Source organism: Dioscorea cayenensis, chromosome 20 (genome assembly GCF_009730915.1).
Source record: "Dioscorea cayenensis subsp. rotundata cultivar TDr96_F1 chromosome 20, TDr96_F1_v2_PseudoChromosome.rev07_lg8_w22 25.fasta, whole genome shotgun sequence".
Taxonomy (NCBI): Eukaryota; Viridiplantae; Streptophyta; class Magnoliopsida; order Dioscoreales; family Dioscoreaceae; genus Dioscorea; species Dioscorea cayenensis.
The window spans coordinates 6,765,187-6,837,275 of record NC_052490.1 but is presented as its reverse complement, the minus strand read 5'-3'; the positions used below and the strand labels follow the sequence as shown (position 1 = coordinate 6,837,275).

Genomic DNA, 72,089 nt, shown 5'->3' with positions numbered 1-72,089 from the left:
AGATGAAAATATCCATGTTCCAACCACTCATTTTGGACAGAACTAATCATACATATGTTAAATCACTAGCGTGTATAGTTCAAATAATTCAATCGGCATCATATTTCATACCATTACTAAACAATTGTATGGATGAGATGCCTTTTGAAAAAGATGGAGATGATGGGGATATGAATAATTTTGAGGATCAACTACAAAAAAATATTAAAGAGATCATGTTTTTATAATATTGAAATCTAATTATATATATATATATATATATATATATATATATATATATATATATATATATATAGTATAAATGGAGATTAAGCAAAAGACTGAAAAAAAAAAATATTCAATTCAACCGAATTTTTTTAAAATATTTTTGGAATTGCAATTAAATTAAAACTAAAAGTGTTGGCGGTTGATATTATTGCAAAATCCAAGAGCGGAGAAGCAAGTCATTTTGATATTTATTAGGATAAGACCGGTAAAGGATTATGATATACCCATGGGTGTCAAAACCGGTATGTTAGTCAAGTTTGAATACAACCTTTATGTTCTTGACGTGAGTCTTCTTTATTTATTAACTTGGTAAAAAAACACTATGCTTAAACCCATCCAGAAACATTAACATGTGAACTCATATATGAGCGTTGGTATATATAATACTTATATTTACCATGTATCGCAATCCATTTTAAATGATTTAATTAATATGATAAATGGTTACTAAACCTTTCACAGTTGTTAATCTTAAACCATAATTATTAGAAACATGATAAACACTTCACTAGTAATTTTATTAATAGATAATATAAAATTAATATAATTACATTTGTCATTCAGGTTACACAAAGTTGACAAAGTCAATTATGACTCGAGACAATCTTTACGAGTCAATAAATAAGTGAATTTGTTTACCATTAAATTGAACCAGCTTAACACATGACAGTCAACATTTTTAGTCTAACCCTTGAAACTGTATTTTTTTTTTTAAAACCTCTATTTAATCTTTAAACCCCATATATATTACAAAATATTTATTAGTCAAAGACATATATAGATGTAGGGTTATTGCTATCAACACACTCATATTCTCACCCTGTATAAGTTGAGGTTTAAACCAATATTTTTTATATAATAAGAATATTTTATAAAAAAAAGTTTGGATGCCAGATAGATCAATGAACTCGAACCCAAAATATTTATTTTTCCACTTATATAAAATAATAACGTAACACCAGCACCATCTCCATGGAGGAAAGGAATCTAAATCATGATGAGACAAGCCAAAAGAAACCTACTACCTTTCTCAATTAACATAACAAGAAGGGATGATTGAAGTTAGTGAATTGACTAATTAATTTTACATTAATTTACAACTATAACCTACGGCGCTTAACCAAATTGACCTACCTCTTTGTTGGGAATGTCCTTTTACATGTTAATCTGCCCACCTAACTCACGGAAATTATGGTTTCTTTTTATAAATATTGACCAACAAGCAGCCACTCAACCATGTCCATGTGGCTCCCTACTTTCCTTGTTGGCTATAATTAACTACTTATATAATTAATATCCATTTTATTCAAGGTCCACATATGTAAACTTATTAATTTCAGAAGCGAGGCTTGGCGTGTAACTCGATAAACATTATTATCTAAAATATATTATTCAAAAGTATTATATATAGTTATCTTATTTATTATATAAAATAAAATCAAACTACAAATATGATGTTAAACTTTTAATGAATCTGAGCTCATGAAAATAATATGAAGCTAATCAATTTATCCGATGTTGCCAACCATGGACAAAAACTACGACTTATTGGTAGGAGGGATTAAGAGATAAATGTCATTTCGCCATAACAAATGTTTCCAATACCATATAGTGTGACAATGTAATTTTTGATTAAAACAACTTATTTTATTATGCATTTTGCTATGTATGATGATTTTTTATGCATTTTTGTTATATAGACTTAACACTAAATCTTATTTAATTATACATATATACATTTTTGATATATATATTAATTTGTAATGTTTGATATTTTTAACATTACATCTCAATGATCTCATTGAGGTATTTAATCAAACACATTGTAGTTGTATCATAATAATGAAGTTACGATCATATTCTATGTTTTCACTCAAAAATTTTTATCAATGTAACTATCTAGGATCACAAGGCATTAAAAATCAATTAAATCCAGATGATTCCATGGTTTTAAATTCCCATCTTGACTAGGGTATAAGAAGCTAGAAAAATGGGTGGTGATGGCGGGGGAGTTGGTTCGGCAAAATACGAGATCACGGATGAGGGGTTGAAGCCCCGCTGCCTGCTTGATTACGTCATGCCAACGATCTCTGGATCTAGTGGTATTGTGTTTATTGTGAAAAGTGTTTGTGTTCTGCAGAGAAGGAGGGTTTGAACTTCAACTCAAGTAGAGTGAGGGGACAAGTATATTAAGGTATTAATTTCATGTATATGTTATTGATACATGACTTGTCCATATTTAATTCTTATCCAACTTTGATAATTTTATAACCCTAGTTGCTAGCCTGAACATATTTATAACACCAATAAGTTTCTACATAGATCAGTACAGTTACAAAAGACTACACGGGATTACTTACAAATATATATTATTTCATGTAAATGAATAAAAAAGAAAAGAAAAAGAACCAAATGCTATAAACGAGATTTTCATTATTTAGCATGATATACGGCACTAATTAAATAATCATAGAAAACGCTTCACGTTTTACAAAAGCTATGTTTTGAAAGTCAAATTTAGTCTTTCACGTCATCAAACGGTAACCCAGCCTTGCAAACGGCGATTTAACGGCGGCACTAGAGGAACGGAACCGACGTTGTTCTCAATCACCATTCGATTCAATTATAAAAAAATAATAAAAATAATAATATAAAAGGACACTCGCGGTAGCCGTTACGTAACGGACGTTGGAAGTATCAGATCCCTTGCCTTCTCTTTTTGAGGCCAAAGCCCACATGCAAAACAGAACAAAAAGCAAAAAGACCTAAATATAAAATATTATTAAGAAAGAGAATAAATAAAAAGCTTCAAGACGCCGTCACCATCATCAGTGAGACGGTGTTTGTCTACGATAATCACTATATCTGTGGTTCAGAAGATCCGATGAGTGGTTGGTGGGTTCATCATCCTACCGACTCTTGATGACTTGATGGTGGGGTCCACATTAATCTGGGCTGTGGTGAGAAAAGATATTTGATTGAAAGCACCCTCTGACCTTGGCTTACTTCTAAAGTTGGTCTTTTCATTAATGATATCAAACTTTATAATAATAATAATAATAATAATAATAATAGGAAAAATGTTGATATTTATTGAGGGAGGGAATTGTCAGTATGTGCTCACCATCATGCGCTTTCATTTCCCATGCTCACTCACGTGTTTTACCCTCGTTTGGTGGCTCTACCCTTGTTATTTTGTAATTTAGATTTTGATTTTGTAGCTTCAAAAATTTAAATGGAAGAGACCCTGCCTATGATGAGAGGTACGTTGAAAATAAAGGGAGTTATTTGATAATAATAATATGTGGGGTCATTTATTCTTATCGAGGTCTTTTAATTAGGGTTGACGATTAAAAATGAGGAATTACAAAATTATATTTAGGATAATTCGAGTTTATGATTTTTATCGGGAGGCGAGTCTCGAGATGTTGGTATCAAGTGACACATCGTGAGAGCATGGATTAATAAATAAGTGTGAATGAGAAATAATATCTTGTGATATTGAATAATTAGATTATATAGATAACCAAATTACAAGGCAAGTAACTCTTAAAACATTAGAAGTTATTAATAAAGAACTTAGTTATCTAAAAACTATAATAGAAAAAATTAACAAAATACAAGTAGAATTAACAAAACATATAAAAAGATAATGAGGAGAATAAATATGCCGGGGCTTAACCTTAGAAAAGAAAAATAGAAATACTCAAAAAATACACAACATTAAAAAGTAGAAAATGAACATTAGGGAAAAAGATATCTACAACATATGCCTAGAAAATCTATGGAGTAAAGAAGATTAAGAGGTCTAGCTCATAAACTTAGAAATCACTAAGAAAAATTAGAGGAAATAAAAAGGGAAATTGAATACAATAATTATATAAACAATATAGAACCATATGAGATAATACCGAGATGACTCTTCATGGACTTAATACCAAAATTATGCTGGATATACTTTAAAGGCAGAAATAGAATATATAGAAAATAGCTTAAATATAACACTGAATGATCATTTTGAAAAATTACATATCTTGAAAATGATGAAAATGATCAACATTATTAGCAAATCAAATTACTAAATTAAATTATAGATTAGAACACTTCAAAAGAGCAATAGAAAGAATGAGAAGTAATAATGAAACACATATTCATTTACAGTTGTTAACTTTCAATAATGGATATTGTAGAAGAATTTCTTGGAAAAAGCCGGAAATATTTTTAGACACATGCGTAATATTAAGATAAAAAGAAATAATTCATATAATGAACCACAAGTAATTGGTGAAAAATAATTATTCGACAAAATAATGTAATAATATTGATGCTAGTAGATACAATCATATTGATTAAAACAGGTATGTGACAAAATAATAATGATATAGAAGAAAGTGCGAAAAAGTTTACAAAAATCCAAGCGTAACTTAGAAAGGCGAGATCTCTTTTGTAACATGGTTAGAAGAAGAATTACCTAGGAATGAAAGTAGGATTTCCCGATGTAACAAAGGTATAAAAATTAAAAATGGAGAAACTTAATTAAAAAGTTATCTATTCTAAGAACTTGAAGAAGACCTCTGCAGCCTAATTTTTAGGAAATAAATTAATAAGACTAGATTTTAAGGTTATGTGTTGAAAGCAACAAGTGAAAATATTATCATATCAAATTATTAGGAAAAATAATGACTAATTATGGGTTTGAAACTAGAAATTTTTTAAAAATTGGAAGAAATTAGGACTTTTATGAATAAAAACACCCTTGAAAATTATAAGATCAGTAGATAATATTAAAGGGTTTAGTTCATTTAATAGAGTTAAACATACTAGGGCACTAGAAAACAATTGGTACATTTCACGAGATGATCAAATTAGAATTAGGAGGAAAAATCTAAAATTGGTACAAAGGTGAGCACTTATATAAACATGGTATTTTGACTTTTCGAATATAAACTATACTTGAAGGATACGAGTGAAATGGGAAAGTATGTTTGTAACAATGATAATGCACAAATAGTTATTGATTTCTTACTTGACCGAGATCTTACGAAAATTAGTAAAGCCTAATTATTCCCTGAGTACATTTATGAAGTTAATAGTATTTACTATAACACATGATTACATAGATTGGGATTAGGAACTAAAGTAGCATTATCATTGGTAGATACTGAACAGTGCGATATGTCTGACTAAAAGCCCAAATAACAACTTGACTAAAGTTGGTAAGACAGTAATTTTGAGAATAACTAATATGATCCTAGGAGTGGTAGCGATAGATCTTTATATGAAAATATTAATAGGTAGTAGTAAAATCTAAAGGAGATACTCAGCGTGGCTAATACAAAACCTAATATATTACTTGCCAAGATTTTTATTGAGCATAATATCAAATAATAGTGATGAAATCGGGATATGCTGGAGTTAATGTGTTGATATAATAGTAAAATCATATGATCATGGCGAATTAAAGGATATCCAGCTAAAATGTATGGATTCGAGAAAGTTTTAGCGAGGAGTACGAACGAAATTAACTAATATCTCAACTTACATGCAATATGACGGAACCATCAAATATAAAATATTATGAATATGAAGGTGGATCGAGTTAAGTTTCCATACAAACTTATAGCAATACAAAATGTTAAAATTGAAGAAGTTATTGATGAAGAAGATGATCAAATTACCAAATCTTGACTAATGGAAACAATTTTATCCTAAATTTCACGACTAGGAAGAAGATTTCTTAGAAATGCCAGGCGATATAGATGATGGCCATTTTTAATAGAATGTGAATATGCATATAATGAGTATCCTAAAAGGATAAGAAGAATATATGTTAGCAGTGAGAAAGAAATTGCTATACAGAACAATTAGAACATGACATATTGATGAATTAATAAAAGTCGGGATAGTAGATAGTGTATAGCCGAAATACACATGGATGGCTGCAAGAGTAGGAAGTAATAATTAAGCGAGTTTTGGTAATAATCAAAGCAAGTTACTAGTTCATCTAGCCCGACAGGGATAACAACTTACTAAAAGTGGCTCCGGAACAACACAACCTCTTGAGGCAGCAGTGCTTATGGGGTTTATGATTGTCCGAGGAACAAATCTTATAGAACTTTTAAGCGGGAGAAGAGCCAGAGACCGCCTTAGAGTAATGAGCACTGTAACTTGCAACAAAATTATCACATAGTAGTATGTTAGTAATAAGTATGAGTACATCCTCATGGCTTTTCTGGATTATTGGATAGATGGGGATCGATCACGTGCTATGTAGCTTAGAAAGATTACGCGTGCGTGGTAAACAATGTAGGGAATGAGTAAATTTTAGCATTTATACATAGAACAACTACTAGAAATATAATTGATGAATAGTTGGAAAATAAACTTCCCAAATGATTATCAACATCTAATAGACATGACAGATAATCCATATAATATTACAACTCAAGTTAAACAAATTATATTAGGAATAGATCCCTTTGGGGAGAAACTTACTATTACCGAACATGGCGCCTGATTTAGAAAGATTGCATTTGGCAGATAGTTTTTAATGATATTATAATATTTAGCCAAAGCTATATAACTTTAGCGCAAACACCGACAGCATTTTCGAGGATTAGAATTAACTAGCAGTTTATGAAGTTATTAAAACCATTAGGAGATTTAATCTACTATAAAGCTTGGAGAGAGACCAAGGTAATGAGAATGTCCTAGGAATAGGACCAACTATCTTATTTACCTTCAACTATCTAAAAAGAAAAATGTTTGAGAAATGAGGGCAAATAGACAAATAGCAGAGATTGATAGTGTTAGCAATAAAATATATGTCCGGTGATGCGTAGAGAATCAAAACATAGGAAAAAGATTAAAAGCACTTTATTTTGTATTATAGAAAGACCTGAGGAAGAAATCATGTAGAAATTTTGAAAATACAAAAACCACCGGTAAAATGTAGGTACTTTATATGTGGAGAAATAAGACCTATATGCAAGACATTGTACTAAAGATAAGAGTTAGAGAAAAGAATAAATTTCGTATCCAACGGTGAGTTAGAATTACCAAAAGTAGACACATAGTAAGTGCTTAGCAAGTAATGACACTGCATAAAGATAGTGATATATGCTTAGCATATTTGGAGGAGAAGAAAAATAATCCCACTGGGAATTTAATCAAGTTTTTGGTGATATAGAACCAATGGATAGCGGATGGCTTACAACTTAGATACCCTAAATTTCTTTTAGAAACATATAAGCGAAATTAGATAATAATTGTACACATATGAATTTATAAGGAAACGTAAACTAAATTTCATATGATATTTGTTATAAATTCAAAATTAATAAATATAGGACCATATGTAATAAGTGTGATTTATCTTTATGTAAATTATGCGCAAAAGAATGTTATAATCATATAATTATGTAGCCAAATAACTATTAGACAACACTTTGCTGCTACTCGAGATTTACGATCAAAATGATAAAAGGTCGTAGATCAATTACTAGAAATTGAACAATTAGAGCCTTGAGACGAGACAAAGGATAGTATTAGAAAGAGATACTTTTGCAATTAAAAAGAAGAAATTATCTTAGTATGAAAACTAAAGGAAAGGGAGTTATCGTTGCGAAGCAATTATTGAAGAAATAGAAAGTTATGAATAACTAATAGAGAGAGAGGAGGAGATAACGTTATCCAAAATACTTATGGTAAATAACAATCTCTTAAACTTAGATTGTATCATAGAAATTTGAGGATGAATTTAGGATTCAATGTAAAGGTATTGTATGAATCACGAGGGAGCAAATAAATGCTATATATCCCCAGATTTAATTCCTTCAAAGATATATAGACAGAGCACATTATATCTTTGCCAAAGTAAAAGATGCTTTTGGAAGATAACTATGTGGGAAGAGAGATTGGTGTGCACAATAATGTTTAATAATATTAAATAATACACTTACCATTTATTTGGTGTAAAACCGGCATTAGGTAAAAAGTAGCGGACTTTACCCAATAGGAGATGAGTTTTTATAAAACATAGAAATGGGTGGACTTATATAGTTCAAAGCGAGGAGAGTACTATATGTAAACGCTTATGGATAGTATTTTGACATCACCAATAATTAATAATGCAGAATATCTTATGGAGGAAATAATTCCAAAAGAAGTAGAAATTTATGAAGAAATCAATTTAGAAATAGAAAATAACCTGATCAAACAAAAATTAGAACCCCTAATTGAAAAATTGAAAAAAAGGCGGAACTATAGGTGAAAACCCTGTCAAAAATATTAATAGAGTCAATATTATTTGCAAATTAGAAATCATAAATCCTGACTTAAGATTAACATGCCATGTAATTAAAGCAACTCCTTATGAACAAGAAGAATTTAAAAAGAATAAAAAAGAGCTAGAAGAGTTAAAATTAATTACTAAAACTCAAAGTCCACTTTAGAACTAGAGCATTCATAGTTAATAAACATAGTGAAATCACCCGAGGAAAAAGTAGAATGGTATTCAATTATTGAAAAGATTAAATGATAATATAGAAGATGATGAGATATCGACTTCCTAATAAAGAAAGCTCGATAAATAAAAATAAAACACTTTATATCTATAGCAAAATTTAATTTAAAATCTGGATTTTGGCAAGTCCTTTTAGCAAAAAGAAAGTAGACCTTAAATTAAAGCCTTTTATTATTCATAATGGACATTATGAATGGGTTGTTATGCCTTTTGAGGAAAGACATTTGAACAATGAAAAACATAAAAATTAGTCTAACAAATTAAATACAAGATTAGGAATTTGGAAAAATTTAAATTATTTATTATCTCTGAAAATAGTTTTTCACATTAGGAAGTCGATTGCTAAGAAATAGTAGCATTTTATAGTAAAAAATCAGAAAGTAAATTATCAAAAAATATTAAAATTTATAGATTATATAATAGGTAATGGGTTTCAAGTAACAATAGAGCACATAAAAAGAAATAATAAATTCTTAGTAGATAAGTTATCAAAAATAATAAGAGAAACCACTTGATTTGTCCATATGTGTTGACAAAAACGGGGACCGCAAATCTAGCAAGTTCCTCTGAGTTTTTGTTAATGTGGAAATCAATAAGCCTTTTCCTTCAAACCCTTGACTTGTATCTCTGAATGTTTAGAACATTGACTACAAAGCTAGTAGGATCATTTGTGTTTCTAAGCATGGGATGAGCTGAGTTGATACCAACTACCTGTAGCAATTTTATATCAACTAAAATTTTTTTATTTTTTATCTAATCAGATTCTCTTTATTTATGCAGATGGATAAGAAAACTTTCCTTTAGAACCTACCTTAAAACTTCGTGTTTTCCCTATAGGATCAAACCTTCGTTTCAATACACATTGCCAATCACTGATTACCAACACATCCTCTTGGATAACATTTGGGCCTCTAGAAATAATCAAAAAAGTCTCATACTAGTTCTCCATATTCTTAGTACTTATTTTCATAACAAAAATAAATTCCCAAGCTCAAGCTCCACAAACCCAAATCTATTAACATCCTCAAGAATCACATCTCAAGTCCTGAAAGCCGCATATAGTCCAGTAATTCATAGAACAAGAAAGGAAAATCAAATTTCTTGAAACAGAGGTAAAAATCTTGAAAGAAAAAGAGGATAAACTTGAACATGATTTAGTAGCAAAAATTAGAAAAACAGAAGAGTTATTGAAAAAATAGAAAGAGAAAAAGAAGACAAGTTTGAAATATATCCTGAAAAAATTAGTGAAGTGAATGAAATTTTTTTTTCGAATTAGTTATGCAGAAAATGTAGGAATAACAGTTAGATAAACAACAGACAATGCGACAACTTCTCCAAACTGAAGCCCGGGTCCCTGAAAAACTAGCCTTAGGAGGACTTGCATTCTGTGAAGCTGGACATAAGGACGTCTGATGTCTTTGTGAACAAGGTTTTATGATCATACAAGGCTCATTCAACCTTGCCTCCTGGAAAAATTAACTTATTGAAGGAGTCCAATTCCATCTGATTGACTTAATCAAGAACGGGCATGTAGCCCGATTGTAAAGTATCATATTAAAAGAGTCAGGCTGGGCTTCATAGTGTTGACATGAGTTGAGTTTTTCACACACACACACGCATTCGGACTTTATCACTTTCATTTTTGATTGGATTGTTTGCTAGAGCATTGATTGTTTTAGTGTTTTATTCTCTCCATATCTTTAGAATTTTATTCTTGTACCCTCTTGGTGAACCTAAGGCCAAGCACTTCTCATTTCTTTCCATGAGTTTAATGTTTAATATTGCATGGGGACAAGCAAAGGCTTAAGCGTGGCGGAGTTTGATAAGTGCTTGAGTAGACATATTTTTCTATATGTTTTACATGCATTGAGCATCATTTTTTATCATGGTTTATGTCTCATATTGTATATTTGGTGTTCTTTTGTGCAATTAGGTTGTGAATGCCTTGAAGAGTCAAAAGGAAGCAAGGATAGGCTATAAAGACACAATGTTGGGAGTTCTTGTTCAATTCAAAGATCAAGACACGAGAGGAGTTCATGAATGTAGAGATATGTGTCAACTTCCAAGGAGATTCAAGCCAATTTACTAGTTGGAAGGGCACATCACATCTTCGTGTTCCTTCTCTTTGTAAAGATTACAAGACCTTTCAAGGATGTGTCGATGAAGAAAAGTTTTATAGCCTACCACATGGACGTGTACTCAGACATGTGGCCTCAAGAGAAGAGTGTTTGACATTGTAGCATTTTACTATAGCAAAAAAACATCGTTTCACGAGCCTCACGTGAAATTTCCACGCAACCGCGTGGAAATTCCTGCAGCCCACGTGGGTGTGTGGAAAATCCACATGGGCGCATGGGGGCACGTGGCGGGAGTGGTTTTGGGCTACAATAGGCCATTTGCCCTATTCTTTGGAGACTTTTTGTGGGCTTTTTGGCGAGCACTCTAAGGGTAAGCCAGTTAGGGTTTTAGAGGGGGTCTTTGGCGATATTGGGGGCCGTTCATCAGCAACTTTGATCGATCTTCACTCCGTCATAGCATCGAGGGCCTTCGCAACCCTAGCTTTCGAGAAGGATTCTTTAAGACGTTGAGCGACCCATCAAGGCCATCATCACCAATTCAAAGGGGTTTTTCTCTATGGTTTTCATTGTTATTCATTGTATTCAACATTGTTTTGTAACTTGCCCAATAGAGGGCTAAACCCTACTAGGTATTTGGGCATGTGAACCCTAGGATCTATTTTTTGTATTGATTTGCTTTATGTTTCTATTAAATTCGAGTTGATTTGAGTTTTAATCTTGTGTTCCCATTGCCTGCATGTGTTATTGGTCCTTGTGGTTGATTGTATATGCATGATTTGTTACTTTAATGAGAGAGGTCTCCATTAGAGTTAGAACGCCAAGGTTAAAGAGGGTTGCGAGGGTGAGTCATGAGATAGTGGAATGTTCCCTTTCCCCTCCGATGAGTGTTTCCTATCTCCGTATTCCCTAGACTCTATACAACCATATTTGGTGTGAGGCGTGAGATTGAGAGATTTCTCTATCGGGACCTTGTAGGGGGTTAGTGATCCTTCGCCGGGAAATAGGGTTGGATCTATCTTTAGTAATCGGTTTCACTCTTAGGTATCCCTAGAGCTTATTGCAGCCATATGGGGTGTGAGGTGTTGAGATTGAGCGATTTTTCCACTGGGACCTTGTAGGGGACTAGTACTGATAGCTTGGAGGCAAGGGCCGGTTGTTCTTGGATTACCTCGACTCATTAGACTTGGTTTAGAAGCATTTAGTGAATCTTGAGCTTCATGTAAGATCCTAGGGGAGCATCGCCTGGGTACCTCATCTTTATTGATTGAGATCTCCTTTACTTTCTTTCTTGCCCGCTTGCTTGCTGATTTATTTTCTTGCAATTAGTTCAATTCATCACATCTATTGATTTCAGCTAGATATCTAATAATTGGTTACTACTAATACTTCCGTTCCCTGTGGATTCGACTACCCACTCATTGGGGTAATTATTACTTCGACACCCATGCACTTATGGTTCACACGCAATTCGAATATGTGTCACAAAGTTAATGAGCTTTTAAGCATGAGAGCTCCTCCACTTGTCCTTAGCAATGGAGTTGACAAATTGTGAAGTGAAACTTATTTAACATGGTTTTGAAAGCCTTTTCACTTGATTGGCTCAATGTCAATGTTAGAGTTGATGAGCTTCGAAGTGAGATATATTTAGGTGCATATCTTTTTTTTTTTGTTTATTCTCAGTGAAGGATTTGATGAGATTTAAAGTGAAATATAATTTTAGAAGCCTTTTCAGTTAATTAGCTCAATCTCAATAAAAGAGTTCATGAGCTTTGAAGTGAAATATATTTAGGCTCATATCTTTTTCTACTTGTTCTTAGTGATAGAGTTGACAAGCTTTAAAGTGATATATAATTTTAAAGCCTTTCACTAGATTTGACTCAAGCAATCTCAATAATAGAGTGCATGAGTCCTGAAGTGAAAAATATTTAGGCTCATATTTTCTTCTATATGTTCTCAATGATGGAGTTGACAAGCTTAGAAGTGAACATATTTGAATTTGAAACTTCTTCAGGTTGTTCTCAACAATGGAGTTAACAATTTTTGAAGTGAACCATATTTAACATGGTTTTCAAAGCCTTTTCACTTGATTAGCTCAATCTCAATGTCAAAGTGAATGAGCTTTATAATGAACACATATGTGGTTTTGAAACTTCTTCTGCTGGCCTCAATAATGGAGTTGACAAGAGTTCAAGTGAAAAAATTTTAACATGGTTTTTGAAGCCTTTTCACTTGATTAGCTCAATCTCAATATATTATAGAGTAAGTGAGCTTTGAAATGAATATATATGTGGTTTGAAACTTCTTCCGGCTATTTTCAGCGATGGATTTAATAAACCTCGAAACAAAGTATGATTTTAGAAGCCTTTTCACCTTATTAACTTAATCTCAATGGTCAAGTTATTAAGTATTGAAGTGAAACATATTAGGCTTGAAACTTCTTTCACTTGTTCTTAGTGATAGAGTTGAGAAGCTTTGAAGTGAAAAATGATTTTAAAAGCCTTTTCACTTAATTTGCACAATCTCAATGTTAGAGTTAATGAGCTTTGAAGTGAAACATATCTAGGCTTGAAAATTTTTCCACTTGTTTTAAGCAGTTGAGTTGACAAGTGTTGAAATGAAAAATATTTAACATGGTTTTTGAAATCTTTTCACTTGATTAGCTCGATCTCAATATATAACAGAGTTAGTGAGCTTTCAAGTGAATATATATGTGGTTTTGAAACTTCTTCCGGATGTTCTCATCGATGGAATTGACAAATCTCAAAGTGAAACATATTTAATATGGTTTTCAAGGCCCTTTCACTTGATTAGCTCAAACCCAATGTCAAAGTGAGTGAGCTATGTGGTTTTGAAACTTCTTTAGCTTACCCTCATCGATGGAGCTGACAACTCTCCAAGTGAAATAGGGATATAAAAGCCTTTCCACTTGATTAGCTTAACCTCAATGTCAAAGTGAGTGAGCTTTGTGGTTTGGAAACTTATTCAGCTTATCCTCATCGATGCAGTTGACAACCCTCAAAGTGAGACATATTTAGCATGATCTTATATTCCATATTTAAAGCATTTACACTTGAAGGACTCATCTCACTAATGGAGTAAATGAGTCCCAAAGAGTATAATCTTTGGAAAGACTTTGTTTTACATATCTAATTAATCTTCTTCACACTCAAAGATCTCGGCATTGGCGAGGTATCTAATGAGCTTTTTATAATTTTGTATATGACCTTTTAAGCACCTCTTGGTCTTAGTACTATAAGTATCTAAGGACTAAGCATGGAGGTGACTTTGATTTCATCTTTGGTGTGTCTTCATCAAGGAATTAATCATGATATTGATGATGGATTATATAGGCTTATAGGCTTCACACTTTGTAAAGCCTTGATTTTGACTTGGACTTGACATATATAATTAATTTTGTGCTTATACTTGACATGTTTTTCCATTTAGAACATTTGAGCTAGAAGTACTTGAGTATCCAAGGAAGGATGCTTTGAGAGGTCTTTTCATTTTGGACTTGAATTGGTAATACTTGAGTTTCTTGGACAGGTAATTTGACTTTAAAATATTATAAGTTTAAGAACCATAAATTTTCTTTATAGCATGTAGCTAGAATAATTGCCAATTTGCACCTTCAAATGGCTGCCTCTAATGCTTTTGATGAACTTTTTCCTTAATAGCTTCAAATGAGTCCATAGATTTCTTGGCTTCCAAATTACCATGAAAAATCCTTTTAAGAAGAGGATGACTCATGGTGTGCTCCCAAGTAATGAGTTGGTTGTTCCATCTTTAAAAGAAAGTACCCCCATTTTCAAATTAATTACCGATAGAGTTTTTCTGGTGAAAGCTTTTGTTTAAGCACAGTTAACTTAGTATGAAAAGATAAGACTTTTTCAATTAACTATTCAACACATTGGATGGATTTCTAAAGACAAATTAGGGGATGATTATTTTTTTTCCACATGAGATATAGTGTGGTATTTCGACCATTTTCCTACTTCCTTGCTTTGTTTTTGAATCGTTCTTTGTGTGAATCTTTAGTGTGTGAATCTTGTTAGTTGTCTTTTGGTGTTAGAATTTAAATCGGGGTCAAGTGATGGCATGAAAGGTTGGGGAAAACCCTTAAAAGTTAGCCCAAGGCCTTGTTGCCTCCCTTGGGGCACAAGGGAACCCACAAAGCGTCTTTGGAAGCCTCACGGCCTCCCTTGCGGCCACAAGGGAGCCCATGAAACTTCTCTGGATTTCTTCACTGCCACCCTTGTAGCCGCAAGGGAGTCCATGAAGGAAACCCGATGGTGGGGTTCCTAGGGCTTAGAAAGCCCATCATGCCCTTCTCTTTTGCCCCTTCTTCTCATTCTTTTTCTCCCCTTCTCTTTTCCTCTTTAGACCTTCTCTTTTCCCCCTTTAATATTCTCTTATCTTGTCTTTGATTGGAGTTAGAAGCTTGGAGATCACATCCCTCCCCTCTTGTGAAGGTGTTTCCTTGAGTTTTGAGGAGCTTGGAGGTATGGTTTTTCTTCTTCTTCTTCCTTTCTCTCTTGTGGTGTTTCTTTGAGTTTATTTGGTGGGGAATCCTTGGTTTGTGTTGGATCTTGAGTTTGGAGTCTTAATTGGTTGCATTTCCTTGGTTCGGTAAAGGATTGAGAGAGAGCTTTCATCTCCTAGGTTAGAGTTACTTGTTCTCTTGATTTCTTTGAGTCAATGTGAAGCTTAACCCTTTAGAATCTCTTTAGTAGCTTGAGGTGTTAGTTTGAGCAAACCCTAAAGTGGATTAGGGTTGTTTGGTAGATGAACCTAGGGTTTCTTGCTTGGATTTGTATTAACAATTGTTGTGTTTTGTTGTGCTTTGGCAAAGAGGTGAAGCTTTGGCTCGAGGCAAAGAGCTAGCTGAGGATTAGCTTGTGAGGAAGAGAAATCAACAATTTAGTGAGTTGGAATAATTAGTATAATTGTATTAGAAAAAAATACCAATAGCTATATATATTGTGGCTTAAGTAAGGCTTTATTGGTTTATACTTATTTTGCATCTTGTTGAATGATAGTTATTATTTTTAAAGATATTGAAGGTATTATTCGGTGTTTGACATGTTCATGTTTGACTTGTAATTGAGATCCTTCAAGGAGTTTGTGAGATCTTTGTATTTGTTTTGAAGAGTATTGTGTTCCAAAGTGGGTGTTTTGTGAAACTTGGGATTACTTGTGAAAATCATTGATTTTGTAAAACATAAGTTTGAAAATCATTTTTTTGGGATGTTGAAAGGTAAGGATTTCTATGTTATTTCTTGTGTTGGAGTTTGTAAAATGATTTATGTTAAAAGCTTGAGTTTTGCTTGTGCTTTTATCATTTCCTTGTGAAAATGACTGAGATGTTGTTGATTGATTGTTATTGTTGGATATTGTATTCTGTGTAGAGTTATGCTTATTAGTGAGATTTTGGTGATATCCTATTATAGTAGGCGATCTCCACGGCCAGAACTTTGAGGTGGCGTGGTAGATCGGCTGATTTCTACTAGGGCTAGTTCAGGTAGGAGTGTATAGTCCTGATTGGAAATTCATTGAGTAGCCGAAGCCATCATACTATGAACTAATTGGTCAACGTCAAGGGCATGAGTACCTTGGCGGCTTTGGACCTAACCGCGGCTACAACAAAGGTTTTGAGAGGTTTCTAGATCATTTCATGCTGGGTGCATGTTGTGGGTTGGGTATGCTTTTGAGTTGTTATTCTCTTGCTTTTGAGTTTGAGATTTATATTATTGTGTTTCTTTGTAGTGTCATCTTGAATTGGTGGTGAGCGGGCGAAGCCCATCAGTCACTCTTAGCAGGGTAGTCTCCCATAAATTTGATTTACTAATAGTATTATGATTACTTATTGTGAAACTCATGGTATTTACTTTGTTATAATTATAAGTGGAACTATTTTTTGTTTATATATTTATGGTGGAAGCTTTTTGATAAGTTCTTGTGTGATAAGAATGTGAAGTGTTCTTTCCTTATGATAAGCATTACTTTTATCGGGTTTTAACGCTAATATATGTGCATTTATGTTACTTTCATGCATATAGGGTTGTGAAGCCGAATGTTAGAGAAAGAAGCCAATGTAGATCGTGAATGCACCATTTGGAGGAAATCTTGAGAAGGTTCAAATGCGAAGACATAAGTCGGGTTTAAGATGCGAGAATGTGTGCCAACCTCCTTGTATTCAAGTTAGCACATCGATTTGGAGCGGCACAAGGACAGTCACATTCAAGCATTCCGGCTTGTGCATGTATAGCAAGATCTCCACCAATGTGCCCACTTATTGAAGAAGCAAAGCAATCTACCGTGTAAACGTGTGCCCGTTTATGTTACCTTGATAAAAGCATGGATTCCGGAGTGTTTCAGGCCGGTACTGTAGCAGGGCACTGTAGCAAACACTATAGTAGGTACTGTTCATAGCCGACCGAAGAAGGAGTAAAACCAGAGAATCCACATGGGCGTGTGGAAATTCCACACGCCCGTGCGAAAAATCCACAGGGGTGCCTACATGGGCGTGTGGATTCCCGATTCCAGCCCTATTTAAGGTCGATTTTAGGCCCGATTTGAGAATTCTTTTCTCGAACTTTTCCCCAACTTGAGAGAGGGTTGCGGCTAGGGTTTTGCGAGGTATTGGCTAGGGATTTGGAGAGATTCTACGGCTCCGACATCGCGCTCTGTTTGGAAGAAGGCTACTGGGAGAGCTTTCATCGGCACCGATCTTGCGAGGTGTATCTTAGGCCGGATAAAGGGACCCTTGGACGAGTAGAGGACTCTCCACAAGACCATCACCATGACTAATGAGGGGGTTTTCTATGGATTTTTTGCTTTTACATTTGATATCATTGATTGTAATTAGCTCCATGGAGTGCTAAATCCCTTAGTGGGTACTTGGATATTTGTGAACCCTAGGATGTATTCGTTTCATTGAACCTTTTTATTATGCTTTCAATTAATTGATGTTTTATTTGAGTTCCAATCTTGTATGCTTGATTGTGTGAGTATTCCCTTAGAGTGACACTAGAGTTGAGAGTTCTTGTTGGTAACTCTTGTGAGTGAGTGACACAACACGAGAGTTAGACAAAGGTAGATTGGAGAGGGTTGAGAGGATAAGTAGACAGGTAGCGGAGCGTCCCCTTTCCCCTCCGGTGTGATTTATTCTACCTCCATTTCCTTGAGCCCTTTGCGGTCATAGCAAACTGAATGGGCTAAGGGATGACCTTCCGCTAGGGGCTTAGTTGCAGGGGCAAGGGAGTGAAGCGTTGAAGTGATTTTAGCACCTAGGGCTTAATTGTGGCTAGGGACCTTCCACCTGGACCAAAGGGTTAGGTCTACATCTAAGAAGTGGATTTATCACCTGGAATCCCTAGAACTCATTGTGATTCTATACGAGTGCGAGGTTGAGAGGCTATTCAATTTCTCCTCTGGGACATGTATAGAGTTAGGCATGGTTGACCTTAGATTTTGAACAATATATTTAAGGATCTCCATGACTCATTAATGCATTAGTTAGAAAGCATAATAGAGGGCTTTTGCACTTGAAACGATTGTCCTAGGCAGAACAATATCCGGGTACCCCACTTATATCGATCGCCATACCTCCGATTTACTTGCACTCTTTCTCTTGTTTCTTTTACTTTTGTTACATCACATTTTGTCACGCAAATCACTATTTACTTTTCGTTTAGTTAAGAAACAATTTAAGTGTTTTTATTCCCTACTCTTTCTGGATAAGATACCCACTCATCTGGGATTTATTACTTTGACAAACCCGTGCAATTGTGGGACATTCGCAAGGGGCGTTTATCAAGTTTTTAGTGTCGTTGCTTGGGAGTAGGCATTTAGAGATACTTTGCACTTTGTTTTCTTATCTATTCATTCATTCATTCTATTTCACATCTTCTTTTCTATCATCATTCTGATTTTGTTTTTTTTCTTTTGGTGCAGCTCCAGGTTATGACCCGAGGGAACCCTTCGATATTGATTGAAGGAGATCCTGAACTGGAACGTACACTCAGAAGAACGGGAAAGTAACCTGTACAGGAACCATCTAATCAAGTTGAGATAGAAGTGGATGGGGCAGATAATATGGCAGAATAGAATGAGCAACAGAGGAAACTTTCTTATTATGTTAGACCCTCAGTTTTGGGCACACAATCGAGTATTGTGCGACCCCCGATTACAGCTCAAAACTTCGAACTAAAGCCGGGATTCATCCAAATGATTCAGCAAACAGCGCAGTTCAATGGTTTGGCCGATGAGGATCCAAATAACCATATAGAGAACTTCTTGGAAGTTTGTGATATGCTGAAGATTAATGGTGTCTCGGATGATGCTATCAGATTAAGGGCTTTCCCATTCTCTCTCAAGGGAAGAATCAAGCAGTGGCTACATTCTTTCCCCAAGGCCTCCATCATGACACGGAATGAGATGGTCGAAGCTTTTCTTGCTAGATACTTTCCTCTGGGGAAGTCGGCCAAGCTTCGTAATGAGATTTCATCGTTTGTACAGCTGGAGTTGGAGTCATTGTTTGAGACATGGGAGCACTTCAAGGATCTTCTGCGGAGGTGCCCATAGCATGGATTTCCCAAGTAGATAATTATTCAGACTTTCTACAATGGGTTGAATCCGAGTACAAGGCAATTGTTAGATGCCTATGCAGTAGGTACAATGGGGAGTAAAACCCCGGAAGAAGCCCGACAGTTAGTGGAAGATATGGCTATGAATAGTTATCAGTGGAATGCACGGGAAAAGAAAATGGCACCCCGGCTCCATTAAATAGATGCAATAACTTCATTGGCGGCTCAAGTGGAATCGTTGAGTAAGAAGTTAGATCTTCTAACTTCGAATAAAGTGGCAGTCATGACTACTTGCACCGGATGTGGTGGAGGACATGCTCCCTCCGATTGCCCAATTTACATTGGTGATGCATCTTTGGTTGAGAAGGTTGATTTTGTGGGTAATGCAATGATGAACCAAGGGAATCCATATAGCAGCACCTACAATCCGGGTTGGAAGAGTCATCCCAATTTCTCGTGGAGCAACCAAGGTCAACAAAAAGCCATGGCACCACCGGGTTTCCAACAACAACAAGCCCCAAACATGGAGAACCGTGTTTCAAGTTTGGAGACCCGAATTAACGATTTGGAGAAGGCCTTGACTATGTTTGTGCAATTATCGGATACAAGGTTTCAATCAGTTAAGGCTACACTTCGCAATCACACCGCTTCTTTGCACAATCTTGAAAATCAAGTGGGACAAATTGCGAAGTCTCTATCAGAGAGACCACAAGGGAGCTTGCCGAGTAATACCGAGACTAATCCTAGAGAGCATGTGAAGGTGATCACTTTGAGAAGTGGTCGTGAGGTTGAAGGTAGGCTTCCGAGTGAGAAGCCCAATGAACACACACCCGAGGTCATAGAGGTCGAGGAGGGAACAAGTAAAGAGAAGCAGGTGGCATCTCCACCTTTTAAGACAAGAATCCTTTATCCCTCTAGATTGAAGAATGACCAAGGGGAAGAACAATACAAGACGTTCCTGAGTTTGTTCAAGCAACTCCACATCAATATTCCTTTTATTGAAGCATTGGCTCAAATGCCTAAGTATGCAAAATTCTTAAAGGACTTGTTGACTAACAAGAGGAAGTTGGAGGAGAGTGCTTCAATGATCTTAGATGCTTCTTGCTCGGCGGTGTTGCAAAAGAATATGTCGAACAAGAAGAAATACCCGGGAAGCTTCATCATTACGTGTAATATTGGTAATTTGGGTAAAGAAATGACATTCGCGGACTCAGGGGCCAGTATCAACGTCATGCCATACACCTTCTTTCAGAAGTTAGGCTTGGGAGAGCCTGGGCCCACTCGGATGACTTTGTAATTGGTGGACCGAACGGTGAGACATCTGAGGGGCATCATTGAAGACGTGCTTGTCAAGGTGGACAAGTACATTTTTTCGGTTGACTTTGTAGTGTTGGATGTCGATGAGGATGCGGATGTACCTTTGATACTTCAGAGGCCGTTCTTGCGCATTTCTAAGGCATTAATTGACATGGACGGCGGGGAGCTGACACTGAGGGTTGGAGATGATAAGCTCACATACCGCCTCGCCGAAGCCATGCGGCATTCTCTCGATTTTGATGATATGTTGTATTTTTTAGACACTACTGATGAGATTGTTGATGAATACAGCAGGAAATGTTCAACCTGGATCCATACGAGTTTTGTTCTACCAAGAGGTGGACAATGAAGAAGTAATGATGCTTGGTCTAACAGAAGAAGTACCATTTACTCCGGGAATCATGAAGAAGGTGCTCCGGAAGATGAAGAGGGCTAGAAGATGCCACCCGAAACGCTTTAAGGTTGTTGGAGATGGGCTTGAACAGAAGAAATTGGATGAAAATTTGCTAGGTGGTCCCAAGCCCGATAATTCACCCTCTACCTTCAAGAGACTTTGCTCATCATGCTTTCAAGTTATGGGTAAGAGGGCAACCTTCATCTATGAACCCCCGTGAGGTAACACAAGGTACGTCAAGCTTAGTGACGTTAAACAAGCTCTTCTTGGGAGGCAACCCAAGTATTTATTGTTTTCTTAGTTGAGTAGTTTAGTGTTTGCATGAATAAGGTGCTGAGTGTTGGTGTCTTGATTTTTAGATGCTTTTGCTGTGTTTTATTTTGGGTCTTTAATGTCATCGTGTGTTTTCATGTGGATTTGGCGAAGTTTTGGTCGCTTGAGCAAGTTTCTCATGTTTTCCACTGGTATAGTTAGCATAATAGGGCAGGCTTTGAGTGTGTAAACATGTTCAGGAATTTTTTGTAGAGTCTGCAGAGTTTTTAAGGCATCCAGAGAAAACACACCGGCGTGTGAAATTTCCGCATGCTCGTGAATTTGTACTGCAAGCTCATCCAAAGAAGACACAGGGGCGTTTACACTCCCTTGTGAGCGACCTTGTGATTTTTTCACGGTCATGGGTAATTTCTGCATGGGCGTGTGTTTTCCTGCAGAGACTTAGCAAATTATCCCGAGAGCGCACAGGGGCGTGGACTCGCCCCTGTGGGCGAACCTGTGACAAACACACGGGCATGGGTATTTTCCGAACGCCTGTGTGGATCTCTGAAGAAGAGCTCTGTCCATCTTGACACAGGGGTGTGCGTTCGCCCCTGTGAGTTGGGCCTGTGAATGTCCACGGCCGTGCGTAATTTCCGCACGGGCGTGCGAAACACTTAGATGATTCTCTCGGTTGGACAGAGAAGCCATAGGGGAGTGCGGCTGTCCCTTTGGGTCGGGTGCACGGGTGTGGGTATCTTCCCGCACGCCTGTGCGGTTGCATTCAGAGCCACAGAATGTTTTTCTGAGAGCGCACAGGGGCGTGCATTTGCCCCTGTGAAGCTTTCCTGTGGAGGCGCACGGGCGTGGGTAATTTTCACACGGTAGTGTGGATGTGCAGAACACCAAGAGGCGCGAGTCCTTTTAAAGGATTGTCATTTCTTTTCATTCCTACACTCCCTATTCGTGTGAGAGCACATTCACATTTCTTTGTGACTTCATACTGCCATTTTTGGAGAGATTTTCACTTGGTTTTCCAGCCGATTCAAGTTTTTTTCATTTCAACTCGTCGGTAAGCCCTATCTCTTTGTTTACTTTGTAAATTCTTGATTTTAATCGATGAAACTGGTTAATGTTGCTTTGTTTCTACAATTAGAATGGTTATGCGTGTTTAGAACGAAGTTAAACATAATTAAACGGTGTATTGTTGGATGTTTGAAGCGCGGCCGTGCGTTTTTCACGGCCTGTGGATCCACACGGGCGTGCGGATATTCCACACGACCGTGTGGATTTTTGTAGCACTACTTATTTAGCTTGTTTGATCGATCTTCTTTCAGATTTTACAGATCATGGCACCTCGGTCAAAGAAACAAGCAGATAAACGGCCGCGTGAGTCGTCTCCTGAGTCTAAGAGCATGAGAGTCACTATCCCCCAGCATTAGGCTCGTTTTGTGCATTTGTCGAGACTTAGATTCTAACAAACTCGATTCCTGGACACAAGCATATTGCGAGATATACAGCAGGGAGAAGAGTTAGCGGATGAGGTAGAGGAGTTGGTATCAGATGGAGGTTGGAGACAGTTATTGACAATCAGAGAGCTCGCCATCCGTACACTTAAACTCGAGGTGTTATCCTCATTTGAGTTTGACCTTGCGTATGATAGTTTTGGCAGCAACACCGCTATACAGTTCCGAGTGCTGGGGGATCACTATAGCATGAGTGTGATACAGTTTTCGATCAGACTAGGGTTATGGGTATTGAGGAATACATGCAGTTACCGATAGATTATCAGGGCGCTTTGACTCCGCAGAGGGCATATGGAGTGTTATGCGGACAGGGTCAGTAAGAGCCAGGAGTGTTCAAGGGCATGTACTTTTCCCAACTTGCATATCGATATTTGTGTGCTGTTATGAGTAGGTCGGTAAACGGCCGTGGTGACAGCACCGGCGTCCTGAGCCGGTAGGAGCTCTTGTATTTGTATTCGATGGTTCAGAACACACTGATCCATTTGGGACACATCGTCGTGGAGTATATACGATATTAGCGACAGTATGCTAGATTGGGAGTGATCTTCTCGGGTCCGTACATCACGAGATTGGTTATGGGTATTGGTCTTCTGACCACGATTCGGGGGATCGAGAAGGCGAGTATACCTGCTCCTTTGGGCATAGAGACGTTGCGCCTGATAGGGATGGTTCACAAGGTCTGATCTGGAGTTTATGCCTTGATTATGCTGGCTCCAGAGATAGCTGAGGGGGATGATGATGACGCCGGTGCTTCTTAGCCTGCCCCTAAGCCTCAGCCAGCACCGATGGAGACCGAGGCACCTCCTGTGGCAGAGGATCCACCCCCAGTACACATGTTTTCACCATCTGGAGCCCATGATCGCTTTGAGAGGCTCGAGAGTGCTGTGGGGGTGCTTTGGACAGAGATCACTGAGGTCTGAGCAGAGGTTGCTGAGGTTCGGGCTACACAGGCCTCACACTATGCAGAGTTCATGGCACGTTTCGATACGCTACAGCAGATTTTTGAGCGACACGTTGCCTTATTTTTTATTCTGAGGCCTCGGACTCCTCCAGCATCTTTATCACCTAGTCCATCACCGGTTGACCCACTGTTTACCTCATCACCACCAGCATCAGCAGCAGAGCCAGAGCGCGACTTCGACACTTCACTTTATTTTCATCATTTTTATTACTTTTTGCATTTCATTTTGGACTTATATACTCAGAGAGGACTTTCCTTCTGAGTTTATTTTCGTTTTGTTGTCTCGAGTTGTATTCATTGCTTTATCTTTTATATACTCAAGTTGTCTTTGTTTTATTGAACTTCACTGAACACCCTCGTGTATGCATGCAGATGGTCTTGTCAACATGGGAATTAAGAACTTGTCATGGACACTGCCAAGGTGCTTCGGTACTTGGCCGTGTGAGCTTTATTACCCGTTGGAACATTACTCGCAAGGATTTAGCTCCATCAAATGCAATACTAAGGAGTTAGGGGAGTATTGTTTTGATTGCTTCTCCCACATTTGTTCTTGATTGATATACATTATGTGTGAGCTTGCATATGTACATTGGGGACAATGTACAACTTAAGTGTGGGGGGGAGTTTCATACTGCACATATCTTTTATACTAGTTTTGATTGATATACATGCTCACATAGCCAATGGCGGTTCACCTTAGCTGCAATGATTGTATTCTTGAGTTTAAGAGAATTTTTAACATTGAATGTTCTCATGCTCTAGTTTTTGCTTGAATTTCTAGGAATTCTTGCCCGATTGACACTTGTTGCACTACTCACTTTTTAAACTCTTTTGGAAACTCAAGTTTGATGTTAAAGGGACTAGTTATAGTTGTTTCTTTTGTTAATTCTAAAAAAAATGGAAAATGAAAAGAAAGATCAAAAATAGTTTTATTGTTTAATTGTGCTTGTTGGGTGGAAAGAGCTACCACCTATAAAGTATCAAGCTACTCTCATAAGTCGGATAGTAGTTATGCCATAATGAGAGGAAGAGTTATGTCATAGGATGAGTGAAAGCTACCACTCCGGTTGAAAGAGCTACCACCTCGAAAGTGTGAAAGTCACCTTAGCGGCCGCTTTGGAAAGGGCTACCATAGAGGATGTGTGAAGCTACTACCATCTTTGATATTTTTGTTACTTTTTGTAGATAAATAAGTCAGTTATACTTAGAACTTTGATTAGTATATCTTGGGTTGACTTGAGTGAGTTCACACACTTACACGATTTCGGGTTTGTTGTCCTTTTTTATTCGAGTTTTTAGCTAAAGCATTGATTTTTCGTATTTAGTGTTGAAATCTCCCTTACTTGTAGAATGCTCTCTTTGTATGCTTTGGTGAACCTAAGGCCAAACACTTTCAATATTTCCTTCGTCTATACTTTAATGTTTTAATTTTTGCTTGAGGACAAGCAAAAGCTTAAATGTGGGGGAGTTTGATAAGTGCTTGTGTGATAAGAATGTGAAGTGTTCTTTCCTTATGATAAGCATTACTTTTATCGGGTTTTAACGCTAATATGTGTGCATTTATGTTAGTTTCATGCATATAGGATTGTGAAGCCGAATGTTAGAGAAAGAAGCCAATGTAGATCTTGAATACACCATTTGGAGGAAATCTTGAGAAGGTTCAAACGCGAAGACATAAGTCGGGTTTAAGATGCGAGAATGTGTGCCAACCTCCTTGTATTCAAGTTAGCACATTGATTTGGAGGGGCACAAGGACAGTCACATTCAAGCATTCCGGCTTGTGCATGTATAGCAATATCTCCACCAATGTGTCCGTTTATTGAAGAAGCAAAGAGATCTACGGTGTAAACGTGTGCCCGTTTATGTTACCTCGATGAAAACATGGATTCAAGAGTGTTTCAGGCCGGTATTGTAGCAAACACGGTAGCAAGTACTGTTCATAGCCGGCCGAAGAAGGAGTAAAACAGAGGATCCACACGGGCGTGTGGAAATTTCACATGGTCGTGCGAAAAATCTATAGGGGCGCCCACATGGGCGTGTGGATTCCCGATTCTAGCCTTATTTAAGGTCGATTTCAGACCCGTTTTGAGAATTCTTTTCTCGAACTTTTCCCCAACTTGAGAGAGGGCTGCGGCTTGGGTTTTGAGAGGTATTGGCTAGGGATTTGGAGAGGTTCTATGGCTCTAACATCGCGCTCCATTTAGAAGAAGGTTAGTGGGAGAGCTTTCGTCGGCACCGATCTTGCGAGGTGTATCTTAGGCCGGATAAAGGGACCCTTGGACGAGTAGAGGACTCTCCACAAGACCATCATCATGACTATTGAGGGGGTTTTCTATGGATTTTTTGCTTTTACATTTGATATCATTGATTGTAATTAGCTCCATGGAGTGCTAAACCCCTTAGTGGGTACTTGGATATTTGTGAACCCTAGGATGTATTCGTTTCATTGAACCTTTTTATTATGCTTTCAATTAATTGATGTTTTATTTGAGTTCCAATCTTGTATGCTTGATTGTGTGAGTATTCCCTTAGAGTGACACTAGAGTTGAGAGTTCTTGTTGGTAACTCTTGTGAGTGAGTGACACAACACGAGAGTTAGACAAAGGTAGATTGGAGAGGGTTGAGAGGATGAGTCGACAGGTAGCGGAGCGTCCCCTTTCCCCTCCGGTGTGATTTATTCTACCTCCATTTCCTTGAGCCCTTTGCGGTCATAGCAGACTGAATGGGCTAAGGGATGACCTTCCGCTAGGGGCTTAGTTGCAGGGGCAAGGGAGTGAAGCGTTGAAGTGATTTTAGCACCTAGGGCTTAATTGTGGCTAGGGACCTTCCACCTGGACCAAAGGGTTAGGTCTACATCTAGGAAGAGGATTTATCACCTGGAATCCCTAGAACTCATTGTGATTCTATACGAGTGCGAGGTTGAGAGGCTATTCAATTTCTCCTCTGGGACATGTATAGAGTTAGGCATGGTTGACCTTAGATTTTGAACAATATATTTAAGGATCTCCATGACTCATTAATGCATTAGTTAGAAAGCATAATAGAGGGCTTTTGCACTTGAAACGATTGTCCTAGGTAGAACAATATCCGGGTACCCCACTTATATCGATCGCCATACCTCCGATTTACTTGCACTCTTTCTCTTGTTTCTTTTACTTTTGTTACATCACATTTTGTCATGCAAATCACTATTTACTTTTCGTTTAGTTAAGAAACAATTTAAGTGTTTTTATTCCCTACTTTTTCTGGATAAGATACCCACTCATCTGGGATTTATTATTTTGACAAACCCATGCACTTGCGGGACATACGCAAGGGGCGTTTGTCAAAGGCATGAGTACCTTGGCGGCTTTGGACCTAGCCGCGGCCACAATGAAGGTTTCGAGAGGTTTCTAGATCATTTCATGCTGGGTGCATGTTGTGGGTTGGGTATGCTTTTGAGTTGTCGTTCTGTTGCTTTTGAGTTTGAGATTTATATTATTGTGTTTCTTTGTAGTGTCATCTCGAATTGGTGGTGAGCGGGCGAAGCCCAGCTGTCGCTCTTAGGAGGGCAGTCTCCCATAAATTTGATTTGTCAATAGTATTATGATTATTTATTGTGAAACTCATGCTATTTACTTTGTTATACTTATAAGTGGAACTATTTTTGATTTATATATTTATGGTGGAAGCTTTTCTTCATGTTTAGCTTTTTTTTCATACTTTGGAACCCTATGTTCAGTATTTTGTGGTTTTGAAGTTATAAAATTTTATTTGAGGTAAAATGCCTTCTTACTCCATCTTTTTGTTGCATTGTATTAAAGTTTGCAATTATATGTATTCATGTTTTAAATTATTTATCTTATATTTAAAATATCATTTTGAAGATTTATGTTATTATTTTAGTATATTAATGGTAGAATTGTGCTAACCTCCCCTCACTGAGTAACTTTAGTTGCTCACCCCTCCTTCTGCCTCCCAGGCTGTTGTAGGTAGTAGGTGTGGTTGTGTGGTAGTGTGCTGGGCATTTACTACTGTTCTATCTTCTTTGTATCTTCTCAGTTCATGTATGTTATTTTGGTCATGCACATGTTGTTGTGTCTTGGATCCACTAGTATATAGATAACTCTGTTGCATGGTTTTGTATTTAAACAACCCTTGAACTCTTATGTATGAGCATTTGTTACTGTTGTTATAACTTCCTTGTGTATTTGTGAACCTCTATATTGTTGTACATCATTGTTATTGTTTTTACTTATGCTGTGTATTATTGTACTTCTGTACTCTGTATTTGGGTAAATATTATTGTTGTTTCTAGGTTGTTAGCCTAGCGGCGCCCCGAGGATTGAGTGGTAGGGTGCCCTTCCTCCGGATTGTTAAGGCAGTTGTACATTTTTTGGGCCCATAGGTCGGGGCATGACATATAGCTTGGTGTTTAACTATGGGAATATTATAGTTGTGTTCCTATTGATACAAATTTCTTATATAACTTACAACTATGAAAGTGTTTCATCCTATATTTAACATCTAAAAATCCAACTCAAGGATTCCATTAGATGTACAAATTCCATCAGAGAGAACTATTGGTGGCTAGTGATGAAGTGGGAAATCACCAATTTTGTTGCCAGGTGTTTAGTCTGTCAGCAAATGAAAGTAGAACATCATCGACCAACATGATTGTTGCAGCCCTTGCCTACTCCAAAGTGGAAATGGGAGCACATCACCATGGATTTCACTGTTAGTTTACCTCGCTCATCTCATAGTCATGATATGATATAGGTGATTGGGGATCGACTTACAAAGTCAACACATTTTCTAGCTACTCGTGCAAGAGATTCATTAGAGAAATTATCACAGCTCTACCTTATGGAGTTGGTAGAATTCATGGTGTACTAATATCCATTGTTTTAGATCGAGATCCCAGATTCACATCAAGATTTCGGCCTAAATTGCAGGAAGCTTTTGGGACAACTTTGAAGTTTAGTACAGCTTATCACCCATAGATAAATGCCCAGTCTAAGCGGACGATACAGATACTTGAGGATATGTTCAGGGCATGTATTTGTGATTTTCAAGGTAGCTAGGACCAACATTTGTCATTGGTGAAGTTTGATTATAGCAATAGTTACCAAGCTTACATTGGTATGGCTCCATGTAAAGCATTGTATGGAAGAAGGTATCAAACACTAGTTTGCTGGAATGAAGTTGTGGAAAGGAAGCTGAAGAGTATTGAGTTGGTTCAGATGACAACTCCTACGGTGAAGTTAATCAGAGAAAGGTTGAAAGTAGCTCAAGATAGACAAAAGAGCTATGGTGCTAATAGGCGAAGAGCTTTACAGTTTGATGTGGGTGATAAAGTGTTTCTGAAGATCTCCGCTCAGAAGAGAGTTATTCATTTTCAAAATAGAGGGAAGTTGAGTACTTGTTATATTAGACCATTCCCTATCATCGAGCTAATTGGACCAGTTGCTTATCATTTGGAGCTGTCACCAGGGTTGGAGAGAATTCATGATGTATTTCATGTTTTTATGTTAAAAAAGTATATGTGTGGTCCTTCGATATATTTAAGACACCTCCAGTGCAACTTCGAGATGATCTAAACTTTGAGTTTCCACCAATTTAGATTCTTGATCAACACGATAAGGTGCTTCGCATGAAAGTTAAACCTATGGTTAAGGTTCTTTGGATAAGTGATCATGTTCAGGAGATGACGTGGGAGCCAAAAGCATCTTTATAGAAGCATTATCTTCTGTTGTTCAGTGATGATGGTGAGTTACTTTTGAGGACAAAATTCCTAAATGTGATATCTTGTTCTCTGTTTGTTTTCATGCCTTTTCTTTAGGGGTATTAGTTATTTGTCTTTTGCTTTGTCTTTTGCTTTGTCTTTTATTTGTGTAATATCATTGTAGTAATTTAATTAAAGTGGTGAGGGTAAAAATTCATTTTGACTCAAACCTTATCCTTTATCATCTTATCTTATCCAATTGGCTGGACTTAAGAGAATATTTCTAACTCTTTGGTCGTTCATATCTTCCTTAGAGTTGCAATCAAATTCTCAAGCTTCTTTTGAATTAAAGAGCTAATCTTCCTTCATTGAAGCTGATTAGAGTGAGTCTCTTTGCAAGTTAATGTTTTTATTGTCTTTTTTATGCTCTTTGGCACTTTGTAGTGATTCTTCAAGCTTTCTAAGTGTAAGCTTTTGTATAGAGGTTATTGGGTCTTTTTTTTTAGTAGAAAAGTGTTGAATTCAATTATCTCTTTATTTTGTTCTTGATTATATTTGGAGAGTTTTGAATATCTTATTTTAGATTGAATTTTGGATTGAAACCATGGGCTTTGAATGCTCTAGAAGTTGTTTATACATACCTTTATTGTTTCTCTTGAAATCCTAGTGGATGAGGGATGTCTTCTAAGGATACTTGTAGAGTTTTAACTCTATGTTACTGTAGCTCACACTAGAATTACTGTAGTTCAAGAGAGATTGTTTTAGGGTACTGTAGCAATTCTGTGTTGGCGCATATCGTTTTAAAATCTTTGGCGTTAGGGATTTAATCATCATTGAGTCATCATTCCACCATCTTAAGTGCATGACAAAATTCTTAGTTTTTGACATCTAATTTGATTCACGTTGTTTGTTGTAATTGATTTCTATTTTTGTATTTTGTTCTTATGTTTAAGTATTTTGATTGCTTTCATATTTGTAGGAGGAGAGCCTCCGAGTAAGGGTAAGGCCTTGGAGGGAGCTTGACCACATTTTGGATTTCATTGTGAGTGAATTTATGTTGTCAAAGCACATAATCAAGTAGGATTTAAATGATAACTAATATGAGTATTTACAATTGTGCATGATTTTAATCTTGAGATTATATGACTCATGTTTGGCTGAGATATTTTGATTCTTATTCTTTTTTGATCTTTATTCTCTTTGTGAAAGGAAAGGTTATATTATTGAAAAATGTGACACTTCTTGTGAAGGGAAAGTCTTGTGCTCTAAAATGCAATTGTTGTGCAAATGCTTTCATGTAATTTGATGGTGACATGCTTTGTGTGATTCACTGCAGTGGAGGTCCGCATGGCAAACCTATAGAGGCTACGTGGGTGACCATTATATTACCTATATCAGGAGGTGCATAGAGAGCCTGAATGGGGAAAATGGTAACTGAGACAATAGGGGTCACCATACAAGGTTGTCAAAGGGCAACATCAAGGAGGATTATCTAGTTGATTATGTTATATTTAAAACTAAACTTGGCAGATTCAAAACCCTAGTTGTGTCCATAATTACGGTTAACATTCTTTGAGGCCAACCTAATGAGTTTTCAAAAACAAGGATTTGTTGGTGAAATATCCGTTCTCAAAATGATTATCTTTTCAATAGTGATTATACTTGATTTTAAGCTATTTGTTTATTCATTATTATTGATATGCCTATAATCATACTTATTGGTTTCATTTTTATTCTATTAGAACTATGTGGCTTATCCATTAACTCAGTAAAATCATTACTTATTACTTGTCTTTTTCTTTCCTTAAGTTAAGTAGTGCGTGCGATCTTTACTTGTGCTGCGTAGTTGCTTGTGTATGGTTTGGTTTGTAGGTCTGTACCCGCACCCGACGGGTAATCGGGTACCCGCGGGTATACCCGTCCCCGCCCCAATATTAAAAAAACTAATAAAAAATATATTATTTTTATAAAAAAAGTAACTTAAAAGTAATTATAATTTTTTATAAAATAAAATAAAATAAAATAATTATAAAATTACAAGACCAAACAAAGAGGAAAAATAAAAACCCCTAAATTGTTAAGTTGTAGAACATATTAGTATATATATATGTATATATACATATATATATATATATATATATATTATATAAATATTTTAGTAATTTTAATTTTGATCGGGTAATGCGTTCGGGTACAGGTCGGTGCGTATTAGAATTCCCATACCCGCACTCGCACCCGCTTTACATAAGTCGGGTTTACCCGAAACCCGACCAAACCCGTCAAATCGGGTTTTACCAAACCAAACTCGGGTCGAGTCGGTGTTGGGTCGGGATGGGTATTATTGCCATCCCTAGTATAGAATGGATTTGTTGGGTTGTATATTTGAGCTATATATCACTGTGTACTCGCATTTTGGTTATTTGGGGTAATTTTTTTAGTAAATCACTAAACATTGGCTCAATTTCACTTTGATTACTGAACTTCAATTTGTATCAATTTGGTCACTCAACTTTAATTTGATTTCAACAGGTAATAAATCAAGGATTTCAACCCCCAATTGATTACATGCCTGCCTGAAAAATCTAAGTCGATCCTCCCATGGCACATTAATAAGTCTATGAGACGTCCACATCATCGATAAAAGAGCCACATCATTCATTTGGAGGTTGAAATATCTTGATTTACTACCAAGTGAAATGAAATTAAAGTTGAGTGACCAAATTGATACAAATTGAAGTTCGGGTGATCAAAGTGAAAATGAGCCAATGTTTAGTGACTTACTAAAAATTTACTCGTGCTATCCGAATATATCATGGTGTTGTTTCCGTGTTTAATGGTGTATTTCCTAGATGTAATAAAGTATAGGTCCTGCTCAGGTTTTCTGTCAACCTTGTGCTAATTCAGGAAAGGTGTTGTTCACTCCACTTAGATTATCGTGGCGTTGTCTAGCGCCTCGATCGTGCGTGTCGGGCATGATAATTTTTGTGATACCTTGCCTCTTGCTCTCCTTCCTGTTTACTCTTCTTTGGTAGTTATGAGGATAGAGGGTTTTCACACCATTTTGTGGGTTATTTGGGGACATTTGTGTAATTATCACCCAAGCTTACTCACCTCTGTCTTCTTTTTGACAAATGTCGATTCATTGTTGTGGCAAATGCTTATTCATTTATAGTCCATGTTTCAAAAGCATGAGGGTAACTTAGTCATGTCATTGAATTCCCAAGGCATTTTGGTTGATATGTTGTAGTCATAGGGCAAAAAGGGTCATTTTCCTTTAAATCCTTATTCTTCTTTTGAAATTCAACTTTTCCTTAGGAGGCTAAGCTTCATAATTCTTCTTCTTCATTTTAATGGCCAACTGCTCCTTCATCTTTTGTCCAAATTTGTTTGGTTTATTTGGAATGCTGAGTTTCATTCCTTTTATTAAATTTTACTAAGGTATGCATCTCCTTTTGTTTAAATGTAGTTTTTTAGCTTTTGAAATGGTTCTTTAACCCTCCTGCCATTCCTTGGAAGCTTGTTTTCAAAACCTTGTAATGGTTTGCTATTTGAAAGCTTCGTTTGAGTTGTTAATCCTTGTATTTTGTCATTGCTCCCATGGTATTGATGGTATCCCTTTGAATTTCTTTTGATTCTTACAGTGAGGAATTTATGTGAGCTTGGTGGCGAAAATATGTGTGTTTAGGCTCAGAGTTTTGTTAATTATCATCTCTTTTTGTTGGCCTTTGTATGGTTGTGGGAAACTTGGTGTGATTCCATTAGTTGTATAAATTCTCTCAAAATGCAAGGGTTAAAAGGAATTCAAATGGATACTAAATATCTACGGGCAATGATGAAATACAGAGTTAACTCAAGCAGATTCAAATAACTGACCACGTATAATGGGTTTTGAGAAACAAGCTTCAAAGAATGACATGCGGTTAAGACCATTTCAAGAGCTAAAAAAATTATTTAGACAAAAGGGGATGCATACCTTAACAAATTAAATGAAAGGAATGGAAACTTTTCGTTCAATTCAAATAAAACAAATTGAACAAAGATGAGAAGATGATTGGCTATTAGAGAAGAGAGAGAAGAATTGAGAAAGCTTAGCCTCAAGGAAAAGGAGTTAATTCAAGAAAAGGTTTAAAGAAAATGACCTTTTACCCTAACAACTAACATATCAATAAATACATGGAATTCAATGAATATTAAGTTACACACACACACACACACACACACACACACACACACACACACACACACACGAGGTTAAAGAGAGCAGTTGACATTACCATGATATAGAGATTGTTATCATCCATTAGTACACTTCCAAAAGTTGTATCAACTCACTATCAAACAAGTAGTATTACTTTTCAATTCTTTAGTTGTAACCTTTCTTGGTTCCTTTGTTCCATTGTTATGCCATAAATAAGAACTACATTAGCGTCATCATAAGGCTGTCACCATGTCCACAAGTACTCCACATCTCGATACAACATTGGTATATGTCTGGGCTCAAGATGAATCACTTCATATAGATGTCATGATTCGGATATGATTCTGATGCGATGGTCCCACAGGGTTCATACTCATAACCAGTGAGGTTGTGGAAGTTGGGGCTCTGATCGAGCGAGGCTGAGCCAATCTTGGGTGTTTGAGCTTGACAGCGGTGTCTTGGGGCTCAAGCAACTCGGGAAGCGATTCAGGCCTAAAATATTAGCTCGAGCCCGGCAGGGTTGATGTGGTTAGCTCAAGCTCGACTTGAAAATAGTTCATTTATAATGTACACACAATGAGAGCTCGACTGGTTAATGAGCTCGGCTCAATCAATTCCTAGCTACGAAAGATTGGAGTAGATCTTAAGCACGGCTCTAGTTCAGGCTCGTTAAACCGATTGATGGATTCCTTATGGAATTGTGTAAGTGTAAATATACACGTACAGTATGCGATTAATATTACAATTGGTGCATTATACGCAAGTGTATGGGTCTGTAAAGCAGCTTTCTCATTGGGTGAGTGTGAGGGTGAGTATTCCCAGAGAATGGCGAGGGCTCCTGGCCTTCCTTTTCCCTTAATCAACTAGCCTAATTGTTATGCACTTTCTTTTGGTTTACTTGTACAACACTGATAATATTACAATTGGAGCGTCGTTAAACACATAGAAGAGTTGGGGTCATACCATAGTAATCTGCTTGTGTTGGGCTACATGATAGGCGTTAGTGTCAATCATATTCTAGGGATCAAGCAGGAGATTCAAGAGGCACCACTAGTCCCAATAGCCATGACGACTGGGTTTAATCACTAGGAACTTAAGTTGGAATTTCTTCCACCTAGCCTCTATGTTTGCCTTAGGGTATTGAGAATCCCGAGAAAAGACAATTAAACATAAACCTAAGGGTAATCAATCCCTAATCAAAACCTAGCATACCTCTTAGACCATGGATAGATCTATCATGGCATGGGCATTGCTCAGCGCGGGGGCATAACACTCTTCATCCACATCAAGCGTAATAATCAGTAGAACATGCAATGATGAAAACTGATCATATATATATATGTAATCTTATATATATATATATATATGGATTAATCAATCAAGATTCTTAAAAAGAGAAAAATAATGCTCAATAGGAAAATCACACATAGCAAACCTGCCCACTCTCAGCATCCAAACCAACACGGAAGGTTGGATCCTCCTTGGTGAACCGATTCAAAGCCTTTGAAAACTGACATAAGTAAAGAAAACAGGCATGTTAACACAAAAGTAACTGTAAACAAGTCAAAGAAGAGGAATACTTCATCAGGATAAATTTACTTGTCCCCCAGAATCTTTAGATACAGGTGAAACCGCCAGTGACATTACTGGTTCTGGAACATTCATGGATGTCATGGTGTATCTAACTGAGCCATTAGTGAAGGTATCACCTGGTAAAATGTAAACACAGTTTTCTCAGTTAATTAAAAGAAAGCAAAAAAGTAAACTAAAAACCAGGTTAACTACATAATAGGTTGTTTACCGGATGCACAGTCTACACCAAAAACAGCAACAATCTGCCCAGCATAAGCTTCTTGAATGTCCTGCCAAATGAGGTACAAACACACACCATCCATCACGCATAGAATGAATTGAAATGAGACCACAAATTTATTTTGAGGGGATGTAACATCATATTACCTCCATCTCATTGGAATGCATCCGAACTAAACGAGGGACCTGAACAAAAGAACATACACAAATTAAAGACTAGAGATGGATCACATACCGACAAAAAGAACATAAAAGAGAAACTGTATATGGTGTGTGCCAGAATGCTAGCAAATAGAATGGATAAAAATAATTACTTCCCTTGTACAGAACAACCTGACCATTGAAACATACATATTATGATTTTCAGATCAGACAGAATAGATTCAATGACTTGAGCTTCTATGAAACATTCTGGGTATCGATTGATTCTATTGTATGGTGAAGGCACTTAAAATTACACAGGTAACACAAAAGAAGCGAATGTAACAGCCCAAGTTCCTAATAGGCATTCAAAGAGTTGCATTATTCCACCAAAGCTAAATTACACAGGAAACACAAAAGAAGAAAATGTAACAGGCCAAGTTTTCTATTAGGGATTCAAAGGGTTCCATGATTCACACCAACCTTAAATTACACAGATAATACAAAGAAGAAAAGAAAACAGACCAAGAATTATCAGTTAGGTTGGAGTACAAAATTTGGGTGGTGTTATAAGTAATCTTACAAAACAATCATTATCATCCCAAGATAAACAAAAACAGTTCATGAAGCCCCTAAACAGAAAGAGTGAACTGGTATGACTTCATTAAAGAAATAGATCACTGAATATCTAACTGCACTAGAAAAATTGGGTGATGATGTCAGCATGACATACATGGGCAATCATCTCATTTTTTCCCCTTTAAACTAACAAGGGCTATCATGCAGTCTATCAAAGTTATGAATGATCAACATGAATAAAAAAATGGGAAAGATGGCCCATCAAAACTGCATTGCACTACTTCTATCACAGGAAATTGCATATCTTCAGCACTTTCCCACTAATATCTAGATAAACAAAGTACAAAATTAGATTACAATGGCCAGGAAAATGTTCTCCAGATAAAGAACTAATAGGAAACTATATAAAAATGAACAAGTGATTATTTACCTTAATTTTCTTCCCAGTATTAATGTTGACAATGTATTCACCCTTCTTAATGACACCTTCATAGATTCTGCAAGATGAAAATGATTTCTTTTTTTTTAAAAAAAAAAAAGCACCAAAAATAAAGAAAGAACAAATTAACCACTTCAAAAAGCTGATGAGTTATATCCAAACTGATTAGCTGTACCTAAGATACGTCAATTGACCAAAGCGGCCTTCTTCCAATTTGAAAGCTAAAGCAACAAGTGATCCAGCTGGTGTTCCAGATAACAAAACCTAAAATAGTGAATTCAAGGAACAAAGCTACTAAAACAATTCCAGGATAAGAAATTATGAAAACTAAAAGCCACACATACTAAATCATACCCTCTCTTCAGAGTTGTTTTGATCAAGGGCATGGTTTTCAACTTCAGTAGGGCAGGGTAAATAGTCTAGAACTCCATCAAGGAGTGGTTGTACGCCCTGAAGACTCAAATTGTAAGCAGTGAGCATGTAAAGGACATCTGCTAAAGAAAAGATAAACATAAATACCACAGCCTACAGCTTCCCAAACTATGTCAAGTAGGAAGACAAATTTCAAAGAAAAAACATCCAACATTACGAACATGAAGACTACTAGCCTCAGACATGATAAAATATAAAAGTATGAAAACAAGCAATCGCTCATTATACATACAAAAGGAATCTGCAAATATCTAGCCCCAAATTTTGTTATTCTAATTAAATATCTAATAACTGCCTTGAGATTCAAATAAGCTTCAAGGGACAAAATTAACAAAATCATCCACCTACTATCTCCACAGAGCTTCAATTTTAAGAAAACACAAAGCTCTTCAGCTGTTACAGAACTTGTGATGCTGATTACAGAAAATTTGTTGCCCATTTACCAGAAATCAGAACAGAGAATTATCAGCCAACCCTACCAAGAAGGAGCCTTAAATGAACATGATGCAATATTAACACTACATTTACCCAGTCCAGTCAAACAGCACACAAGGAATGATTTACGGTGCATCGCAACAGAATGGCGGCCTTATATTTCTTGAAAAATGTTAAATTCACAACGAAGAAAATAGTAAGTTGGAGAAGGCTATCTTAAATCATCAACTGCTTCCGGAAGTTAGGAAATTGAGTCCATAAACATAATATGATCAGACCATAGTTCAAAAGTAAAATATGCAATAATAACGGATATGGTTAAAAAGTCAATAAAAAATGTAAATAGTTCTAAGAAAATAATTAAGCATTGCAAGCACCTTGTTTTTGAATGCGCTTCCCATATAAAACTGGAACAAATTTACGTGCTATTGTCGCCCTACGGATTGCCATCTGTTAAATGAATATTACAAAAAGATTAAAAAAAATAAAAATGGTAAATAGCAATTTACTTTTGACAACTCACTAGGCATGAAGGCAAACAGACAGGTGTGTAATCTAAATTGAGTAATAGTACCTAAAATTTTTGTCCTAAAATATGCAAAATATCAGTTATTGTATAGGGAAATATGTATTGAACATAAGTATAAAAAATTATAAGTAGACAAGCAATAAAATTAACCCATGAACTCATTATTAGCAATGCATAGCATAATAGACCAAGTTTGGCCCATATTTAGGACCTTAAGGGAGTTTTGGCTAGAGGATATGTCCACTTCCCAACCATTTACTGGAGGTCATTATTTAATTAATTATATTTGACAATTAATTTTAAAAAATTATTAATACTAATAACGATAAGGAACTGAGTCCTTGGCAAGTTCTCAGGTTGATGAGATATCATCATTTGGTAAATCCCTTGTATCCTTAGCTGCAGTTTTGTATTCGCCTTAATGGCCACCCAAAGCTCCTTATAATTTTGAAAATCACTCAAAAAGTCCTAGAGTTAAAAAAAATTATTTTAAAACCATAATAGTTATTATATAAATAAACTGTTTCTATGATAACTAAACTACTCTCTTCATCTTCCCTTTCCCTTTCATTTTCATGTCCCAGCAAACAACTTTCTACGGCAAGCTTGCGCACGGTGAGCACACCAGCAAGCTCACATCTGGAAGAGTTCACCAGAGCACGGACACGCGCAGCCAGCAGGAGCACTAGAAAGCTCTCAGGATTTGGAAAAGAAGGACATAAGGAAATCAAAATGCGGGTAACTAGGAATTTGTATGTTCCTAGCAAGTAACTTTCTGGAAAAACAAAAGAATCAAATGGGAATCAAGAAAGTTGAGGGACACGCAAGTTGTTTTCCTGATTAAGAAAAAGTTGAGTTCCCATTAATTAAAAAATAAATTTTTAATTGAAAATATTTAATTTTGATTAGTATAATTAAGCCAAAATTTGGTCCATGCAAGGTTTTCCCTCCAACCAGTGTTACTAGGACATAGATATGGGCGTCAAGCATTCAAAAACCTACATAAATATGTATGTGTGTGTTTGTGTGTGTGTGAAGAGGTGTGTGTGTCTGTGTATATGAGCATGGGAATCTAATCATTTTTAGAAAGGCAAGAGAATATTTTAGCAAAACAAGTTCTTAAGTGTTTATGTAGATATAGAGACACTATAAACTGTTTGTAGAGAATTGCAATTTATAAAGTTTAAATCAAAATAGAATAGAGTTTTTAAAATCACGAAACTCACAATTAAAAAGATTTGGAAGACACCTAAGGCAATTCAAAAATAATAGAAGATTGAGATTGAAAATTAAATAACATTACGATGGAAAATGAAATAGAAAAGAGAGTGAAATCAATGCAAAATCCCTAAATTGGATCATGTGGGGAACATGTCATTCAAGCGCGCCCTCAACTATATCATATTATATCTAAAGAAAAAAAAATACATATCCCTGTATGGATGCATATTTTTCTTAAAGATACACTATCCAAATAACACTGCCTCCAACACAATTTTTTACAAAAACAATCCTTAACACCACACCAATTTATACCCTAACTAAACACCCTTTTGAGCCTAATTAGGTCAACCTAGATAACTAAATGCCCAAATATGGTGCAAACTATTTATTTATTTATTTTTTGGTAAATGCGACAAGCTCTGTCAAGGGTTATGCGCACGAACCAGGAATTGAACGTCCAGCACGTGCGCCATCACCTAGTGACAAGGTTTCTAGTTGCAAGCCGGATCCCATAATCGGGGACCTGTTTCCACCACTGACTTAAACTTGGGACCTTTCGAATGTCCCACACCAATACCTTTCGCAGTTTGACCAATGCCGCTGAGCTATGAACCCTTTAGCAGTGCAAACTATTATTCAACTCATCTTTTATATTAATTTGATCTTATTGCATCCTAGCTCACAGTTTTCATCCAATTGGTTGAGATGCAAAACTAGTGAACCTAATTAACAAATAGCAACAAACAAAAATCTCTAGTAGCCAAAACTAGTTTTTGCACGTCTGGTAAGGTACAATCAATTGATAAACCCATATCTAATAAGAATTCAATCTAGTAAAATCTATTTTGAACCCATTTACACCTATTGTGTTCATTCTAGAGCTCTATTGTCCAGTAGGCCATCACTCTCAATCAACAAAACCTGCATTCAGTGAAATCCGGAGCGATGACCAATTTTGGTTCCCCTCTCATCAAGTCTGAACTTGCTCACATTAAACGATCCAGTTTCAGCCAAAACTTCAGACTTTTGAACTCTTTTTATAAATATCAACTTCTTTATTCACAGAAACTTGGTTAAATATATCATATAGAAAAGTATCAGATCAACAGGCAAAATGGCAAATGATTCTAAAATCACCTTAAGGTCTCTGGGTGACATAGGTTCATCATTCAAAAAAATTTCAGCCAGTTGATCATCCACTTCAGAGACAACTTCAATCAGTTCACGTCTTTTTTCCACAGCTGATGCCTCTAAATTTGAGGGAATATCAGATGCAACTACATTCTCCCTGGAAAAATTAATAATGAATACAATCCCATCTATCAGATTTACAGGAAGATATTGTTCAAGTAAGAAAAACGAATAATTGTACTGAGACACACCCATTTGCACCATGAAAATAATAAGATTTCAACTCTACAAGATCTACAAGGCCTTGAAATTCCTCTTCCAAACCAATTGGAATTTGAACTGCTGCACTATGATGCCGAAGCTTTGATCTTGCCTGAAAAAAAAAAGGGGAGCATTAGAGATTCAGAATGCACTGCAAAATTCCTCAACAAATTAAAATAATAGAATAGAATATATACAAATTCATGCTAAACTCTTAAAATGATTAGAATAATCCTTAAATATCTCTTTTTTAACGCACATACCTATGTGCTTACCATAGCCAATGCCTCTTGGCCATTTTTATATGCCACCAGACAGGCGTCATATTGTTTCCATGTTATCATTGTTGTCCTAGAGATTCATTGCCCTAAATGTTTGTTTGTAGAAATTAGGAAAGAATTAAGCACAGATGACAATCAACTAGAAACTAATTTTCAGAACCATGCTGCAATAAGGCGCGCAAATATCATGTAACTCTCCTTGATATCTTCCTCTAATAACAATAGTCAGCCAGCCTTATATTATTTCCTGCCTGACTTCACAATGTTCATCAATATGACACTATACACTTGTGGAATGCTTCATTGAAGGGAGCCAAAAAGGTATAGTTAGATCAAAAACAGAGTAAAATTTTGGCTTAAAGAAGCAAATTCCCTACCATATATATGATTCCCTTGAAATCTTTCTTTCATCAACATAAAGTACCAGCCTCAATAATCATAAAAGGAGGTTAACACCCAAAATGGCAGACAAATTTTTATAGCTATATAGTCACAGCATTTAGTGTTATCTTTGAAAATTGCATCAATGACTATATGCAGGATAGCATGTATGTAAGCAAGATTACCACTTCAATCTCCCAAATCCTGTTAAATATCAAGCGTCAATTATTGGAAAGGGCCAAAACCTAAGTAATAATGGATTGAATCTGAATGGTTTCCATTTTTACAGAGTACTCAATTGTGTTACTGTTAACACCATAGCAACATAACATAAGACTGGCAGAATGTCAAAAAAGCAAGCTAATCCTCACACAAGGAAAGAATTGCTTGGACTACCAAATCACAGACCTAGGAAACTAATTTCACTTCGGAAACAGTCAAGCTCTTGAAGGAAATCAGCAGATTAAGATAATAAACTTAAGAGCTATCTAAAGATGTTGCGTACAACTCCAAAAACGATATGTGTATGTTCATATACGAAGTAACAAAATGCCAAATTCCATAATTCTGATAACAATTAAATAAAAACAAACAAAGCTAATCACCATGATCACGAGTTTATATGATAAGATTCATAGAGAAAACGCCTAAAATAGTACAAGCTGACCAAGTTATGAAACAAAAGGTATACCTGAGAAGTTTCTAAGGTTTGCCATCAATTAGTAAAGAATCAAGATTAAAACCTATCAATCTTTAAATTTTTCAATCACACAATTAAATGAAATTAAAGAATAGAATTCCATCTTGCCTACATCATGATAGATATTTTTTTTCCCTCCTCATATTTGTATATTTTATTATGACTTTTGTATTTAAGTATTTTATTTCAGATATTATAAACAATTTAAAAAAATGAAACCAAAACTACGAGTAGAAAAAGCAAAATAAGGAAAAATAACCAAGGCAGATTTTCAACATACGAAAACCAAAATTGACACCAAATTTTAAAAACATCGTCAGTGAACTACTTACCCAGAAGATCAAAATAGGAAACCAAGACACAAGACTGGAGTATGAAGGGACCCAATAACCTCATTACTCCAATCCTGATTTTTTTTTATTATAAATAACTTATGAGTTAGATTAGCATGAAAACCATGTACCTGACCAAGATCCTATTACTTTGCATTAAAAGCTTCTGATTTATTTAAATTTTAAACAATATCAAGGCATGGCCAATTATTCCATTGCAAATATGGTGCCATGATTTCAACATGTACACCACACAGGATCTTCATAGCAGGCTGGACCAGAATAAAACCAAGTGAAGTAGTCTTTTTGAAGCAACAATATGTTAGAATTAAGTAGGGTTGTACATTTAGTTAACTTATTCAGTTAATCAAACTAAAATTAAAATTCTTTTAAATTTTGGTTCAGATTTTTCTATTTTTAGTTTTGATTTTCAATATTTGTTGTTTCAGATTGGATTTCAGTTGCCTAATTTAAAAATCCAATAAACCGAAACCAAATTTTACAAAATTTTATTATAATATTAACTCAATATATATCATATTTTTATTTCAAATTCTAAACCTAAATTCCTAATTTATTCACTCCATCTAAAGTTCTAAACTTAACCACTTGAACCATTCATAGTAAACCTCATCACCACCAGAACCAACATTGGGGGTTGATGGCGGCGACGTTGGTGGCGGCAAAACCAAGTAATGTCTTTCACAGCACTTTATCTAAACTTTAATTCCTAATTCCCTCATCTCTCCTTAATCCTTACTTCATCTAAACCTTAATACCACCCAATTCACCAACACACTCCATCAGATCCATTCATTCCCTTACCGGCACCTGATCCCTAACACTCCATCCAAAACCTCATCATCAACTAGAAACTAGTTTCTTCTTTAACATATTGGCAATGACAAAAAGGTACTAAGAAATATCCATTTAGTTAAGAGACATCCCACATCTCAAACTGCGCTTTTTCTTAACAAAATTATCTTAAAAAAATCATAAAATTTTTTTAAGAAAAACTATATTTGGTTATTTGGTTCAACTTTTCAAATAATAATAACAATAATTAGCAAACTCAGTTTTCGGTTGCACACCCCTAAATAGTCATGTTTTCCTTAGATTTGTTGATGACAAAGGGGAGAAACCTCTTCTTCGGACTTCCTACACTATGAATGCTCATGATTGGAAAAACTAGTATACCCTACGACATCAATTTCAGTTATTATTTAAAAATAAAATACTTTTTTCATTTAGTTGCATGCATAATTTTGGGTATTATATTATTCATTCTTGATGGCATATTTTATTTTTGGGTTGCATTGTATAGAATCAATGAAAGAGATCATTAAAATTAAATTGAGACATAATTTTCTATGTTTCTTATAACTTTAAAATAGTTCACAACTTATAGGATAAAATATGATTTTGCATTTACTATCAGTTGTGCTAGCATATGTCATAAAGTGGCACATCTCAATCACCACAGTACAGTCTTATCAACATTGTGGGTATTTGTAGTTAATAAGAATTGAACTAGACCACTGTAAAGCTTTTAAATCAAGCACTGTCTTAGAGAGAAAATTATTTTGTTTACAGAAAATCCTTATTATTTGAGGAAATTTATGTATGAATTATATTACTTTAATGTTGTCGACTGGTGATGCTTGGGGGCTATATACTGACACATTGAGTTATATAATGAATACATGAAGGTTTGTCATCATCCGAGACAGGATCTAGCACTCTTATCATATGAGAGATTATTCTACATTGTGTTTCTTATATGTTGGATGAAAAAACGACAGGTTAATTTTGAAAATATTTGGTTTTGAAAATATTTGGTTACGAAAAAGTATAAATTATTATATATGTTTTGACATTGTTTTATGTCCAATATCACAAGAAAACACATAGAAGTGGGGATCAACAATACCATTGGTGGTCAAACAAGATTGGGCCCAAATATAGACATATAAACTTAGAGAATCTGACTTTGAAGGGTTGTTGGCATATTAATCAAAATTAGCAAGACGAATTTTAGGAGGGACCAACAAAAACGCATTATTCAAAAGGCACATGGATGTCAGTCTCATCAAAACCTTTAGAAACATACCAAATATTTTAGTATGAGCTTATATTGGTTTATGTGACCTTACTCTGATTCTAGTTTGATTGTTATAATCCCAATATAGTTAGTTTGGTTTATTTTATTGCTTACCTTATCTAACTTTATACCTAAACATAATTTGTAGGTCTCCAGTGTTGGGAGTTGAACAAGAATTCATTGTTTTCCTACATTGTATTAGACCTTTATTTTGGTAATTCTCTTCCACTACTTTTGGTTGCAACATTACTCAATCACGCAAAGTTGGTTGTTTTTGAAGTCCTCATGGACTCTTTTGATCTCTGGCTCTCAACAGCCTACCAGGTTAATTTTGATGTTTTAACAATGATAACTTCTCTATAATATGATCATTAGTTACTTAGTTCATTATTGAGTTTTAATAAAAGATTTGAGTTTACAAAAAAAAAAATCCACATTACATATAACTTATGAGATAAACATAAAGCATCATGCCACCTACAAATATTGTTAGTCAAACCATAAGCAAAGTCATGAAATAGCCTTAATAGTCATGTATTTGCATGTTGGAATATAAGCAGTGCTGCATCTTTAATTGTCAATAACCATAACATAAAAATATAAAGTACCTGATTAAGAACCTTCCATGGATCAGCTCCCATTCGATCTAACTTATTTATAAATGCCAGCCTTGGTACTTCATATCTTCTCATTTGGCGATCAACAGTAATTGATTGACTCTGTACACCTCCAACACTACAAAGAACAAGAATGGCGCCATCAAGAACACGGAGAGCTCTTTCTACTTCAATAGTGAAATCCACGTGGCCAGGAGTATCGATTATATTAATCTGCAGGGGATTTATAAAATGCTTAGCCAAGGTCACATTCAAGATGATTTTGTTAAACTAGCACTAACTTATTTTTATCAGGGCAACAATATACAGTTCACCTCCCATGACCTGCTGCCCCTTTGCTCCATTGTTTCCATCTCTATAATCTCTTTGCAATTTACCACATCCACAACTACCTATTATTGATTTAGCTTGATTGATCTAAAGTTAGCCTTAATTGAACTGATTCTCCCATCAAAGATAGAATATAAGCTATAAATCTTAATAAAATAGCTCCAAGTCATGTGGAGAAAACTTACATATTGCTCCAAGGGAGGGCAGCAGGAAGGTTAGGATCTTTGTCATATCTAAGCATTGTGAGTTCATTTTACTTTGCTTCAATTATCTCAAATAAGTCTAGAAACTTAGGCTAAATATTTGGTCTAGAGTATTAACAACTAAATCAAAGACCACACAACTTCAGACCAGGATCCAAACAAAACAAAAAAAAAAAAAGCCATGAAAAGATCCAAACTTGATGAAAAGAAAAGAAAAGGGATCACCTGGTATCCATTCCAGGTACAGTACGTGGCGGCGGACTGAATAGTAATGCCCTTCTCCCGCTCAAGGTCCATGGAATCCATCTTAGCTCCAACACCGTCCCTCCCCCGGACCTCATGAATCTCATGGATCCGGCCGGTGTAGAAGAGGACGCGCTCGGTGAGAGTGGTCTTCCCAGAGTCGATGTGAGCCGAGATGCCGATGTTCCGCATCCTCTCCAGCGACTCCTTCCACCAAGCCTCGTTGTCCTCCTTGGCTCTCGCCGCAGTAGACATCGCCCTACGTCCACCAGCACTGGGAGGCATAGCTCCTCCATCGAAGATGAGCAGCGAGACGGTGTTGGTTTTGGAGCGGATGGAGGAGAGCAGGCGGCGGGTGGCGGAGGACCTCGCCATCGGAAGTGTGGAGGATTGTGGGTTTCTCGCAGGACTAATATTTTAGATGTCGAGATCCTAATAACTAATAATAATAATAATAATAATAATAATAATAATAATAGGAAAGGAAAGCAGATGAATCAAAGTTCATAAGGGACCCATAAAACCGTAGATGGTCACACTTATGAGTTTTAAGACCTTACTCCCAAGTAGACATGTCCATGGACTGGACTGAGTCTATAATTAATAAAATTTAAACTTATCCAAAGCACGGCCCAACCTGATAATATGGACTTTAATTTCTGCAGAACCCGCCCAGATTTTATGATCTTTAACTAAGGCCCGCCCAAACACGCCTAAACAAAATTTTTCATCAAATAATAAATATGTTATAAAAAAGATTAATAATAATATTAATTTATAAACACCACCAAATATTATTCTACAAACATATTAAAATTAAAATACCAAATATACATTTTTATTTAGTCACAACAACAAAAATTAAAACCATTATAACGAATAACAATCAGCAATAATCAATAATGAGGCGAAGTAGACCATCTATTCACAATTAATCAATTCAAAATAGTAATGCATTTCAAAATAGTAATGCATGCCTTAAATATACACATATACAATATATGAATATTTGATTTTATTAATATCTGAATTATATATATAATTAATAAATATATTATATAATTCTGCCAAGCCTGGGCTTGGCTTTTACCAATAAAACCCAAACCCATCCCATTTTTAAAACGGGCCTATATTTTATCCAAGGTCCGGTCATTGGGCATTACATATTTGTCCAAACCCTCCCGATTTCGGCGGGCCTTCACACTTGGGCGGGCAACCCGACCCTTGGACAGGTCTACTCCCAAGTCTCCAAGTCCAAGCCAACTTTTTCTCTTATTTTTATTTTTATTTTTATGTGTAAAGAGGATAAACAACCTCGGAATCCAAATTTAATAATTTAGTTTTTAATTTATAACTCCATGCATATCTTAATTACTCCAATTATTTAACAGTGGTTCCTCTGACTTTGTGTTGACTGTTGAGGAGGTGGTGATTTCGTAATAAAAAACTTGTTTTGCAATAAAAAAATTAAAAAAAAAACTTTTAACAAGAAAATGGCCAATATTTCAACATATCTCTAAGCAAGCACGGAAGAAAAAAATATAGCAAGTAGGCAATAGGGAACGGGAGGAAGATATGGAGGAAGAGAGAAATCTTTACTTCAACAAGGGTGATGGTGGTGATTGGGTTTTTCAATTAATCCTTACTTTCTTGGGCTTTGCTATTTTTCCGCTAGTTTGAGTGATGCCAAACACTTCTAGAATCTCTCTCTATGTTGTGGATTTTTTGTTTCTTGGTGTTGGCATTTGGTTGTGGAGGTGAGTATCCAGTGAAGTGGGCCAGCCTCTAGAAAGGTCCCAAAGCTAGAGGAAGCAATTGCAATGGTGCCTATCTATCAAAGTAACTTGACATTCTCAAAACTGCCATTTCCCCCCTTCTTTTGTTGTCTCGATATATCTAGTTTTCTCCAATTCTACAGAGTGCACATAATACTTCTTCTTGCATTGAGTGAAAATTAAGAACAAAAATCTTTTTTGTGCCATCAAACAATTAATATAGCTCCAAGAGATGATACATGTTTCATACGTTGTTTTGGTGGTGGCAAGAACTGATGATACTATAAATGAAAGCCAACATGTGACATGGTATGGACCACCAAGTCATTTGGTAGAATTTAAGTGAATTAAACCCTTTGTTTTATTTTGTTTTGTTTCTAAAAGACATTTGACCTGAGGCTTGTATTCATTCTAATTTTGTACGTTTCACTAAGAAGAAATGAGAGAAGTCCTCCCCGGTCTCCACACTCATGTCATTGTTGACTTTGTCTCTTTTGTAAGCAATGTTTATTTATTTATTTATTTATTATTATTATTATTATTATTATTACTACTACTACTACTACTACTACTACTACTACTACTACTACTATTATTATTATTATTATTATTATTATTATTATTATTATTATTATTGTAGTGTGGGCCTAGTCTATGTTCTAAAGTCAAGTTCTTTCATTTTGCTTGCTTAGCATAGAATTACTTTCATGACCCTTAGCAGGATGGAGTTGTAACATATATCTGACACAATTTTTATTTGCAAAAATGGAGAAAGATTAAGTGAAAGGTTTCAAAATTGTTTTGCTTGAACTAAACCAGTGCAATCTTTTATTTTATTGTAAAGTAAAATGTTCACAGTATAACATGGGTGCATGTTCTTTGTACATTTCACTTTAAGCTTGATGTTTATGATATTGGAGTTAATATATTTCAACACCATGGCCTTACCATCTTAAAGTTACATGGCCCAATCGCATTTGTTTCACCTATTTGATTATGTGTTTTGTTGTGGTTGTTAATGCCCATATAGGGTTGGAATCTTATGATCTTATTGCTAGAACAAATTCATGGCAATGAACATCAATAAACACTTGACAACTTCGCAAGTCTGTATGTGAGTCCCTCCACAATAGTTTCAATTAAGCGAACACCAACCACATTATCCCAACCCTCAACCATGCACACTTTTCATTTCTAAAGTGGCTTCACTTTTCCAGCTGTTAAAGTTGAGGTGATTTCTTTCAAAATTGTGGAACTATAGTAGAATGAACATGGGTTTGTGTTAATTTATTAGTTGTGGTTATAACATAAACATCAAGCCTAGGGTGAAGATCTTGCAGTGAGGATCCAAGAAGGATCATTGCTTGGCTTTCTTTAGGCTACCTGAAAAGTTCCGAGTGTTGGAATTGCTTGGTGTTTGATTTGTCCGAATATTTTATTCTATTGATTTCTCTTTAAAACTGTGAATTTTATTTCTAGGTCATGTGTGGGAGCTAATTCAAGCATATTTGTCCAATTTCTTCATCACTAATTCACACATGAAATCTGGATTCAATGTTGTAACCATAATGCATCTAATTGAAACAATAATCAATGTTTTTAACCTCCCCTGCTCTTTGTGTAGACGTGTTTGTGTCATCCATACATATGTTTGTGTTTGTGTATTGTGTAGGCAAAGATTTTAGGTGTGCTCTTAATGTTTGATCCTAGCTACTTTCTTAAATATGATTTATAAGTTGGGATTTATGTAGTGTTTTGAGATTCTAAAGTATACCACGCATGCTTGGATGTGAATTAGGGTTCTTATGTGTGGCTCATAAGTTGAGATTCATAGATATTTTGCAAATTTTCGAGAATGATAACTCAATGTTAATGTTTAGTACTTGATACAAGGAACACCTATGATGTATATGGTATTTACTTCTCCAAAACTTTTGATGGCCAAATGTTTGATTAATTGTGAAGCTATGCTTATTCTTTATCGTAGATCATGGGTTTTTATTAAAGCATTTATCTTCATCGTTGTTAAGGCCAAATGTATTGTACTCCATCATTTTAATGTCTTACAGAGATTATGGATTTTTTTTTATCAAATGATTCATCTCCTAGTGTGTTTCTTGTAAGAGAAAGACTTGAATTCTACAATAGTATTAGTTTTTGCTAGTTTTTATGTTGTCTGATTCTCTATGTATGTGGGTGCAATATTTGTTAACTTTTGTTTAGTCATCTTATAAAATAGAAAAAAAATCAAATAATATTAAATTATTTCATACTTTCAAAGATGATAAAGGAGCTTGCATATCGACATGAAAGCTCAAGCCCAAACTCAAGGCCTGCTTCCAAGAGTGCAGATTTAGTGGAGGCTCGATATTGATGTGATCTTTTTTGAGTAATCAAAACACTAAGCCAATAGGTACTCTCTTCCCTATCCCTGTTGTGCTCTCTTCTTCCTAATATTCGGGCTACCCTATCATTTAGAATATATAACAAAAAATCTCTACTCTCTCCATGGGTCCTAAAGCCGTAGCACTAACGTTCATAGGTTGTTTACAGTTCCTCGCCTCAACAAGTTGCTTCAGAAAGGCCCCCATTGTACATGGTGTAGTCACTCAAGATACCATGGCTGAATTCAGTGATTTATAGAATAGGACCATTCGAAGACTTAAAGCTATGATACAGACTGTGTGAGAGACTGACCTCCTCAAGAGTGATTGAGGAGGGCAGTCTCTCACAAACTATGTAAATAACTAAGAATGCAAACCAAGTAATGCCCCAGTTGGTGAAGGACTTTATGGATATTTCATATGAATTTGAAGATATGGTTGACTAGGGCGAATATGAACATCTGAAACAACAACCAATGAGGAAAGTAAATAAATCTTTGACCAAAGCTACTTCCAACATTTTTCCTACCTGGAACATGAGTAGTACTCTGGAGAAACTACTTGACAAAGTTTCTAGTATAAATGATTTTTATGAGAAACATTGTCCACTTAGTTCAAATAGTGCAGATGCTACTTCCATCACCCTCTTTTGGCTGACCACATCCTGATGAATTTTTGGGGAGAGACGCGGATGTTGAAAATATAGTAATTTCTCTAACTGAAACCAGGACGCCGAACAAGTTTAAAGTTGTTGCCATCATTGGTGTTGGAGGAGTTGACAAAGCAGATCTTGCCAAGTGCATATATAACCGCCATAACAACAACATCAACTTTTGGACTTAAAATGTGGCTTTCCTTGCCACAAAGCAACTTTGATGAAGCTGGGATTATCATAAGCATGTTGGAGTTGACTCATGGTGGTGCCCTTGCTGAGGATAACTTGCAAGTGCTCTGGAATGAGCTGATCATTCGTGTATCCAAGAAGAAGTTTTTGATCATTTTGGATGATATCTGGTATGATGAGAAGCAGGCCCTTGTCCAAAACCAGGATAGATAGAGAAGAGTGTGTTTTCCTGTATATGAGTGTGATCAAGGTAGCATGATTTTGATCACGAGCCATATATAAATAGTGCCATAGTAATTCAGTAGTGTCAGTCGAGGGATGACACGTTTACTTCTCAAGGGTTTGGATCATCAACACTGTTTGGCTATCTTCAACAGACATGCATTTAGTGATGATGGTCCCGATCAAAGCGTGCATGATAGAAACTACCAATGATTGTCAGTGAGATAGTAGCTGAAATAAGCAATAATTTAGAGGGCATATACCTTTAGCGGCAAGGGAAGGTGGAGTAATATTGAAGGATATTCGTGATCTGCAAGACTACCACAGAATCAAGAGCAACATCATTCAGGAAGCTACTAGGAAATCATTAACATGGAGCTACTGGATGCTACCCCAACATCTACAACAATGCATTGTGCACCGAAGTTTGTAACAGAAATGTTTCAAGTTTGACCCTACTATTTTGGTTCTTTTGTGGATCGCAGCTGGTGTTATCATTCACCAAGAGGAAAAGTGAAAATAACCTTGAGGCCATCGGGACATGACTACTTCCGTGGCTTGGTGAAAAGATTCTTCTTCCAAAAATAAGAAGACAGATTGTTTGTCTTACATCCCGAACTGCACGTTATCTCAACTATTATAAGCATGGGCCAATGCATGAGAATCACAGGGATGAGAACAAAGAGATTCCATTAAGCGTAAAACATCTGAGCATTGAGGCAAACTACCTGAATCAATACAAAGAATAAATTTTCAAACTGAAGAACCTCCAAACATCACTCGTTACCTGCAATAGTTCAGACAGTTTTGTTGATCATGATGTTCTCGAGGCCTTTTTAAAGAAGATGAAAAGGCTATAGGCGTTGCGTTTGGCATACTATGTTATAAACAAGTTGCTTGATTCAGTTGGTATGTCAAAACACCTACATTTCCTAGATCTCGCAAACTCCTCAGTCAGCCAACTACCAAAATCAGTCTGCCTGCAGACTGAAGACTGATTTTGGTAGTTGGCTGACTAAGGAGTTTGCGAGATCTACTTGGAAAGGTTGGCATTACATCTAGAAATTGGAAGTACCCCCAAAGGTAAAAAAAAATGTTCATTTGGAAACTAGGTCATGGCAAGCTGTCCACATGTGCCTACCTTTATACTATTAATGTTGGGATGTTTGTCTACTATTCTTTTTGTGGTTTAAATTCTAAAACTGATATTCACATCATCTGAAAGTATCACAAAATTCAAGCTTATTAGTCTAATGTTCTGACATCTCTTGGTTTAAATTACAATTTCTTAAACTTTTTGGTCTCTGGTGATTGGATTGCCAATTCGTTGAATGTAAGAATTGATAACTCCATAGCCAAGGCTGTAATTGCTAATACTCCATATCTCATATGGAAAAGTCCTTGCAATACTGTTTTTAAGAAAAGCAAGCCAAATTTTGACTCCATCATTATATAGCTTGGAGCCTTACACTATAACAAATTATATTTTTAGTGATAACAGAAGTTATCACTAAAAGTAGTAATCTTAGTCTCAAGTAGTAATAGTAGTATATTTTAGAAGTCGTCACCTCTCGTCACAAATACCTCCGATGCTAATACAAGAGTAACCATTTTAGACAAATGGTCACAATTACTCCATAATTTTGTGACCAATTTCACAACACTAACTAATTAGTATTTGTGACAAAGTGATGTGACTACAATTAACCTTATTTATTTATGTCGATTTTGTTGATATATAAAAATTTTAATAGTGACGAATAAAATGCTCATAATAATTTGTTTTATTGTGTCAATTTTGTTGACATAAAAAATAAGAAATAGTGGTAAATACGCGGTTGCAATTGTCTATTTTATTGTAACAACTTTGTTGACACAAGAAAAAACCTAAATAGTGACCAATAAGCCGTCATAATAATCCATTTTATTGTAACAATATTGTTGAAAAAAATACATAATAGTAACAAATAAGCGGTTATAATAGTCTATTTTATTGTATTGTCAATACTAAAATAATTAAAAATAGTGACCAAATGTTTTTGTGAATAGTAATATTTTTATTGTTGACCAACACTTTTCGTCACTAATATTGTTTAGAGATATTGTCATATGTTTATTATTGTCATAAATAAAATATTAATTTAACAATAATGTTGTCACTAAAATAAAAATTATATGTTAAGTTAATTTAGTCACTAACATAATAAATTATTTGTAACAAATATAAAGTTATACTCCCTCAGTTTCTTTTTATATGTCGTGATTAACCGAATCTCACATAACAATAAATTTAGTTATTTCACAAACTTTTATAAAAAATTTGTTATCTTTCCAAAATTACCCCTAATTTATATCTTCACATTTCTCTCTCATAATTAATTCCAAGAAGAGAATTGAATAGAGTGTCATGATAATTTTGGGAAAAAAATAATAAATGCTTCTTGATGCTAGAAAATGACAGATAAAAAGGAACAAAAAAGAACTGAGGGAGTATTTTTAATACTTTTGTCACAAAAGACAAATTTTTAGTGCCAAAAATATTGTCACAAAAGCAAATAAAAGTACTTAAATTATTTGAAAATAAATAAATAAATATGACCAAAATATACAAAATTCAAATTTCGAATATATAAAATTAGAAATTTTAATATCCAAAATACAATTATAAAATTATCTTTTTTAAAATAGAAAAAAGATTATAAAATTACCCTAAAATTGGAGATGAAATACTCCAATATGCATTTTAATATTCTTTTTTGCTTTTCAGCCTCAACTTCTACTAGAATTTGATGCATTTGTTGGGATTTAAATGGTATTCCCTTTCCTTGATGCTTATTTTGCATATTAAAAATAATAATAAGAATCTAATGAAATAATTTTAAAAATTAAGAAAATTCTAATTTAATTGCAACTTTTATACCATTATTTTTTCTCAATTGAGACAAGTTCCATGTTGCATTTGGCTTTTGTTGTTTTCAATAGATAAAAAATCATCCAAAAAAAAAAGAAAAGAAAAATCACATAATCAAAATCTAAACAACATATTCCTATTATGAACATAACATTCAAAGTATCAAAAAAGAAAACACTAGCAAACAACCATCATTGAAAAAATTCAATAAACCTAAGCAAAATAAAGCAAAATAACAATTATCTATTATCCATCGCATAATCTAAGCAAAAGAATTTAAGTAAAGGAAATAAGAAAATCTTGTGACTAGTAATAATATATATCTTTACATCAAGAGCTAATTGAATCACTTTAATTTTCCAAATCAAATGAAACCGAACCTTTGCCACCAATCTCCATAGGTACATAATTACCCGAGGCACATAATTACTCAAGGCTTCACCATCTTCGTTTATTCCTTTTATATGTTAAGTTCATTAAAGATATATATTTTTTTTAAATTTATTTTTTTAAAAAAATTATATTATCTAGATTTTGTTTTTTGAGATTTGGTAAATCTCTTATTAATTTAAATTTTAAATAGTATATTTTTACAATTTTTTTTAAAATTTGAATAGTTTTTCTTTTAAAAAAATGTTTATATATACACATATCGAATTTGATCCTTAAAATATGTTAAACATACTCATTGGTTTTTAGAGGGTTTTTTGTGACAACATTTAGGAGATATTAAATAGTTCAATTTTTTGTGACAAAAATGTGATCACAAAACAATAAAATGAGTAGTGGCAAAGAACACTTTTGTCACAACAAATAAAAATATTATTGACGACAATATGACACTATTAGTATATTAATAGTGGTAGCATAATCATGAGAGATCCTAAATGGTCACAATTACAATTTATAATAGTTTTATTGACAAAAAAAAAAAATCATCACAATTAACTTAAACAATAGTGTTAATTAATTTTATATCACAAAAAACTTCAAATTTGTGACAAAATGATAGATAGTTATAGAAAAAAATTTTGTTACCAAACATCATAATTCTTGTAGTACAAGCATAATCTATTTGGTTTATTAAAATTAGATTGGAGAAAGGCAAGTCTATATTTTTACTGTTTTTTTAAATTTTAAATTATTTTTGGTATTTTTATGTAAAAAATAAATGTTTATTTGGTAAATAATTGATAAATATATATATATATATATATGAAATATTCTTCTTTGCATTGTAGATATGGGGGCTACACCAATGCAATGATGATGATTTAGTATTTGGGCATAGTTGCTTTTAAATGTTTTAATATGTTAATATTTTGGCTTAATAGAACAAAATTTTTTAGTATGTAATAGATTATTTTGTGGTATTTATAAATACTAATTTTGTTTGATAAAATTATGTTAATTTTTAATTTTAAAAATCTTTTAAATTTTAGTTATATTTACTTAAAATATCTTATAAATTTTTTTAAAAAAAACTAAACATAACCTTTGAGATTGTGTAGGAAAAATAGAATTTTTAATTTTTTATTAAGAATATATTTTAACAACTATATATACTAATTTATAAAAGACTATATATGTTAATTTATATTTTTATAACGACATTCATTGGACACTACATGTTTGAATTTTTTTGTGTCCAAAATTGTCGACACAAAAGATAAGATGTATAATTGTGATGAGTACTAAACTGTTATAATTTAAATTGTAATAGTGACAAAATAATTAGATGCCACAACTAGTCCAAACTATTGTGTCAATTAACTTTTTTTTTTGCATAAAAAACCAATAACATAGTTAAAAAATTTAATTTTTGCGATAATATTTAATAGGAACTAAATGGTTGAATTTTTTGTGACAAAACTATTGTAACAAAAAATATATGTCGAGTGTCACAATAAATGAAAAATTATAGTGACGATAATATTTCTTGTCACAATTACACATCATTCATATCAAAAAATTTTTGACACGAAATCTTATATGCTTTTTAAAATGAACAGTGGACACAAAGAAATTTTACCACTATTAGTATATTAATAGTGACAATTTAATTGTGATACATACTAAATTGTCACAGTTATCACTATAATAGTAACAAAAAACATAAGTTATCACAATTAATTTAAGCAATAGTGTCTGTTAACTTTTTGAACATAAAAAACAAAATATTTGTGGCAAAATAACAAAGTGACACAAAAAAAATTGTCACTATAAATCTTAACTCTTGTAGTGAAAATAATGAGTTGTTAATGAAGAATTATGAGTCTCACCTTTTCGGTTCTACTCCATTCCCTGAAGTGAATGTGATGACATACAATAACTACAATTATGGACAAACTCATGTGCGTGGCCGTGGTCATGGTCATGGATGTGGAAATAATCAATTTTATTATCGTAGTGGTTATTCAAAGAATTCATCTTCCCACTTCAAGTGGAAAAATAAGGAAGAGAAAAATGAAAAGGAAAAAAGCTAGCAAACTAATAAACATGTGGATAGTCCATGTTGTCATTGTGGTGGCTAAGATCATTGGTCATGTACCTGTCGTATGCCAAAATATCTTCTTGATTTTTATAAAGAATCACTCAAAAACAAAGAGAAAAAGATCGAGACAAAATTTTCTTATAGAGATGATCTTAATTATATTGATGATACTCATTTGGATATTGTTGACTTCTTGGTCGATCCTGAATAGAAGATTGATTATTTAATTGATGATGGGATTTGAGTATCCATTTGATGAAGATATGTGTCTCGCTGATAGTGCAACAACTCACACCATCCTTAAAGATAAAAAAAAACTTCTCTTATTTAGTAATGCAAGAAGCCAATGTCAGCACTATATCAGGCAGTACAAAGTTAATTGAAGGCTCCGGAAGAGCTAATTTGTCATTACCTGGAGGAACAAAATTTTATATCAATAATGCATTATATTCTACTAAGTCTCAAAAAAACTTGCTAAGTTTCAAGGATATCCGCTGAAATAGATATCATATTAAGACAACAAATGAGGAAAATATTGATATCTTTATATTACGAGTTTGATCTTAGGTAAATAATGCGTATTAGAAAAATTACCTGCAGTTTTCTCTGGTTTGTACTACACATATATTAGTTTAACTAAAACATTTGCTATCATAAATCACGTGCTTAAAAATAAATTTATTATTTGGCATGGCTGGCTGGACCATCCCAGATTAATTATATGATGTGAAAAATATTTGAGAATTCATGTGGACATTCGTTAAAGAACTAGAAGATTCTTCAATCTAAAGATTTCCATGTGATGCTTATTTTCAAGGAAAGTTGATTATCAACCATCATCTGCAAAAACAGGTAATGAGTCTCTTTTATTTTTGGAATGCATATAAGGTGATATTTGTGGGCTATTAGACCCACCATGTGGACCATTTAGATATTTTATGGTTTTTGTGGGCCCCACCAAGAATTAAATTCCTTTTTAATTTTTAATGTTAGGCGGTTATGTTTTAAACCTTATTATATTTTATGTCTTCAGTTTCGAAACCCCAGCCACCTCTTTGTCTGCTTCTGATTTAGATCGCCGTTAGGAAAAGTGAGACCTTACCTCATCTTTCTCTCCCTTTTTGTGTGTGATGTCGGCGGCAAGGATGGGAGAAGGGTCTCGTTATCAAGGGTTGTTTCACTTTTATTGTAAAGGTAAGCATCCTCTTCCTTGGATCTTTGGCCAAGTTGTAGAATTTTCATTATTGTTTTCTAGATCTTGATCTTGTATTGTTTGATGTTTTAGATTAATGGGTTGTCTATTTAGATTTGGTTCTTTGTTGTGGATTCAAGGTTGAGCATACTGAAATTAAAGTAATACTTGTTTTTCTAATTCGATTAAGCTTGCTTTTACGAGTGATTGGTTAGCATATGCAATATTGAATCTTCTCAATTAGAAAGCTCAAAAGTTTTGGGTTTGATAGATTTGCAATACTAGTTGATTTGAAGGATGATGAAAATACAATGAACTAGATTTTTCAAGAAGATCTTGCTTAGATTTAGTGAAGATGGTAGAATGGACGAAATTTTTTTTGGAATGTTAGGAAATGAGTTTTGCTGATCTTCTTTTTAATGGAAACCAAATTCTTATTTATTATTTTGTCTATTCAAGCACAATCAAATGCTTACTGTTTGATTAGAGAAGCATGATGTTTGATGGTTGCTAGTGAAATTGAATGGTTGTATATTTCTTTTTATTTTCAAAAGTGTAGGTTGCCCAATAGGGTTACTGTTAGCTTAAGGATAAGCATGGCTTTGCATTAAATACTCAACATGTTTATTTTGAAGCTATGTGTTTCATTTATATATATATATATATATAATTGTTGGTTGTTTTAAGGTTTTTTGCTTTTTATTGTAAAAGTTAGTTCATTGTACGACCCTGTTATAAATAGTTGACTGAATTGTTAGCGGCTACTGGCCATTCTATATTTGTAGTGGTGTCCTTGGCTATGTATTTGTTTTTTAGTGCCTTAAAACCTTGATGTTTGTTAGCCGATGGTTGTCTTATAATTAAGCTTTGGAATCTAAGTAAAATGTAATGTTCATGTTTTAGGGCCTTTGTTCAAATTCGATTTTTAGTGTCCGAGTGGATTCTAAAGCTCGAGGTTTTCCGAGTAAAGTAACATATAAATCGTATATATATATATATATATATATATATATATATATATATATATATATATATATATATATATATATATATATATATATATGTATATACAAATTTCTGATTTTCGATAATGGTCTACATAATTATTTAATTAATTTAGGTTTTACTGTTAAAACCATTCATATACTATTTAAAGGTTTAGGTTCTGACTTTTGTGGCTATGTTGATCATTGCTTTTAGAATTTTGTTATATTTATTTGATTTATGATATTTTGCTTATTTAAGGATTTTATAATAACTCAACACATTTCGTTATTTATTTATTCATTTTTAAGGGTTAAATTATAGGAATATGCGGATTACTGATACATTTTTTGAGTTAGCTTATTTATTTAATTTATGATTATTTACATTTCTTTGAATTGCTGAATATATATATATATATATATATATATATATATATATATATATATATATATATATATTATTTTCTGATTAATTATATTTTTTGAATTATATGGATTATTCAGTTATTTGATAATTTTTATAAATTGTCGGTTCAAGTTTAAATGATGATTAACTTGATAAAAAAAGGGATAATATGAATACTGAAATTTTTGCTTGGTAGATTTCTGTACTTGTTCAGTCTTGACTTTGATAGATCTTATTTTGTGAACATGAAATATTTTGATATAGAAATTTCATCCCCAGTTAACTATGCGATAACCCTATCACTGGAGGTTAAACACTGACCGTGTCGACATGTACTTTTGACATAGAAGCTATGGCTTCACACCGTTCCATTGGCGGAGAATAACTACCTCTGACATTCTGTCTCGTGTCACTGAGGGTAAACAAATGATTTATGAAATTTGACTCGGGTCACTGAGTTTAAACAAATGAATTTCGATGTTTTGTTTTGGCAATAGTTATTTATGGGACATATTTGCTTGTTTATTTGAAAAATTATATTTGTTTGAAATATTCTGAAATATGGGTTTTACTTCTAATATTTATTGTGCAATGCCCCACTTAAGTATGATTTTGAAATTATTGATTTTTATGTGATCTTGAAATTTATAGTGGGTGCTTACTAGGTTGTCAAGCTCATTAAGTTGTTCTTTTTCTTTTTCAAATCAGGAGTAGAGTTGGGTGGTGGACAGCTTGGTGGAGTCATTGAGCAAGCCCAGCCTAGTTGTTTAGCAAGTTAATATTTTACCTTTGTTGTGGACTTGGTTTCTTATCTTTGTTTAGTTGTTGTGTTAGACATTGTTATTTGTCATTGTTTTTTAAACATTGTAGCCTTCCTTTACTTTTGAATTTAGTACTTCTATTGGATATTTTTTTCTCTAGTGTGAGAGGTGTATTGAGGGCCTATGCGTACCTACTTGAGTTACCGCCTTTGCAGGTATGTGGCCGCTTGTCAAGGCTTCGGGCCTCGAGGCGTGATAGTTTTAATCGATGCATCAATTAGATAGTCCCATGTATTTTTATTATCAACACGCAACCAAGCTTTTGCTAGATTGCTTGCTCAATTAATTTGATTATGAGCACAATTTCTTGATTATCCAATTATGAAAGTATGCCTTGATAATGCCGATGAAATTACTTCTCAAACTCTTTAATGACTATTGTATGTCCATTATAATTGCATGTTGAACATCCTGTAGTACATGTTCATACATGAAATGGTCTTGCAAAATCACTCATCAAGCATTTGTAATTAATTGCAAGGCCATTGCTTATGAGAACAAAACTTTGAATTTCTTGTTGGGGACATGATATTTTTGATGAAGCAGTTTTAATTTGCATTAGGCCAACAAGTTTTCATAAGTACTCCCCTTTACAATTGGTTTTTCGTTAGGAACCTAATATTTCCCATCTAAGATTTTTTGGATGTTTATGTTCCAATTGCTCCACCACAATGTACTAAGATGGGCCATCAAAGGAGGTTAGGAATTTATGTTGGGTATGAGCCTCCATATATAATAAAATATCTAGAATCATTAACATGAGACTTATTCAAAGCTTGATTTGCTTTATTGACATTTTGATGAATCAGCTTTTTCTTAACATTATGGGGAGAAAATAAACAACTAATAAAAAATATTAGTTGAAATAAATTATCATTATCTTATCTTGATCCTCATACTAAACAATGTGATCTAGAAGTTCTAAAGATAATTCTCAAGAACATTTTTCAATCAAATTAAATAAGTCATTGTGTGGATCAAACAATCTGGATACATGTGGTATAACCGACTCACTTAATATTTATTAAAAGAAGGATATAAAAATGATCCTATTTGTCCATATATATTTATAAAGAAATCCGGAAATAATAAGTTTGTTATAATTACAATTTATGTTAACAACTTAAATATCATTGGAACTCTAGAAGATCTTCAAAAGATAATAAATTACTTAAAGAAAGAATTTGAGATGAAAGAGAACAAATTTTTACTTTGGGTTGCAAATTGAACATTTGAAAAATAGGATTTTTGAGCATCAAGAAGCTTACATTGTGAAAGTGCTAAAATGATTTTATATGGATAAATCACATCTGCTAACTACCCCGATGGTTTTAAGATCACTAGACGTGAATAAAGAACCTTTTTGACCCTCGAGGAAAATGATGAGGAATTACTTGGTCCTAAAGTACCATATCTTAGTGCAATCGGAGCACTAATGTATCTGGCTGGTCACACAAGACCTGGTATATCACTATTGTTAATTTATTAGCAAGTTATAGTTCTTCTCCCACATGAAGGCGCTGGAATGGAGTAAAAACATATACTTTTGCTACCTTTGATGATATTTTTTTACATGTGGTGGCATAGCCATTTCATGGAGATCTATGAAACAAACTATAATAGCCACATCATCTAATCATGCGTAAATTTTTAGCAATACATGAGGCAAGCCGAGAATGCGTTTGGTTAAGATTTGTAATTCGACATATTTGATGGACTTGTGGTTTATCTTCGAAAAAATGACCCTAGTTGTCCTATATAGAAGATAATGGTGCATGTATTACCCAACCGAAAAGATAGATATATTAAAGGGGATAGAAGAAAGCATATTTTTACCAAAATTCTTTTTCATTCATGATCTTTAGAAGAATGGTGATATTAATATTCAACAAGTCCGTTCAAGTGATTATCTAGCAAATTTGTTTACCAAGACACTTCCTACTACAATATTTGAAAAGTTAGTCTGTAATATTGGAGTTGGTTGACTCGAATCTCAAACCCGATATTATCATGAGGGGGAGTTAATACGTGTTGTACTCTTTTTCCCTTTAACAATGGAGTTTTTCCCATTGGGAGCTTCTCGGTAAGGTTTTTAATGAGGTAGCAATTATATCGTATACTAAGGATAATACATTCTTTTTTTCCTTCACTAGACTTTTTATCCCATTGGGTTTTTTTAATAGTAAGGTTTTTAACGAGGCATTTTCTTTTTATTATAGGCATCCAAGGGTGAGTGTCATAAAAACATTAATTGAAAGTTTTTAATTTATCTTCTTTTGTCTCTTTTATCTTCCCATAATATTTATGAGAAAGGTTAATAGATGTGACTTTTCACATCTTAGCCTATAAATAGAGGCTTTGTAATCTTGTACAATACATATGATACATATATGATATACATGAGGTAAAGAAGGAAGTGAATAAGAAGTTGGTTATTTCTCTTCTCTCCACTTGGGTATTGTCTTTGTTTACTTCCTTAATTTTATAAAATTTGTTAATTTAATTTAATTTTTTGGTAATAATTATTAAAAAATAATAATAAATCTTGTTATTTAAAGTTTTTTTTTATGAATTTGTATGATTTTATTTTGTTTACATTTTGCTTTTGTAGTGTTGTTCATGGTTTTTTGTAAACTACTTTTGTGTTTAAATTTTCATGTGTTTCCAATAATGTGAAATATGTATCCAATTTTACCAATAAAAATAAAATAAAAATGTTGTAAACTTTGCTTGGTGAATGAAGAGTGAAATATTCATAGTCATTGGAAAGAGCAAATAAAGAATATTGAAAATTTTTAATCATAAACATCTTCTCTTCGTTAGATCACAATAATCTCATAATTCTTTGATTAAAAAAACAAGGAAGAGCAGTAAATAGAATTAAAATAATTTTATGGATTAATCATCTCCCATGGTTAATCAAAGTTTATTCACTTTTATCAATATATATATATATATATATATATATATATATCCTTGTGTTGGAAATGACTTAGAGAGTTGAATTAGGATGTATACTTAAGTTATTTGTAAAAGTTGAAAATTTCTTGGAAGAGTAATGTTAAACTACTTGTGATGTATAAGCTGAGTTAGATTGAGTTTTAATTGTTAAATTGAAAGTTCTTGTGAATGCTAATAAATTGTCAGATTTACAGCTTTAAGAAGTGGAAAGTATTTTTTCAAGAATTTTGGATAATAAAATTAATATTAGTAAAGATAATGTTTGTGATTTTGGGAGTAATGACACTTTGTTGAGGAATTTGGGCTTGACTTATGTGCAAACCAAATTTGTGCAATTATAGACTTGTAAAAGTGATTATTTGATGATGTATAAGCCACAGTAGGTATCGTGAAATCTTGAGTGGAAGATTTTTATTGATTTCTTATACGCATAGGTACTTGTACTTGACTTAAACAGGTGTATATGCTCAATGTGGCTTATGTATATGTGATTTGGTTTATTTGACAATCATTGTTGGTGGGTGAGCAATTTCATATCTTAGCAATTGAGGTTGCTTTTAACTTGGGTCTTACTAAGAGCCTCCGAGGAATGTATTTTTTTTTATCAAATTGAGAAATGTTGCAAAGGCGATATCGAGTTTGAGAGGAAGGTAAGAAAGGTAGAAAGTTCATGCTATTCATGAAAGACTTAGGTATTATGCTTGAAGGGTTCTAGGAATTACTATTAAATCTGGGTGATATTTAATGAATTATTTGAGAGGTAAAGCTAGAACAATCACGAGCATTGCATGAGTTTTAATTGGGCCAAATGCCAGGATTTGTTCTAATGAGTTTCATTATTTGTTTAAGATATTCCAAAAGTATGTTCAATGTTATCTGTGGATATTATTGGTATTTACACTGGAAAATGGTTTGTAAAACCCGTATTTAAAAAATTGTACTGTTGGCATTTCTAAATCTAAAAAACTTTTCCTTTCTGAAATATGGATATTTGTCTTGGATTTTGACCGTATGTTGGTTTATGAAATTTTGTACACATTATTGTGCTTTTGATATCGGTACACATGAAAATGATTTTCATTTGTGAAATGTGGGTGGTTTTTTGGGATGCGCACATTTTGTTATGTGTGAAACCTGAATCCCCAGAGTAATATTGGGATACTTGATATTGTTAACCTTCTACAGTTATGTGGGCTTCAGCCTTGTTCTATGTTTATTCCTAGATGGTGATGGGGTTGCAACCTGCCTACTGCAGTAGAGGGTCCCCAAGGACCATCCTTTTAGAGGTGGCATGGATGACTCATTTCTTGACCTCTTTAGGTGGCACGTAAAACCCTAATTTGGATGATACATCGGGATTCTGGAGTTACCATGAGGAACCGGTGGATCAACGTTAAGGACATAAAGACCTTGATGGCTTTGAACTTAGTCACTACTATGGCTATAGGTTAGAGGGTTTTCTAGACCATGGATCCAATGATCGAGATGTAAACATGGTATTTGAGAACTCAGGCTTCTTATGTTGAACTCTTCTTGCATTGACCCCTTGTATACTCTTGAAAAGAAAAGAATGAATTTTATGATGAGTTTTATGGTTTGATGTTTTAAAACTTGTATTATTCTTGAAGATGATTTCCGAATGTGAAACTCTTAGGTGAATCAAATGAATTATTTATGCTGTTATGGTTTTCACCTACTTATATATGTTTTGAAAAATGTTGTATCATTCATAGTTTATGTATTTCTTTTGTAAAAGCAAGATTGTTGATATTTCTTCATCTGGTTTTGATATTCTTTTAGAATTGTGTTAATCCACTTATTGAGTGACCTTGGTTACTCACCTCCTCTTTCCCTTCTAGGCTCTAGTGATGGGTAGCGTTGCAGCGTGATGAAGTGCTGGGCATTCATATTCTACCTTCCGTGTTCCTAGTATATGTATGTTATCCTACGAGCATGTACATGTTGTATTAGAACATGGATCCACTAGTGTGTTTGAAACTCCTTATGCATGATTTGTTTGTTGCCTGTCCTTCTTGGAAAACTTTGTATACTTATGACCAGTATATTTCTTGAACTCTATAATTAGGTTTTGGTTTGTTGCTTCCTCTATGTTAATGTTGTATTCCCTTCCTTGCATATTGTGTATTCTTGATATTCGTGTTTAGAAATGTGAAATTCCAGGAATTTTGTTAGCTTTGTGGCGACATGAGAGTTGAGTGGTGTGGGTATCTCTTCTCGGGTTGTCACTGTGGTTGTCGCGTACCAGGCTCAAAAGTCAGGGCGTGACATTATCACTAAAACCAGCCCTAGGTGTTAGGTTAGCTAAATGAGAATATAAGTAATGGGAATGATAGCTTAGATGGACCTTAACAGGTTTAAGAGCCACCCATTAAACTAAATTCGGTAGATCGCTAAAGTTCGATTGGTTTAGAAAGAACACAAAAGTCCTATTTTCTTAAAATGAAGGACCACTTGATTGTGGATAGACTTTAAACTTCAATAGGCCTTAACGAGATCAAAAATTGATTAAGTTAAATCTGATGGATTGTTAAGGTTTGATGTAATTCAAAAGTTTCACTAAAATCCCATTTTCTTATATTGAGGGATAACTAGAGTCTTCATGAAAATTTGTAGGCTTCAATTTTAGTGGCATTAATGGATTTGAAAATTGAATTTGAGGGGACGAGATCTTGCTGGAGAGGGCCACTATTGAAGAAGATGATAGAAGATTAAAAGGATGTGAGATGAGAAGGAGTGTGAGGGGATTTTTTTTTGTTTGGTTTAATAAAGCTACACAGTAGTGGGAAAAACTAAAACACACTAAGCAGACTCAAAAATAAAAACCAGATGAAGAACAGAGCTTCATCAGCCACATAAGGGCATCCATGCCCTGATGGAAGAGGGACATTTGAGTAGAGTGATGACCCTTAGCAGCTAAAAGATCAGCAAAAGTATTCCAAACTCTTGGGATGATCTCAACACTGGCATTAGCCTGATTTAAAATTCTCTTTCTGATAAATATGATAATAGCTCCAGGGCGCCAATTCTGGATCTCTGAATCGAACTGCAAAGATTCAGCCGGTTCCTCACAATTAGAAAAGATGTGCCTAATACTGATCCATTAATCTGCAGTGATCTTAGGATCAAGGTCCAAAGCCAAAGCTTCAGCATGAAAGCTAGAATCAATCCAGACCTGGGAACTACCTGCAAGAAGAATTTTATTATTAGTTGAAATTTTCACAAAACCAATTCCTCCAGGAAGCTCAGGAGAGATCCACGAGGCATCAGTGAAAAGGAGATTACAGAGAGACGATAAGTGTTTAAGATTAGCAAAGAACTTCCCCATCTTGTTTGAAGTCCCATCATGGTATTCACAAACATGATCCAAGGCGTGATTAGGAATGCTGATAAAGTTTGGCGATAGCTTCTTAAAAACCATGCCACACCTGGCTTTCCAGATTAACCAAAAGCCAATGGAAATCATAGAGGTTATAAAAGACGATTTCCCTTGTAAAAGCCAATAGCCACTACAAATTCCATCACCAAACACCAATTTGGTATTCAAAATTCTTTCAAGAGCAATCCAAACAATTCTGCTTTTTGGGCAGTTCAGGAATAAATGGTCAAGGTCCTCCAAGTTCAAGCCACATAACACACAATTAGAAGAAGGAGCCAAATTAATTGAGTGCAGAAATTCAGTGGTCTGAACCCTTCCATGTAACATCAACCAAGAGAAAAACTTCACTCCTAGGGAGACCCAAAGACACCACAATTTATGCCAACCATGCTAGGAATAACTGTCCGTGTCTCTATGATTAAGAAAATTATAAACCATAGACTAGATTGAATTGCTGTTGGAACTGGGGAACCATACCCAACTATTATGACTAGAAGGATCAACATTCCCCCATTCCAAGATAGGAGAATTCAGAGAAAGACCAAAAATGGATTCTAAGATCTGACAATCCCAGTTTCATTAGCAACCAGATCAGAGATGTGAGGATTCTCAAAATCACAATCCATGTTAAGATAAGTAGGCTTGAGAACCAACGGGATTTTAAAGCACCAAGGGTCATTGAGGAAGGAAGTAAGATTGGATTGACAGATCTAATCCATAATTGAGGTATAACAATGAACAAAACCTTACAAAGGGATTTGAAAAGCCAAGAGCACTTCGCCGAAGACCAAATATCCCAAACATTGCAAGGACCATGTTTAGAAATAATGATCTAAACCCAGAAAGTATCCTTCCCATTCAACAAATTAAGAGCATTTTAGGTTATGACAGTAATTCTGGCTAGTTGAAGATCCCTAACTCCAAGACCCGCCTCGGTTTTATTAAGAGTGGAAGTACTCCAACTCACAAGTCGAATGCCGCTACTATTGACATCCTTAGTCTAAAGGAGGTCCCTTACTAATTTGGATAACAGATCAAGAGTGTGATTAGGCAAAGAGTAGGCATCCAGATAATAATGGGAATTGAAAGCAAAGAACTATGAATCAAAGTCACTGTACCGGCGCTTCAAAGGTGATTATGGCCCCATCTTGCAACTGTCTTGGAAGCCAAAGAAATCATAGGTTGAAAGCCAGAGATCCTGAGTTTTTTAGAAACAATAAGAACGCCAAGATAAGTAAAGGGAAAATCACCCTTTTTGAAATCAAGAATGTTGGGAATACTCTTTTCAAGTCTTTTGTTAATCCAAGAAGGAAAATAAATAGTAGATTCGCTAGGATTGGAGACTTGGCCAGAAAGATGAGCAAAGATATCCAGGCAGAGTTTCCAATTCCTAGCAGTTTTACGATTGGCCTTGGTAATCAGGATTAGATCATCAGCATACATGAGATGATTAAAGTTTTTAGATAGGTTGGAATTAAAACTGAGAACCAGATCAATCTCTAGGGATTTATTTAAAATGGCAGTAAGGTTTTGGGAAGCAATTGCAAAAAGATAAGGGGATAGAGGGTCACCCTGTCGGATCCCATGAGAAGAAAAAAAACCAAATGGAGGGCTGACCATTAATCAATAAGGAAAATCTAGCAGAGGAAAGACACGTCATAACCCAAGAGATCCAGTTTGGAGGGAACCCCATAATAGAGAGGTTGTCAAGAACAACATTCCAACTAAGGGTGTCATAAGTTTTCGCTATATCAATTTTGATTAACATCCTAGGGGGTCCTTAGAGTTATTTTCAATAGAATGAGCAACCTCTTGAACAACCAAGATATTATCTAATGGACTATGACTAGAAATGAAACCACATTGCTCTTTACCAATAAGATTCGGGAGGATATTTCTAAGTCTATCTGCCATGATTTTGGTAATAACCTTATAGCACACATTGCACAGAGAAATAGGGCGATAGTCAGTAACTATCTTAGGCTTATCATGTTTTGGAATCAAAGCCAAATAAGTGTTACTCCAAGAATTAGGCAAAGTAGAAGAATGGAAGAAGTGATTAATAGCATCAAAAAAATGATTACCAACATCATGCCAGAAGAAACGGTAAAAATCCACATTTAAACAATTGGGCCCTGGGCTTTTACCAGATGGGAAAGAACAAAGAGTTCTATACACCTCTGATTTAGTCACAAGCTTTAGAAATGAAGTGCAGTTAAGCTTAGAAATACGATTATGATTAGCAGAAAGAGCATTTAAAAGGTCACGGAAAGACAGTTGATTATCAACAGACCATACATTGCTATAATAATCAAGAAAACAACGTTCAATTTTGCGTTCTATCAGTGTGGATTACCCTTTGAGCATTAGTAATGTGGGAAATAAGGAATTTATGTTTTGGGCTCAGGCACAATTATGAAAGAATTTGGAATTAGATCCCCATACTGAACCCACATCATCCTAGCACGTTGAGCCCACTTCAGAGAATTCTGATAAAGCAAAGCATTGTATTATTATGGAGAGTCTAAAGAAGCAAAGGATTGTTAGAATGGGTATTGCCAAGGATATCAGCATTCTCACAAGCATTAATCTGACATTTAGTCACAAGAATATCCCTATCTAAGGAGTGCATGCTAGAGGTTCTCCAAAAAATAAGTTTAGATCTAGTGCGAGCGATGGGTGAGAGAAAGCATGAAAAGGATTTGAGTTGGTAGAAGACTTCTAAATTTGATTGACAATATGATAACACTCGGGGTAATCTAACCAGTAGTTATCAAAACAAAAAATTTTGCTTTTAGAAAAAACCCGAAAATAAGCAACAAGTAAAAAAGGCATGTGATCTGAAGAAATTCGAGAAAAATAAGAATTCAAATAAGAGCTAAAATTAGAGGTCCAAAGCGCATTGACCAAGTAATGATCAAGACAGGCCCAGCGCCGTGCTAGACCCACCTGAGCATTGCACCATGTGAACTCAGGACCAACAAAGCCCAATATCAAACAAATTATTATGAGCAATAAAATCAGAGAACAGACTAGCTTTATGAGAATAATAATCAAAAGGCCCACCCCTGTGCTCTGAGGAATTAAGAATAGCATTAAAGTCACCCGGAACAAGCCATGGCAAATTAAGGCAAGACATAATTGTCATTTCATTCCAAAGGGATCGTTTGAGAATTAAGCGATTGGCTATTATAGACCACCGATAAAATCCAAGCCGAAGGAGATATTGAGCAGATCACCAGATGAATCACATTTAGAGAGATAGCTAGAGGCGTAATTGTATCAAAAGACTTCCTCCATAAGGCAATGTGATAAGTGCTAAACTGATCATATTTTCTACATCATTTACACTGCATTTAGCATGAAATTGTACTTGTTTAGCATCTCATTAGTACGAAATTTTATTTTTTTGTTCACGATGACCTTTATTTCTTTTTTAGGAAGAAAAAAGCAAATTCGAGGATGTTTTGAAACAAAATGAGGCAAGTTGCTGAATCAAGGTTGTGCCACAACTCACAATGGCTGTTTTGGCAATACACAATGCCCGTTGTTTCTACTTACCACTACCGTGATCAAGTCGTGGCAGCATGAGCTCACTGGTAGCAACATAGAAGCCATAACGGCCTCACAACGGGTGTTGTGAAGTCCATAACGGTCATTGTCAACACACATAACACCCAAAGACTGTGCAAGATCACGACTTAGAGCCCAAGCAATAACTTACTCACAACGGGCATCACAACGCCCGTGGTGAGGCCGTGGCAGAGCCAATTACTATATATACCCTAATATTCTCTTAGTTCGGAGAGACTCTTTTACTGAATAAATTAGGATGGCCAAATTTCTAGATATCTGAGAGGCGGAGACGGTGTTTCTTCCATATTCCAGCAGATTCTGGCGAATTTCTCAAGAGTACATCAATGAGCATCATCGGAGAAGATTGCATGTGAGAGGCATCTTCAAAGATCATTATTAGAGGGCGTGAGTGACACACGTCATCCGAACAATCTTGGGATCCTCTAATCCCTAACCTTCGGAGAACTATTGGAGGGAGTTAGTCTAGGAATACGTTAAAATATTATTTATTCTTTATTTGGTTTTGTGGTTCTCGTGTGCTTTGATGCTTTGCTTGTTATAATCCATAGGGACCTAATTCGAGAAGAATTGTATGTCTAGGTCCCTCAGTTATAATTTATGAATCTTGATTGATTAATATGACTTGTTCTAGTTTTCGTAATCATTGTATGTTATTAATTGATTGTTACATGTTGATGTGGATGAGGATGATATGCCCCATGTTGATGACACCTATGCCATGATAGATCTATGCATGTTCTAAGAGGTTAGGTATAGCTAGGTTTTCGGATTAGGGATTGATTGTCCCTTAGGCTTAGGGTTTGATTGGTCTCTTCTCATGGGATTCCCGCACTTAAGGCAAACCTAGGAGGCTGGGGTGGAAGAGATTCCATTTTAAGTTCTTAGTGGTTTAGACCTAGTCTCCATGGTTTATTGGGGCTACTAGGCCTTTGAATTCCTTCGATTTGAACCTAGGACATGATTGACACTTAACGCCTACTATAATTAATAATCAAGATAACTTTAGTACATACTCCCAACTCCTTTTAAGTGTGCTTAACGACGTCTCCAATTGTATTGTTTAATAGTATTGTACAAGTAGAACTAAAAAAGAGCATAAATGATTAGGCTATTGATTAAGTGAAAAGGAAGTAATAGGAGCCACTCGATGTTCCTGGGGAAATACGACCCTCGTGCTCACCCACGAGGTATTACTTGACGACCTGTACACTTGCGGTATAATGAACCAATTATAGTATTAAGTGCAAACTTGCATGCTTATATATTTGCATCATTTACACACCCATAATGCGTCTGTCACAATGATTCCTCCAGACATTTCAAGAGCAAGAATTGCAGCCCAATTCCAAGCCTTGAATTTCTTACAAAGATGATGAATACGATCATAGTTCGCTCAAGTTTCAACTAAGCAGAAAATATCAGGATTATGCTTCCTTATAAGGTCTTGGAGTCTATTAACCGAATCTACATTAGCGATCCCCCTATAGTTCCAACAAATAATATTAAGAGAGGTCATAAAAATAATTGGAGAAGAAATAGAAACAAAGATAGAAGGAAAACACCCATGGGTTAAACAAATGGGAAGGATCCAAAAGTTAAGTTGTTCTTGGACGGAGCACCCTCAACTCTTCCTTTCTTCTTGATGGTTTCTCCTTGTCGGTCGTGTCTTCTGGACATGGCTTCTTTTTTCATTCCATTTTGGAAAGCTACTAGGGTCATACTCTTATTAGGGTCATCGTGTTCATTTAGGGAAGCCTCATCACTAGAAGAGACATCCATATGGAGATCATCAGTCCCAGGATCTATTTGAGGATTCAGAAGAGCAGAGGAAACCTTATCCACCAACATCAAGTGGGAGTTAGGTTCACCTTCGGTGGGACATGTGAGAGGATTTGCAATGGATTTGAAAACCCTAATAAACAAATCCAACATAAATAGAACAATTGTCACTATTGGACAACAACCCACCTACCAATTACGTTCACAATTATTTTTAGTATTTGTTAGTAAAATAATTGGTGAGTTATAATTTAATCTAAATCAGATTTTATGTGAATAAATCAATTGATAGTTAATTTTACTAACTATATACCTTTTGATTGCATAATACTACATTTTA

The 72,089-nt window shown here is 34.9% G+C and overlaps 1 protein-coding gene and 1 non-coding gene across 3 annotated transcripts; both read right to left on the bottom strand.

The window, feature by feature from the left end:
• Nucleotides 1–19,356: 19,356 nt before the first annotated feature.
• LOC120252233 lies at nucleotides 19,357–19,463 on the bottom strand. The gene has a single exon (XR_005533777.1). It is a non-coding gene; the product is annotated as a small nucleolar RNA R71 (small nucleolar RNA).
• Nucleotides 19,464–35,209: 15,746 nt separating this feature from the next.
• On the bottom strand, nucleotides 35,210–46,403 carry LOC120251101 (elongation factor G, mitochondrial-like). Of its 2 annotated transcripts, none has more exons than XM_039259640.1 (12): nucleotides 45,963–46,403; nucleotides 45,196–45,417; nucleotides 40,783–40,904; nucleotides 40,538–40,688; nucleotides 38,025–38,097; nucleotides 37,135–37,271; nucleotides 36,956–37,044; nucleotides 36,772–36,838; nucleotides 35,769–35,807; nucleotides 35,611–35,671; nucleotides 35,409–35,518; nucleotides 35,210–35,319 (listed from the first exon to the last, which is right to left on the bottom strand). In XM_039259640.1, the coding sequence occupies exons 1-12, from the start codon at nucleotides 46,353–46,355 to the stop codon at nucleotides 35,230–35,232; spliced, it is 1,554 nt and encodes a 517-aa protein (XP_039115574.1). In that variant the 5' UTR covers nucleotides 46,356–46,403; the 3' UTR covers nucleotides 35,210–35,229. The 2 variants fall into 2 exon arrangements, with proteins under 2 accessions (XP_039115574.1, XP_039115575.1); XM_039259641.1 differs by having other exon boundaries at nucleotides 35,236–35,319; nucleotides 35,390–35,518.
• Between the last annotated feature and the right edge of the window lie 25,686 nt (nucleotides 46,404–72,089).

Bases quoted from the DNA above. Each gene is read 5' to 3' on its own strand.
- LOC120251101 (XM_039259640.1), bottom strand. From the start codon at position 46,355: ATGGCGAGGTCCTCCGCCACCCGCCGCCTGCTCTCCTCCATCCGCTCC. The intron at 38,098-40,537 runs GTGATTTTAGAA...TTCATTTAACAG, and splicing joins TGTCACCCAGAGACCTTAAG to ATGGCAATCCGTAGGGCGAC. The intron at 37,272-38,024 runs GTGCTTGCAATG...TTTCTTTAGCAG, and splicing joins GAAGCGCATTCAAAAACAAG to ATGTCCTTTACATGCTCACT.